General features: G+C 54.5%; 4 protein-coding genes across 4 annotated transcripts; 3 read left to right on the top strand and 1 right to left on the bottom strand.

Annotated features, from left to right (window-relative positions):
- Window positions 1-1277: 1277 nt before the first annotated feature.
- DGKG (diacylglycerol kinase gamma) lies at window positions 1278-19113 on the bottom strand. The gene is made up of 23 exons (XM_088530289.1): window positions 19047-19113; window positions 17476-17552; window positions 15799-15964; window positions 14829-15068; window positions 13901-14071; window positions 12630-12679; window positions 11783-11857; window positions 11554-11673; window positions 9690-9807; window positions 9511-9599; window positions 9157-9273; window positions 8755-8853; window positions 8438-8628; window positions 8285-8359; window positions 8095-8180; window positions 7852-7941; window positions 7058-7218; window positions 5801-5865; window positions 4978-5068; window positions 3657-3858; window positions 1745-1865; window positions 1520-1580; window positions 1278-1379 (listed from the first exon to the last, which is right to left on the bottom strand). Exons 1-23 carry the CDS (start codon window positions 19111-19113, stop codon window positions 1281-1283), a joined length of 2631 nt encoding a protein of 876 aa, XP_088386415.1. The 3' UTR covers window positions 1278-1280.
- A 14506-nt stretch (window positions 19114-33619) lies between these two features.
- PTTG1IP (PTTG1 interacting protein) lies at window positions 33620-41091 on the top strand. The gene is made up of 7 exons (XM_088530287.1): window positions 33620-33746; window positions 36160-36212; window positions 37071-37179; window positions 39158-39260; window positions 39374-39439; window positions 39717-39763; window positions 40705-41091. Exons 1-7 carry the CDS (start codon window positions 33620-33622, stop codon window positions 40746-40748), a joined length of 549 nt encoding a protein of 182 aa, XP_088386413.1. The 3' UTR covers window positions 40749-41091.
- Window positions 41092-43114: 2023 nt separating this feature from the next.
- Window positions 43115-46129, top strand: SUMO3 (small ubiquitin like modifier 3). The gene is made up of 4 exons (XM_088530286.1): window positions 43115-43151; window positions 43597-43725; window positions 45222-45293; window positions 45785-46129. The coding sequence occupies exons 1-4, from the start codon at window positions 43131-43133 to the stop codon at window positions 45845-45847; spliced, it is 285 nt and encodes a 94-aa protein (XP_088386412.1). The 5' UTR covers window positions 43115-43130; the 3' UTR covers window positions 45848-46129.
- Window positions 46130-47542: 1413 nt separating this feature from the next.
- Window positions 47543-61817, top strand: UBE2G2 (ubiquitin conjugating enzyme E2 G2). The gene is made up of 6 exons (XM_088530285.1): window positions 47543-47627; window positions 52078-52113; window positions 52204-52249; window positions 57494-57612; window positions 60578-60718; window positions 61351-61817. Exons 1-6 carry the CDS (start codon window positions 47585-47587, stop codon window positions 61461-61463), a joined length of 498 nt encoding a protein of 165 aa, XP_088386411.1. The 5' UTR covers window positions 47543-47584; the 3' UTR covers window positions 61464-61817.
- Window positions 61818-67057: the final 5240 nt, after the last annotated feature.

The following is a 67057-nucleotide window of genomic DNA, read 5'->3' as shown; positions in this document are numbered from 1 at the left end:
TCCACCCCGGCTGTTTTCACCTGCTGCTGCAGGGACAGCTGCCTTAGGCCTCAGCTCCTCGGCCATTTCCACTGCCCTGGGGCTGGCCCCAGCCCGGGCTTGCGCTCCTGCACTCACGTAGCCCCCCGTGCGCCTTCCCCTTGGCCTCCTCCTGGAACGGGCCCCACGTTATCCGCTCAGGCACTGTTTTCCTACCCGTGGGTGCCTGACAGGCTCGTGGCCATATTGTCCTTGCCCTGGGGAGGAGGAAAAACAGCCCCTTTGAGCAAACTCGCTGTTAATTCTGGAGTGTAATGATGGCCACTCAGGCTCTCCCACGTAGTGCTGTAAAAGGGGCATCACCAGTGCGATGGGGGACAGAGTGTTGTGACCCCAGGGCCAGCGTGGCTCCTCCTGCCAGGGGCTGCGTGCTCTGCAGCCATGGGGGCTGCAGGGAGGCTCGTGAGGGACAAACCTCCCATTCCTGTGTGGAGGGCCCAAAGGAGCTGCCTCGGAGGGAGGCTGGTTCCCTGCAGGTCGCAGAGGGGCTCTCGGCAGCCCCCATGGCCCCACAAAGGGCCCCCATGGTTGGTGTCTGCTGGAGGGGCCCTTGGTGCCTCGAGGCGCCACCCGGGCCAGGACGGGCTCTGCCGCAAGCTCAAAACCGTCCCCAAGGAGTCTGCAGAATAAATACATAAATATGAAGGTCCGGAGCAGAGGGTCGTGGGAGGATGTTCCCTCCTCGTCCCATCCTCCTCAAAGCGCTGCCTCCTCCTGTCCACCCCGAGTCCGTCCCCACGTGCTCGGGTGGTGCAACCTGCTGCAGGCCCAATGGCCTCCCCTCTTCTCCAGGGCCACCTGCCAAGGAGGCTGGGGAGGCCGGAGCTGCGGAGGTTGCTCCGAGAGCAGCGAGGCGCTGGACAAGGCAATAAGTAACGTCTGGAACGGGCTGCTTTGGTGGGCAGGAAGCCAGTGCAGCCCAAAGAAATCCAAAAACCAGGGAGGGTCCGCAGGGAGGATGGAGAAAATAATAAATAAGTGAAGCTCGCCTTGTTTTCGAGCACTTAAATAAAGGGTCAGTTCAGAGGCCACTCCATGCACTTTAGGCTGCCTCCACGGGTGCAAATGCTCGTGATGATGATGATGGTGGTGGTGGTGGAGAAGGAGCCTCCAGGAGCTCGGCAGGACGCCCCCGGTCATGCTCTGTGCCGGGACAGGTGGCTCTGGAGCAGAGGGTTCGGAGATGGGGGAGTGGAGGTGGGAATGGGGGTGGCCCTCGGTCCTGGCTTCGGCTCCTGGCCTCAGTCGCGGCTTCGGGTCCTCCGCTTGAGGAAGAAGAAGCTGCTCTTCTGCGGAGGGCCCAGCAGCATCGGCACTTGGCTTTTGTGCGTAATCTTGACCTAAAAAAAGAAGCCAAGAGCTTAATTGGCTCGTGCAATGCTTGGACATCCCCGGAATCGGGACCAGAGCGTGCGGAAGAGGAGCTCTCCTCCCGACCATCCCTGTGGCCTCGGGTCCGCTCCCGGCCCCGCGGACTCACCGTGCAAGACGGCTGCATCCAGGGCTCGCCGTCCACCTGCATGGGCAGCAGTTTGGAGGTCCTGCAAGGTGCAAAGAGAGGAGGTGCAGATGGAGGTTCCCTGCTGGAGAGGACTCCCTGGCACACAGGGACCCCGATATGACATGGTGGGACCGGGGTGAAGGAGAAGAGGTGCAGGAGAGTGTCCGGCTGTCACCGCCGGTCAGCGGGGCTGGGGACAGATACCTGATGGTGACCGACGAGCACTGGGCCAGCCTCTTGCCGGCGCTCTTGAGTCCCGTGTAGATCTGCCCCATCTCCATCGCGCCCTCCAGCCCCACCACCTCCAGGAGGTGGTCGCTGAGGTCTGCAAGAGAAAAGGAGCTGCGCTCAGCCCCCGGAAAGCCCATTTGGCAGGAGCCCAGCGCCGCAGGGATGTAAGGAGAGACGAGCTTCCCGCCAGCGGAGTCAGTGGATCGATGGCAAAACCTTTTATCTCGCCCCGCGTTGCCTTTTCCCCATCCCCTCTCTGCTCCCCAGGGACCCCGTCCTTGGCTAAGGAGCCAAGTGGCAGCTGTATTTATGCAGCGTGATGCTGGATCCTGGAAGTGGAGGCCCTGGGGATGCTGTCGGGGTGATTTTGGAGATGCTGGAGGCCGTGGGGGAAGGTGCTGGAGGAAGGGCACAGTCGCGGTGCTGCTAAAGCCACCTTGATGTCCCTTGGACATGTCACCTTGCGTTGGCCAGGGTCCTGAGATCCATCTTGCCCTCCAACTTGTCCTTGCTCTGTGTCACCCCCCTGAGGACGGTGGCACCAGAGGGCTCCGGGAAGGCCAGCAAGTGGTGGCTCCTGCAAGAAGGAGCCTTGTGGTCACCAAAGCTGGACCCCTGTCCCTGGGCTGACACGCGAGCTTGTCACCTGCAGGTCAGCCGGCTGCCAGGCGGCAGGGCTCGCTGCTCCGAAAAGTGTGCATTATTTATTTGCTTTATTTAGTCTTTGGTAAGTGCTTGAATATTGAGCGTGGTGCCAAAATGTCTCCCTCTTCAGCTGAATGCTCCTCCTCCAGTGTCTTGGTCTCCAGCTCCCCCACCGGCGACTTGCTCATTTGCTCCATTTCTCCTTCAAGGTTTGATGCCTCCCCAGGTGTTGCTCCACCTTTTCCGAGCTCTCCATACCAGTGCCGGGACACTCCTGAAGGTGGGAGGAGGATCTTGAAGCTAGGGGGATGTCCTCACCGCTCTCCAGAGGTTCCTCTGGCCTGGGGCAAAGCTGGAGATCCTGAATGGCATCTCCAGCCAGCTCCTTGCCACGGAGCTCAGCCTGCAGCTCTCCCGGGCATGTTCTTCCATGGAAAAGCTCCTTGCTTCCCAGTCTTTCTCCACACCTGCAGTCTCTGCTGGGATCTGGGTTTGCTCCGGTCAGGCTCTCCAAGGGGCTGCCATGGAGGGACGGCCGCCTGCGCACGGAGCAGGGAGCTGGGCACGAGGTGGCAGGCGGAGACGGCCACAGAGGTGACCTCTGGCACCTGAATTTTTCCTAGGAAAAGCCCTCGTGCTGATGCACCCGGATGACACCCCCACACGCGGGGCGCTGTCGGCGGTGCCTTGGAGAGGGCCACAGCAGCAGAAGCTCTTTGCAAGCGTGGTAGGACCCAGCGGGTGGGAAGAGCTCTCCTTGGCGGCCGTGCTCCATGCCAGGTGGCTCCGGAACCAGCGCATGCGGCAGCTGAGCGGCGGCTCCGGGCACAGCCGGACACCCGCTGCTGGCGGCTCTGCCACAGTCTCCTGGGGCTGCCACTGGCTTCCCGTGGTTCTCCTACGGCTCTGTCCTGGAGCACTGGCTCCCTTTTGGGATAGCGACTTGCTGCCTTGGAGGCCTTGGCACGGGCATGGTTGGGCTGCGGCATCTCAGTGGAGTTACCTGGTGAAGGACCTCCTGGTGAAGGACCATCAGAACCCAGGTTTGCCCTCGAAGCTGTTACAACCAAGCCATGGTCCCTACGAAGCCACCGAAGACCCTGCTCATCCAGACTGCTGGTGAATGCCCCCAATGCACTTTTGCTGGCTGAGCACTTTGGTCCCTGCCTCTCGCTCCACAAGAACCTCATGTCTGGAAACCCTGGCACAAAGAGCCCAGCAGGGCTCCTGCCGCGCTCACCTTGCACGCAGAGCTTGAGCTCCTTCGCGTCGGTGACCACCGTCGAGGGCAGCTTCTCGGGGCCCTTCTTGCCCAGGCGGCTGTAGCTGCGCTGCTTCTTGGTTTCGCCCCAGAGGTTGGAGCCTCCGTACATGCTGGGGATGTTGAGGACGGCGATGCCCTCCAGGGAAGCATTGCTCAGGTCCAGCAGGGTCCCGTCACACTGCCGGACACACACACACACAAGCATGAGGCTCCTATGCACGTGGAGCCTTCATCCCTCCCCCTCCTCCTCGACTCCTGCATCACCTGAGGCCTGGAGGCCAAAGGTCCAGGCTCTTTAGGGCTCCGTGTTCAAACGGGCTTCCAAGAATGATAAGCTTTGGTGACCCCCAAAAAACATCCTTTTTTTTCCCTCGTTTTCCCCCCGCTTTGGTACAGCCGAGGAATTCCCACCCGTCCATGCAGCTCCGGCCGTGCCTGCGCCGCGGTGCCGGTGCGGCACAAAGGGCCCTTTGAGCGGGGGGCAGCGGCCGGGGCGCCGGCAGCGCGTGGAAACTTGCAGCTGGGGACGGGGCGGGGGGAAAAGCCAACGCGCTTCCAAGCGCCGCGCGCTGGCGGGCACCCAATTCCCCAAACAAAACTGCCGTTTCTCCGTGGCAACGGCGGCGCTTCCGGCGGGATTAACGCTTCGCCGCCCGCCGGAGCGCGGGACGGGGCTTGCAGATGACTCCGGCTCCCCTCCTCGCTGGCAAGCGGCTCTCCCTCCCTTCCCGGCCTCGCTTCCTCGGCTCGCTCGGTCCCAAAGGAGCGGCGCCCGCGGCCTCCCGGCCTCCCAACCCACGTCACCGCTGCGGTGGCGGCCTCGGGACCCCGTCCGCATGGGACGGGGGTACAAGTTGGTGCCAAGGGATGCTCCCGACCCGGCGCTTCCTTAGCGTGCAGGCGGTGTCAGCTTGCACGCTGTGTGGCAAGCAGTGGTTTTTTTTTTTTTTTTTTTTCCTTTTTTTCCCCCTGGTCCTCCAGAATAACTCACAAAAGTGTCATTTATCCAGAGATAAGGGAAGCCGGAAGCTTGCAGAAAAGCCTGGCATAAAAACACGAGCCCCCAGTGCAAAGCGCAGGACACGGGAGCTTATAGCCACCACGGACACATCGTGGTCCCTCTGCCCTCTACTCGCCAAGGGCTGTTTCCATGTTATCCAAAGCCCGTGCAGACCCGGGCCCCATCGAGGGGGAATATTCCAGGCCTGCTCTCGGTTATGGCTGGCCACAGGTGACATCCTCCGAAGAGCTTTTGCGCCCCATCCCTGGATGCAGGCATCTTTCCTGGGACACTCACCTCCACCTCAACGTAGTCGTGGAGCTTCTTGCAGGTGGCCGCGAAGGTCTCGGACGTGCCAAATTCGAAGTACCACAGCTTGTTCTTCATCCTGGGCACGCAGAGATGGGGTGTTAGCAGCCTACTTGGGACCCCAGCCCACCAGTGGTCACCATCCAGCCCAAGTGGGCTGCAAGGTCCTTCCGAGGAGCCTTCATAATGGCAAGCAGAACCTCATGGCCACCAGGAGCAACACCGAGGGACAACGTGTGGCTCTCCTAGACCCTAGCTCCCACACAGGAGACCTGGTTACCTTTATTCTCCATGCTCTGAGGAATCCAGCATCCTTGGTGAGCACAACCAGGACTCCAGGGGCATCTTAGGGGGACGGAGGACAAGGGCTTAAAGCTTTGCAGCCCGCAGAAGTGCAGGACGGGGCTTGCAGATGACTCCTGGTCAGGGGACAGGACCTCCTCCTCAATGAAGCTGAGTGGGGCCTATTGCCCCCTGCCCAGGGCACCTTTGGGGACGGCCAGGATAGTCCTGGGGAGAATCGGGGCGCTGGGTGCAAACACGCGGCTCCGGCGGCTGCTGTCATGCCGTTCGTATGAACTTCAAGGGAATCCTGAGCTAGCCGTAACCTGTTTCCCTGCTTGGCCCTCACTGGGTAGCTTGTTCCTGCTAGCCCTGGAATCCGGCGCTAATTATAAAGCATGAATGAACTTAATTTGGTGCCTTTCCACGCGCCAGCAGCCTGACATGCTGCAGAAGCGCCCGCATCGCAGCCTGCAGGAGTGTCCCTGGCCGCGCCGGGGCCGTCCTTGTCCCTCGTCCTTGTCCTTACCTGCTGTTGAACTTCTCTGGGTGCTTTTCTCTCATCATGTGGAAGCGGTGGGCGATGGAGGCGTCCTGGGGGGAGAGGGTGATACCCATCACCGTGGGTATCACAAGGCAGCTGAGCTCAGAAGTCACCTCTGGGCATCATCTAGACCAACCCCCGCTGCTCAAACAGGGTCACCTGGAGCACATTGCCCAGGGCCAGGTGGCAGAAACCACCACCCAAGGTCCCGCTGGCTGAGGCTGAGGGTGGCCTCCCTCTCTGGGCACAAGAGACGATGGAGAAGGGTGAGCAGAGGGATGTGCAGGGACCCATCCAGGTTGGCTGTGGGTGCTGGGGGACTTGTGGTTCCCTGGAGAGCAGCCGCAATTCAAGGGCTCTCCAGGGGCTCATTAAGCAAGACCTAATTGGTGATGTTGGCCCCAGACAGGGAGCAGCTCCACTGAGCCTTCCGGCACCAGCGCAGTGGGATACAGCCCCTCTGGGAGCACCAGCAAACAGAGCATGGGACAGGGATGGGGGGTGTCTTTGCACGCCCTGCGTTGGGCATCCCTGCCAGGGACTGTGAACAGTTGATGCATGCACATGCATTTAGTTGTTGTTTTGGCAAATGCAATAAAAATGGGAAAAATTATATTTGTGCTGAGACTGAGGAAGCTCGGAAATGTGAGCAAGGAAGAGCAGGGATGCGGCTCTTCTCATGCTCGGATGGAGGGTTTAACCATGTGCTTGAAGGGCTTTTATCTCCTCAAGGAAGACAAGCAGCCTGGCTGTGCTCAGGGAGGGTTATCTTGAGACTCACTCTGAGACCTCTCAGAGGAGATAACAATAGAAACTAGGGGCCAAAAGCGGCCCTCAGGTCGATGGCATCCTCCAAACACACCAATTTGTGCTATGTCACTTTAGCGCCTTCAGGGCAGCTGTGATTTTTTCCCCCCAGCTGTGACTTTTCCTCCGCAAATCCCTGGTGTTGCATGGGTCGGAGGGTTGATGGATGCAGAAGATGCCTCGTGTGCCCCATGGGGCTCATAGCTTTGCCACGGTTGCTTTGGGTGCAGCTGTTTGCACATCTGGCCCCGTGCAGGAAGCCCCAGCAAAGCAGCAAGGAGGGTTTCACAAAGCTGGGCCAGACCTTGCATGGCCTCGGCTGGTTTGGACACTGGTTGCTGGCCCTGCTGGCCTCCAGCTCAAATTTGTGTCCTCCCTCGTAGTGCCTCCCTTGTCGTCTTCTGGCTGCTCGCTAGCCGGTCCCCAGGTACTCACCACCCCTATCGAGAAGTAGTTGTTGATGATGCTGTACGGGACAGGGTCCCCTTGGGCCTCTTTGTCACTGGGGATGACATCTATCTGCCAGCGGTCCAGCATCACTTCAGTGCTGTGCTCGATGTCCTTCAGCACTTTCATCAGGTTGCCTCCCTCATAACCTGTGTGGGAAGAGAAGACGCGTGTCCCTGTGTGAGGAAAGAGCTGAGCAGCGTTCGGAGTGTCCTCGTCAGCCAAGATGTCCCTGAGATGTGAGGGACCTCAGGGTGCTCTGGAGCCTGGGGTGGATTGAGGTGGCTTTCCCTCTCCTGTGTCCCACCTCGTCACCAAATGGGGGGAGTGGGGTCCTCCCGTGGGGTGTCCATCCCGTCCCCATCGCCGGCTGCCCACGTGCAGGGAGGTGCTGGGCCAGCAGGCTACGGTTCAACTTGGAAGACGCTGCATTCCAGGGTCATTCCCACCTCCTCCTCCAGAAGGAAAGGCCAGGGCCCCAGCTCAGCTGCCAGGGACACCCTGGCACCTGGGCAGATGCAGGCGGGAGCAGGTGACAACTCCGGGTGACCGAGGAGGCCTCTGGGTGAGGCCTGGAAAACCAGGTCCCCTGCGGTGTCCTCAGTGGCCCTGGGGTCTGCAGACCCGATGTGAGGGGGGGGATGCACAGTGGGACATGTCCCAGCAATGGGACCCGCGTGGCTGGAAGGACACCCGCAGGGCCATCCACTCCTCCCCGGCGGGGCTAATTCCCCATGGAATTCCCCATGGCCAGCCCGTGCCCGCGGTGCCTTCGGCCTCACCTCCTCCCCAGCGCAGGCACCTGGCGAGGTCGTTGCCGGTCCCCAGCGGCAGGACGGCCACCGGCGGGTGCTTCAGCAGGTTGGCCTTGTCTGCAGCCCAAGGAGGACGGCGGGTTAGGGGCTGCCCTCGACAGGCTTGGCCCGTATCGCCCATCCCCTGCTCCTCTCGATGTCCCTCCCCTGGCAGCAGCCCCACGGCGAGGGGACACCTGCCCCAAACGGCACCGCTGGCTCCTCACTCACCAATACAGTCCAATATCCAGCCCACGGTGCCGTCCCCTCCGCAAGCCAGGATGCGGAAATCGGGGGTGTCCCGGAAAAAACTCAGCCTGGGAGAGGCAAGAAGGAAGGAAAAAGGGAGCTGAGGGGCGAGCGGGATGGGGCGAAGGGGGACAGGGCGGACGGACTGAGAGCCGTGATGGCAGCTCCATACCCCGGAGCGGGCCCTCCGCGGTCCAGGTTGTACACTTGCCGGGGGTTGAGCAGGTAGTGGAATTTCCGGAGGACCCTATGGAATGAGAGGCCGAGTGAGGGGCCGCCCGGCGCAGACCCCGTGGGGCCGCTCCTCCGGGGGCGGCTCGCGTACCTCTCTCCCTGCCTTCCTCCGCTCTTGGGGTTCACGAACACGAGCAGGGGGTGCGTGCCGGGCCGGGCGCTGATCTGCAGCCCTTGCCCGTCCGCCGCCACCCCCGCGTTCAGCTTGAAGGGGTTGTTGTCCTCGGGGCTGGTGCTGGCGGGAGAGTCGCTCTCCGATTTCCTGGAATGGGACTGCCTGTCCTGCGGGGAACAGGGGAAGGGGGCCATGAAAACCATGGGGAAGAGGCACCCCAAAACCAGCAGCCCCACGCGACGATGCTCCGGCACGCAGGGCATTGTGCTGCTCCGGGCATCTGCGGGACTTACCAGCACCACGGGGCAGATGTAGGACGGCAGCAGGATGTGGTCCCGCAAGGGGCCCCCGTCGCACTCGGGCTTCACGTGCGAGGCACATTTGTTGTGAAGCTGGAAGGGGGCAGCATGGAGGGCATGGGAAGTGGTTGATGTGATGGCACCCAGTTCTGGTGCCCTGCAGTGCCACCCCCGTGGGCTCTCCTGGGATGTCCTGGGCTGCTCTTGCAAGCAGGACCCAGCCCCAGCATTCCAAAGGGATGGGGTTGTCACTCATCAGCCACCCTGTCCCCAATGCTGAGCCCAACACTGCCCAATTTGCAAAGTGACCCTCTCCTTCACCAATACGGGGTGATGGGCACTGCGGGTGGCAGGGATGTCCCCGTGTCCCCCAAGCTCACGGCCCCACATACTCACAGTGATTTGGCACCAGACGCAGTGCAGGCCGGTGATGCCCTGGTAGCACTTGATGCTCTTGTGGCACCGGTCACACTTGACGGGGGAATTGCCCTCGATCCAGGTGTGCTGCATCACCTGCAAGGAACGGGAGGAAAATGCAGCCACCCAGGACTGCGTCTGGGGATCCAGGCTGGGGGACTGGGGACACGGGTCCCCCACGGTGCTGGGGCTCTGCAGACCAGGAGCAACCTGCAGCAACTGTCTCGGGGCCTTGGGGGACATCCTGGGGAGAAACACCACGTGGGACCCCTTGGGATGCCCACCCGGTACCGTTAGATGAGCTGGGGAGAAACCCCCCGTCCTCCTACTTACATTCGTGTTTCTCTTGGATTTCACGTAGGTGCTGATGCACGAGGCGATGTCTTTGGACACGCACCTCTCGTGGACAGTGTATTTACAGACTGCGGCAGAAAAGAGCAGAAAACCAGAGGCTGGCGTGACCCCCCGAGCTGCGCTGCCCGCGGGCGGTTGGCCACGGGGACCCGACTCACAGGAGCAGCAGAGGCCCTGCTTGCGCACGCCCAGCAGCATGGTGCGGCAGAAGTTGCAGTAGGCCGGTTTCTTGAAGTGCTTCAGCCTCCAGGCGTGCTGCCCGTCGTCCTTCACGTTCTGCGGGGCGCAAGAGCCAGCGTCATTCCCATGTCCGGGGCCCAAGTCAAGTCATCCTGATAGTTTTACCTGCTTTTTTGCTCTATAAGCCCTCCCCAAAAAATCCTGGCATGGAGAATCCGCTCTGGGCCTCCTCCTGCTCCCCTGGTGTCACCAGGGCAGACCACATCCTGACAGGATGCCCAGCCAGCAGCTTTGGGGGAAGGGGTACCTTTTTGCTGCCTCTTTCTCCATGCCTGGGACCAAATGCCCATTTCCAACAGCAAACCTCACTGGCACCTCTAGCCCCCTGGGTTAGCATCTCAGATGCGGGCCCTGAAATTTGCTATAGCAAAGCAGAATCCACCCAGGCTGTCGCCTTCATCCCTTGTTAACGGGATGAAAGGTTATTCAGGACACAGCTATGCAGGCAGATGTCCCAAGCCCAGTTTGGTACCTAGGGATGGAGCAGAGGTGTCAGACCAGGTAGCTAAAGGCTATTGAACCCCCCTGGACTGGTGCTACCAGCACCCCAGCCAAGCTCTCTGGGTGGATGCCCTTTTGCCCCTGAGCAAGGATTTGCTTCGGGAAGGATTCATCCTGCCTAGCCTGGTTATAAGCCAAGGAAATGCAGGCCTGGGATGGACGGCAGGTGATGGGGGTTCTCTGCCCTCTCCTTCCAAACCCCACGTCCTCCCCGAAACGCCGCTTCGCTTGTCACCAGTGCCTGACCTCAGCTGCCCGAGGACATCGCTCCGCTAATGAATCTGCAGCCACAGAGGATCCTGCCTGTAATTACAGCCACTCAGAGCCACTCTTGGCTGCTCCTAGCAACTTCCAAGATGTTTTGGGCACTCAGCTCATGGGATCGGTTACAGGACGAACCACAGCACCTCGGTAGGAGATGCAAGAAACCTGGGATCCTTACCCAGCATGGAGCTTCTCTTTCTTGGGGACATGTCCTCTGCCTGAACACAGCTAACCAAGATCAGAAGAGTCACTTAAAATTCCTTGGCGGCTTGAGCTTTGCTGCTGGAAAATCCCCTCACAAGCCTCTCCATGGAAAGCAGATACCAGAATGGGCAACAGGGACAGAAAATACATGGAGCTTCCTTTGCCAGGGGACATCAGATAGGTGGGATTTGGAGGGCCCTTAATGAAATGATGCTTGGTGGAAGGAAAAGGACCCGTGGAAGTGAGGAGAGATCAAAATTGCCTTAACTTTGCTCTTCAAAGTTCACCCCAGGAGAGGGAGCTAGCACCTTAGCATCTTCCTTTTGGAATAAATCTTCATCGTACTGAAGTACACTAAGATACCACGCAGTAAATCCGGCCTGAGCATCACAGCCACTAATATACCCCAGCCAGAAAAAAGGGGGTTGCAAAGACTTTTAGGGTGCCTGGCCCTTGGGCAGGAAGGAGGTTGGGGTGTCTGCGCGGGGCGGGAGCCGGTGCCGTGGCCGGAGAGCGGTGCGCAGCCGCGCGGAGAGGCCGTGTTATCGAGCGCAGGGTGCCCTCCCGCGGCTCCTGTGAGCGCTCCTTGCCTTCTAGCCCATCTCTTGTCCCTCTTGCCCTCCTGGCAGCTTTGCTGCTGCCTCCAGGAGCCCTTTTGCTACACTGAGGCCTTTCTCCCACGTGTTCCCAAAGTAACAGCCCAGCAGCACATAGCTTGGAGATGTTGGGAGCCGGAGGTGGCCCAGGACCCCTGTAGCTCCCGCTGGAGCCATCCCGGTAGGAGACACCCAGTTTTCCAGTGCCAGCACTCACCGTCTCCATGCCCAAGAGGACCAGCAAGGGGATGGTGGTCATGCCGCCCCGGATCCATTCCTCCAGCGTCACGTTCCCATCGTGGTCGTAGTCTATCTCCTCCATCATGGCTTTCAAGATCTAGAGGACGGAAAAGATGCTCTTACACAGCGCCCCTGAACCCAGGTCCCGGCACGGGGCCGACGGACCCTCGCGTCCCCCCTGCCCTTTGGCAGCTCCAGCCACTCACCGGCTTCAGCTCCGTGGAGTCCCACTCCAGGTACTCAGCCACATGCACCATCTGGTTGATGATACGATCCAGCTCCTGAGCACAGCAGGGAAACTGAGTCAGGTGGGATGGGGTCCCTACCCCACTCCCAGCCTTAGCAGCATGTCCAGCCCCAAGACTATAGATATATACATGCAAGGCTGTCCTGGTCCCAACCCTACCCAGCCTAAGGGTGAGACAGCAGCACTCCAATTCTTGGTGGGAAGCCTCATTCCTCACTGAAAACCTGCCAGAAAATCCACGTTGTTTTTCCATTTTTCTCTTTTCACTAGAAAAATCTGTTCTGGCACAACAGATTTTTGTTTGCAAGGGGTTTCAAGGAAAATACACACGTCGACAAAAAGAAAACATGTTTTCTTGAGCAAGAAAAATGCCTTTCCTGGAATACTGAAACACGATTTCACATTAGCTTTTTGTCTTGGGTGAATTTTTTGTAGCTGTTGCTGGATGATACCTCCAGCATGCCAGTCTGGCATAGCCAGGAAATGCTGTTCCCTTCTTCCTACATTATTATTATTATTATTATATCGCCATTTAGTTCTGACTGCTGTGGCCTCGGTCCCCCATTGATCACCATGTTGCCCGTCTGTATAGCAAGGGAACAGCCTGAATCATTGTCTCAGTGGAGACATTTTCATCTGTAGAAGATAATTTTGGAGCTCCCGTTTTCCCAGTCAATTCTGGTGCTGCCTTTACAGTGACATGAAGAATTGGGAATTTTAAGCCCATTTGGAAACTGGGATTTGGGGGTGGATTTCACCCCAAACGGAGCCACTTTACCAGGCCTTGTCCTGGCGGTAAAGCTTACCGAGCTGTCCAGGAGGCCATTTCCATCCGTGTCATAAAGGCGAAACATAACTGTGGGAAGAAGGAGTTTTGGGTTAGGGTAGGACCTCAGCCCTGGATCTGGGCTGGGCTTTGCGACCCCCACACAGCGAATGCCTTGGCTACCTAAAGGCTCCATCACGGCAGGTGACGTAGCCAGTGTCCCACGTCTCAGGTGGCCGGGGCAGCTCCTCAGCCCCTGGTACTTCCCTGAGCATTCCGAAACCCCTTGGGCTCACAGCATCCCGTGGAGGCTCTGCTGGAGGGACCACACGCGTGTCCCATCCTGTCCTCCACCCTGAGCACCCCAGGAAGGACAAGGACAGTGACGCCAAGGAAGCAAATCTCTACCAGGGCACAGGCGGACAAAAATGAAGGTTTGATGTCCTCTGGGAGCCCCTCTACCAGACAAGGATGCCGGCAGGTGGGATCAGAGGAGCAACTAAGAATGGCATCCAATCATCTCGATACAGCCCTATCCAGAAGCCGGGGATGGATTCCCCGAGTGGTTTTAGCATTTAATCACTAAAAGGCAAAATGAACAGGCAAAGACACAAAAGTCTTTTGCATGGAGAGGATGTGGGCTATGATGGGCATAGGGCAACCAGGTTGCCAGGCTTTCTCCAGGATCATTCCCAGCTCCGTCTCATGCCCAAGGCTCCCGGTTACAACTCTGGCACACAGAGCAGGTGCCACCAGTTTATGCCTTGCCCACAGCCCAGCTTATCCTGGTGACACTCGAGGCTCTCATGTTCAAGGCATTCCCATTCAACCGCATCCTCAGAGTATTCGTTGTTGGTACCTTAGGGCATCAGTAACGTAGGAAATAAAACAGGACAGGAGGAAAAGAAATCAGAAACTGAGAAGCCTAAATTCTGCCCACATGTTACTGCATGTTACCGCATTCATCCACTGGCTCTGGGCTGCGCCGGCCTCCTTGCAAAGCCGTCCCGGGGAGCTGAGCGGAGGATGATTCAGGTTCATATCACATCCCACCCGTGCAGTGACTAAGGTTTGGGATAATCTGAGCACTTCTCCTGATTTCAGCGTCTGAAACCCCCGAGGTTTTGAGTCAACCTCACTCTGGTCTCTAGAGAAATGGCTGGCTCACAGCCTTCCCTGCATCAGCTATTGGCCATGACATAATCAATTAATTAAAAGGCTTTGACCGTCGTGTCTGAACTGATCCACTGTTGTGATCAGCAGCAAATACTGACATTTCACCGTGTTTTCTTGCCCCACAGCTACACTCACATTCCAGCTTGTCTTCTGCCCGTCCCCTCTCCAGCAGCGAGAGGTAGCAGACGATGTCCTTCAGGTAGACCACCTGAGCCAGGGGTGCCGGGGGATGCGGAGCGGCAGCTCGCAGGGAGTTGTGGCTCTTCCGGAGGCTGAAGGGCAACCTCTTCTCCAAGCTCTTTGAGCCTGCAGGGATGGAGAGGAGAATCAAGGCCCAGCATGTCAGACCTGTCAGAGGAGGTCTTTGGGACCAACTCCAGCTTGGCGCTAGCATGGATGGAGCTGGGAGCACAAAGACGGGGGATGCAGGGACATCTCTTAGGGCTGTTCCGCTCGAGATGGGCAAAACGAAGATGCCCAGGACTTGGCGCCCTTGCGAGAGAAGGGACGCGTAGGCGGCACGAGGAGCCGCAGCGGTTCTCCACGAGGACGTGCCCACTCGGAGCGCTGCTCCGGAGCGCAGCGCGGACGGCGGCGCGGCAGCTCGCGGCGCACGCCAGCACGGCCCACGCTCGCGGCAGCCTGGGCTGACTTCAGACGCCGGCAGATGGCTCCTCCTGGCAGCCCCGTGCACGGCTCCTGTCGCCGGTGGCTGGCAGGAGCTTGGCGCGCGGCGGCGGTGACTCACTTCATTAATCCCCCTCTCCCCGCGCGCCTGCCAGGTAATTAAGACATTGACCGGCGGTGGCTCTGTGGGACAGGAGCAAGTGGCTTGAGCCGTGAGCAAAGGTGTCAAGAAGCCAAGGAGCCCACCGCATGGAGAGGTCACTGCTGCTGCCCCAAGGACCTGAGAGGGCCAAGTTGCTTCTTAGCAGCTTGGAAAACCAGCAACCTTAACACGGGCACCCCAGGAAGCTCACACTGCCCAGGATACCCTTCCCAAAGGGTAGGGAACCTTTGGCAGGCCTGAGGAGCCCGAGGGGCCGCATCCCATTGTGCTCACCTGGTGACTGAGGGCTGAGCAGCGAGCCGGAGGAGATCTTGGAAGACCCTGAGGAGTTGTGAGCAGATAGGGTGCCAGCGGTGGATTTCTGCGAGGATGACCTGGACCAGCTGGGAGAGGCATTGGCTATTGATGCTGGGGTCAGGGATGCTGGCTGTGGCTCCACTGCATGGCCATGGGAGCTCTTGGCCTCAGGAGTGTGGCGTCCCAAGGCGCTTAGAAGCGTTTTCCCATTGATCCCTGCAAAGCCAACATGCTCCCGTGGGGCAGAGTGACACCACCCCACAGGTCCCTTCCCCCGGCAATGCAGGCTCTCTCTGCTACCCCTTCTGCCAGGGGACTCCCACCCTCCTGCCTGGTCCCAGCGGTTCCTGGTGGCACCGATGTCCTCTGGGCATGGACCACCACTCATCCCTGAGGCTGGGAGGACATGGTCCTCTGCGTTAGCCTGTGGACTAGGAGCCCAAGCTGCTTCCCTGTGGGCTGCTTGCCCTAGCAAGAGTCCCCTGGCCTAGGTGGAGATGGGCACTCAAGTCACCATCAGCATAGGGTACCCGTGACAAGGGCGCAGGCCACCTCAGTCTGGATGGAAATGCTGGCATTAAGCGACTTTGGATCCGAACACGTGGAGGAGATGGAGGGATAAAAGCAATGAAGCTCCTTAGTCCTTCCTCCATTGGGCAAAGTCCTGCCCTCCCCAGCGGAGCTTTTTGAGGATGGAAGCAGGTGGAGCCAGGCCCAGGGAGCCTGTCTGTGAGCAGTGGCAGGCACTTGAGACAGGACAGCGTTGGGCTGTGCCCTTTGGGCCTGGCTCTGGTGCCACCAGCCCCAGGGCGCTGCCCTGAGCTCGCAGTGCCCTCTGCGCCCTGCATCACCGTGGTGGCACCTCACAGACCGTGACGGGGCCCAGCAGGGCCACCAGAGCACGCGGCCCACCGCAGGGACAACCCGCATGCCCGGCGATGCTCACCCAGCGCGTTGGGTGGTGACACACCGGGGCTCTGGCGCTGGGCCTCGGTGGACGCTGGGCTTATCTTGCGCTTGAAGGACATGAAGAGATGTTGGCAGAGCTCCTCAGGCACGTCCACCTCCAGGTAGGTCTTCATGAAGAGATAAAAGCCCTCATAGTCGATAGGCTGGGGAGCGGGACAGAGGAGACGCAGGAGGGCATCAGGAGATGGTGGAGGACAGCAGAGCCACCAGCATGCCCGGGGACACTGCCAGGTCCTCCTCCCTTCCCCTCTGCATGGGACAGCCTTCACTGTCCTCCCAACAAGGAGGCCTCAGGCCCTCTTTAGTCCTCCTGAGGCTGGAGGAGAGGCCACCAGCCTCAGGTCCCCCACTGGCTTGTGACACCCGCGGAGTTTTGTCTTGGTGCCCCCTTATGGACCTGGGGGTTCTGAAGCTGAAGGCCACTGACTGAGGAGGGCTGATGGTTATTGATTTATGGCAAAATAAGGAGAAAATAAAGGTGTTTATATGGCATATCAGGCTATTTTGGGGGTGGAGAAGAGAAAGGATGCAGGAGCTCGAGAGCCCTCTCCAGCTGAAATCGGGATGTGCTCCTGCCGTGCACTGAGTCGGGCTTTGAAGGCATCCAGACCCCGCAGAGAGGGAGGAGACGTGTCCTGGGTTAAGGCCACGAAGCAGCGGGACCCACCAGCCCCCCTCAAGCCTCGTGACTATCGTCCTCCCAGCCTCCTCCTTGCCCCCGCTTGAAGCCCCAGCTCCGATTGCGGATTTTGCTGCTCTCCCCCTTCTCACGCAGCTCCCTCCTGCATCAAGAAATCTCCTTCCTGACATTCCCCGGAGCACCAGCTGGCATCCTCCAGCCAGGACCCCACCGTGCACTTGAATAGTCGGGGAGCTTTGGCTGCCCCTCCTTCCTGGCTACAGCCCACTGATTTTTCCCGTTTCACCTCGTTTCTAGTGATTAGGGCCCTGGTGAAAGGCTCTGTCGTGCTGGCACTCTAATAGGTCTCTCTAAAAAGCACCGATTAGGAAAAAAAAATAACCCTAGCTTTCCTTCGGCGAGGGCTACAAGGAACAGAGCCTGCCCACATCCCCACTTTGGAAATGCCAAAAGAACTTGCTTTGGGGGAAGCAAAGATGCTCTTGGGGGAGCAAAGAGGTAGCTCTTGCTAAGGAACAAGAGATGATGCCCCCTTCCTGGCAAAGAGAGGCTCCAAAACGCTCACAGGGATACAGGGTGGCAAAACGGCTCAGGAGTCTCCAGCACACTGGGGTTCGCCAGGACTGCAGTCCCGGATGGGTTGGAGCCCATGTGGAAGTGGGAGAGGAGGCTGCTCGCCGGGATGCTTCAACCTCCCTCCCCAAAACGCAGGGCAAGCCCTGCTTGGCATCGCCACATCAGTGGGGTGGCCGGGGAGGAGTTTGGCTGTGGAGGTGCTGCTGAGTCTCTAACGTGGTGTGGAGGAGCGTCTTCCCCAGCCCTGGGGCAACACAGAGCCGCGGGGAGAGGCTGGGCAGCAGACAGACAGGTTGCTGGGGTAAGACCTGCCTTCTCGGGGTGCTTTTATCTCCAGGAGCTGGGCTGGCTTGGGGGAAGCAGGAGGCTCCCAGGAGCATCTGCTCTTGTGATGCGGCTGAGGAGGCAAAGGAGAAGCTGGAGAAGAAAGCGCCTTACCTGCTCTGGGTTGTACCTGGCAAGGACGCCGTCCCCATGGAACTCCTCCAGGACATCCTTGAGCTTCTTGGTGGAGTCTGGGGAGACAAAGGCAGGGCCCTGAGCACGGCATTGGTGAGCTCAGCTTGCCATGAGATCACTGGACATGGAGATGAGTTGACCTGACGATACAAAACCTCTGGAACAGCCTGGTCCCCCTCCATTGCTAGGAAGAGGTCACCCCTGCGCTGCTTTCCTCCCCCTGGTCTGCACAGCTCTACCCACAAATAGTGATTTTTCCATGTATTTCCCTGACTGAGCACTGTCAGGGCTAGAATGGTGGTAGGGTCCATAGTCCTTCAGTAGCTGGGAAGTAAGAAAAAAGTGGAAAAAAAATCAAGAAGAGGAAGAAATTTAAGCTCTAATGTTCATTCTCAGACCACCAGGTCTGTCCCAAAGGCCATTTAAAATGTTCACTAATATTCTGTTAATTAGTGTTAATTTTTCCTCTCCAAAGGGGGACTCTTGCTGCCTCCCGTTTTTTGCAGCTCTCTGCTGGGGATGGGGATTAATAACCAGAGCTGAAGCTCAGCGCTGGACCAGGAGCATCCAGGATGTTGGCCCATAGGAAGGGCCCAACCACCCCAATCAGGGCCTGCTTTTAACCTAGGTTGGGGTTAGTCAAGTTTTGAGCATCTGCAACGATGGAGACCCCCTAATTCTCTAGTCCTGGTGCCTGTGCCTGACCACCCTCCTGGGGAGGAGATTTGTTCTTACAAACAGTAGGAATCTCCTGTGTGGCCACTTGTGTCCATCACCGCTCGTCCTTTCACTACGTGATCTTTTGAGAAATGCCTGTCAAAATCTTTCCTGAAACTCCCTCGGGATAGCTGATGAGAGCACCAGCTACCCCTCTTCACCTTCCTTTCTCCAGGCCGAGCCGACTCTCATGGAATCCAACCTTCCAAGCAACCCCTCCCATAATTGTTCTGGTCTATCCTTGTGTCTCCTAGAGAGAAGAGCCCAAAATTGACCACGGAAATCCACATGTGGCAGCACAGTAAGTGCCAAGTGCTGGGGAAGAACCACATCCCTCAGTCTGCCAGCCACACACCAGGTCCCCATCCCTTTTCCTACGGCTGTCTCCCAACCTGGCCCTGCTGCATGGGTTCAATCAACGTCTTTGCTGAACGCCACAAAAACTGTAGCTCAAATCAAAGTGCTCCAAAGAAGCCAGGGAAAACACCGAGTCGGGGAGGGATAAGGCTAAGGCTGTCACAGAAGAACCATCCCTCAAAACGCCTCCATTTCCTGGATGAGCCCTGCATGGATCATAGAAGGACGGCTGTGCGGTGCCTGGAGATGGGAAGCATATCTGCAGCTTCCCAGTGTGCCATTTGGACCAGCTCCTTCTCCAACAGCCCTCCGGAAGGCCCAGCTGGGAGGGCTTTCCTGGAGCAGCGGGGCTAGAGCCAGGCAGCGACGGATGCTCCGTGAGCATTCCTGCCCACGGCCCCCGCTCGCTCCGCCTGGGATGCGAGTCCCGACATCCCGGCCGGGGCATTCCCACCCCGGGATCCCGGGATACTCACAGTCGCTGTACTGCTGGAGCTGGGCGAACTCCGCAGGGCTGAGCGAGATCCAGCCGCCATCGCTCATGGTTCGCTCGGCCGCCCGCCCGCCGGCGGCGCGGAGGCTCCTCGGCCGCCGCCGTCACGTCCGCGCCGCGAGGGGGGCCACGGGCTCTCGTCCTGCAGGCGCCGGCCCCGCGGCTCTCGCGGGCAGCGGATCCATGGGCTTCACCGCAGCCGGAGCATCTGCGGTGGCGTTCACCTCCCTGCAACGGCGGGGGGAGAAACGGGGACACATGAGGCTGCTGCTTGTCCCATGGCTGTCGTCACCCGGGGACAAGCACTACCAGGGCAGCGAGATGGCCCAAGGCACCTGACTGTCCCCAAGGGCCACGAGAGCCCTGCGAGACTCTCCCCTTGCTGGGACCCAGCTCATCACAGCTGCTTTGGCTCTGGTCCCAGTTCCCAGCATCCAGAGGACACGGCTTAAGAAAGGCTATGGGCTTTTCTCTTGCCAACCGTGAAAAAGGTAAATGCCGCAAAACAAAAGTCTCCATCATGCTCATGGAGACCACCTGGAGCTCACTGAGATGAACCATGTGGTTCATCTGGGATGGGATGGGAGCTGAGGCTTCATCAGGTTAGGTGGAATGGCACTGCCAGGTGTTTCTGGTCTTTCCCACTGCGTTCCCTCTCCCACACCTTCTGCTCAGGTTCAAACACAGCTCATGCTGGGCTTGATCTCCTCAGGAGAGTCTCCTGCTCCTTCTCGGAGGCTCCTTCTTCGGAGATATTCAAGACCCACCTGGACACAACCCTGAGAACCCTGCTCTCAGTGACCCTGCTTGCACGAAGGGCTTGGACCAGGTATCTCCAGAGGTCCCTTCCAACCTCAGCCATCCTGGAGATGTTGAGGCCAACACAGAAGGAGGAAAGACGGCTGGACAACCCAAATAAATGTGTGTTCTCCAAGAAAACCCTCATGGCAAGAGATACCTGGGGAGCACAGGGGCAGTGTTACCGCTGACAGGACTCCCACGCTTGGGAACCTGCAGGCCAGTGCTGGAAGAAACCCTGTCCCAGGATAAACATGCCTTCTCCTCCGACGCAGAGGAGCTGCTTACTTTGACCAGAAACGATTTTTTATCTCACATTTATGGGAGGAGAGGCTGGGAGAGCGAGGCTGGCTCGGCCCGCAGGAAGACAAGCGAAGGTGGGAGGGGGAAAGACGGATCGGCTGCTAGGAAAAGATCTGGGGGGAGGATGGAGAAGATGGGGAAGGGAAAATGGAGGGGATAACGGGCTCTGAACGCCCACCCCAAACCTGCTGCTGGGAATCAACCAGGCTGGGAAGCAGTGCAGTGCCCCTGGAGCGCTCGCTTGCCGGGAGCATCCAGCCAGCACTGGGGTGAGCAGGGCTCTTCCGAAGGGAAAAGCAAGGTGGTTTCCACCCGGGAACCCCCTTTGCCGGCAGCACCGGGGCAGGGGAGCCCCAGGCACCGCGGGCAGCTCGGCTCGGGCAGGCTCGTCGGGAGCCTCGGCCGGGCCATGTAGGGCCTGAAACGCTGGAGCGGAGCGCGGAACGGCTGGCGGGGAGCCAGGCCGCCCCGCGGCACGGCTCCGAGGCCCGCGGAGAGGGCACCGTCCCCATCCCCGGCCAGGAGGAAAGGAGACGCCGAGCGGAGCCGGCTCCCCGAGGAGGAGAGCGGCGTCACGTGCCCCCTGCGTCCCCCTTCCCATGCGCGTCCCGCCGGCAGCACGGGAAGGGGGACGCAGCGGGTGGGAGGACACCGCTGTCCCAGCATCTTCTCCCTGGGGCCTCTGCATCCCGGTGTCCTTCCCGGCGGAGCTTTTAAGCAAAGCAAGTGATGTTTTGCTACGAGATGCGTTGCTCTCCCCGGGCTCCCAATGCCAGGGAGATGTCCCTTGTCACCACCACCGCTTCTCTTACGTACATCAGGGTTTTACCTCCCAAGGGGCTGGCCAGCAACATTCCCAGCTCCTTGCTGTTGTTTGCAGGTGATTTCTTGCTCCGGCTGAGTTAGGAAGGGGCTGGGTGCGAGTTGCGAGACCTTCTGAGCAAGGCAGGTACCACCGCGGCTCCTTGGCAGCCCCCTCAGCTCATCTTGTGGAAAATTCCCTTCCGAGGGTCTCACAGCCTGGGATCCTCCCACTCCCCTGGGTCAGATGGAGATTCCCCCCCCGCCAGCCTGTGGCTTTTTCCCTTGGGGCACCCCAGGGCCCACGGGTTACCCACACCCAGCGTGGGAAAGGGTTGCTCTCCCGGTGCTTCAAGGCTGCTGCTGCTGCTCTCCCCTTTCATCGCCTGTCCCAATCCGCACAACAAGTTCCTGGCAGCCTTTCCGCAGGGCTCCGCATGCTAAATACCGCCCGGATACTCCTGCCCTCTTAAGCAGTCGTTTTGGCGTCGGGGAAGAAGAGCCCGCTGGGCTTTTCCGGACTATCAAGGGGACGAAAGGCCCGGCTCTTGCTGCACATCGCCTGGTCTCCCTAGTGCTTCTAGCCAAGTTGAGACCTGATGCACGTTGCTGCATGGATGAGTCGCCGTGGGGATGGGCAGGCTGCGTTGGCGCCGGGGTGGCAGCCATGTTCTCGACCCTGGGGACAAACCGCGACGCAGCCGCCTCCTTCCAAGGGGCTTTTCCCCCCGTGCCGGGGCCGAGCGCCCCTGGAGCCCCAGGCCCCGCGCTCCGGAGGCTTCCCACATCCCAAGCACCTCGGGATGCTGCCCGGGACAGCGGGCAAAGTTGGACCAGGAGAAGGAGGAAGAGGAGGAGGAGGAGGAGGAGAAGGGGTGGTTTGTTCAAAAAAAAAAAGCATCGTACTGGGGGGCCTGGGGCTTTTCCCAGCACGGGGCTTTTGTAGCTCTTTTGCCCAAAGCTGCCCCCCGTCTCACTTCCCTTGTGGGGGATCAGCCGACCGAGTGCACCGGGCGGATTGGGGGGGTCCCCGGGTCGCCCCCCTAGCTTGGACATCCCGTGTCGGGTTCCCCCGCAATGTCCCATCAGAGCCCCACGACGCGGGGGAGAGGGAAGGGGGTTTCCTTCCAATCCTCCCCCTCTGCTTCCCAAACCCACTTACTTGCAAAGAGGGCGAGCGGGACCGGGACCGGGGCCGGGACCGGGGCCGGGGCCGGCGCGGAGGCTGCGCCGCCCGCGGAGTTGGCCGGGCCGGGCGGCTGCGGCGGCCGCTGCCGCCTTTCGGTGCTCGCCGACTTTTTCCCTCCCTTCCCTTCTCCTCCCCGCCTCCTTTTCCCCTCGCAACCCGCCCCGATGCCGCTGACAGCCCCGGCTGCGCCCCCCGCCTCCCCGCCCCGCGCTCAAGGTGGAGCCTCGGCAGCAGGCGCGGGGCCGCGGCGATGGGCGGAGAGCGAGCGGCCTCCGCCGAGGAGGAGGAGGAGGAGGAGGAGGACGGGAGAAAGAGCGTCCCCTTGTGCCCCCCACCTTGTCCCCTCCTTGCTCCGCCTGCCGATGGGGGCGGCAAACTGGTCTCCCCCCGCGAGGCTGCCTATCACCGCGGCCTCGGGGCTGCCTGAAAGCACCGGGCCAAATTCACGATGCATAAACAGATGAAAGAGGTTAGCGGGGCTTGTGCCTCAGATTTATTTATTTGGCAGTAAGTGTATTTAATAAGCAGTCTTTATTATTTATTTAAGTAATCGATTTATTTATAATTTATTTGTAACTTTTAATAATTTCTTAGTAATGTATTTATTAACCCCGTTCCACAGGTTTGAGTAACAATTTCCCCATCTCTAGCTACCCCTGAAGCCCTGAATGGCACCGGACCCTCATCCCAGCATCCATGTCCATGCACCCCAATGATGGAAACCCTTCACCCTGTCCCCTTCTCATCTCATCTCTCTGGGGTTTGTTGCCTCTTTGGGGAGTTTTATTTGTTTTCCAGCCCCGGTGCCTCCATCTCTACTGCTCCAGAGCATTTGCCCCCGGGTTGCTTTTCCCTGCGGGCTGGAAGGAAGCAAATAAACAAAAAGGAAACACAAAATATGGCCAAACCGATAAAAAAACCCTTTTTTAAATTATTTTTTTTTCCATGACGCATACGCCTGCCCACTCGGGGTGACACTCCTCAGGCCTCGGCATTTACGCTGCGCGCATATGTAGCTCGCCAGCTTCAAACACAAAAGCGGGACGGGCTTTCCCGGCTCCCTGGGCGCTCCAGGCTTTAGATCACTCCCCCCAGCCTGATTCCCATGAGTTCAAGCCATTAATTTATGTCCGTGCTGTGCTGGCTTCTCTAGCCCTTTCCAAAACAGCTATCACATTTTGCCTGGCAAAAATCTCCCTCCTGAAATCTGAGTCACTTATTACGCCTGGTTTCTGGTGCTCAGTAATTTATTTTTTTGTCCCCACCGTTTCCAGGTGCCAGGGGCACCCAGTCCAGCTGCGAAACTGGTGCTGGTCCCTCCGAAAAGCTCTGCGTGCGCCAGGGATTTGCCTTTCTGCTCATTTTTCCCCCCGAGGGGTGTTAGGAAAAGCCGTGAGCGTTGGCTGGCGCCTCGCGGACCTTTGCATCCGGAGAACGTAAATACAGGAGGAGATACCAGAAAACCACGTGGCCGCCAGCGCAGGGACCGAGCCGCAGGGATTCAATCCCGGCAGAGCCACACCGTGTTCCTTGGCAGAAAGGCTGAGGACCTTGTCCTTGTTGTTCCTGCCACGTTCTCCAGCTCACCACCAACCTGGGCGCAACAGCTCGTGCAAGCCTGTGTGAGCCCATCTTGGCTTAATTGGCTCGTTTTGCTCCCAAAACGCCGCTGCAAAGCTCCATCCTCTTTCCCGGTGCTGAAAGGCTGTGCTTCTCCCCGCTTGCCTTGGGCTAAAATCCTACAACCCGCCAGGCCTCGCAGTCCCGCGGGGCCGGGCCGTGAGAAGGACGCGCTGTCCTGCTCCTGCCGGCGGGCGGTCGCCGGCCGCGTATTGACTCGCAGTAAGACAAGCCGGGCAGCCGCAAGAGTCACAGATGAGGCTCCAAATGAGGGAAAAAAACAGGAGATGGGATGGCCCTTGAGAGGGACTTCCACTGCAGAAACCCCCAAGTGAAGTATCTGCACATGTTCCTCAAGAAGTGTCCAAAGCCATTGAGCCCAGTCTTGTGATTTTGTTGCAGATCTCCCTGTGTACGTTTCCTTCCCGAAGATCCATGTCCCGTGTTTCAAACATCCACAAACACCAGGCAATCAGACTTTTCCTTTCCTGCAAGTGATTTTCTATCATTCTTGCATGAGGACACCTGCGCACAAGCAGACTCGACACCTGCGGAGAGAAGCTCAAACATCCCCCAAGAGCAAAATTCCCCGGTCCTTTCCTGAAGAGCAGAGTGCGGCGCTGGGATTTGAGGCAGGATCAGGATTTCTGCGGCAAAATGTTCCTGCCTTGGGAAGCCATGGGGCTGGCGCGTTGCGCGCTCGAGCGCTGGCAGCGAGCCGAGAGCGGCAGCGACGCCGTCGCGGGGAGTACGCGGAGCGGTGCCAGCGCGGCGCCCGCGAGGGGCCCGGCCTCGGCGCCTGCTGCGGGGAAAGACGGTGCGAGCGAGTCAGGGATCCGGGCGAAGCCGCCTTTTCCACGGGATGCCGTGTGCAGGGAGGCTGTGCTCACGCAAACCTCAGGGAACCTCGGTGGGATGAAGCCGAATGTGCAAGGACAGATCGAAGAGATCCCAGCTGGCGCCACGGGCTGAATCCAGCATCACGAATTCCCCTTGGATGCTGGGAGGCGGCTTCTCTGCTAAGCATGAGAGCTGCCCTGTTTTCCTTCTCTGAGCTCTTGAGTGACCTTCAGGCAGCTGAGGAAGATGAGGGCAGCAGTGGGAACGCAATGGTTCAGAGCGAGGCAGCTGTCACCTCCCACGAGCTGTGAGCAGACAGTGCCAGGTAGGTCTAGGCTCACAACCGAGACACCTTTCCTGTTCATACACCCAGTTTGCTTCCCCCAAACTGGTGTCTTGGAGGTGTGACGAGAGCTGAATGACAAAAGGAAGGTATCCCACGTGTGCTGCCCACATCTCCTCTTTTTGTCCTATAACACAGTCAAGTCTGATGGAGATTTCTTGGCAGCAGGCCAGCAGTTGTGCATTGCAAGGGTGGCAACTTGGGGTGCAGAAGCCACCCCAGGAAGCCAATGCCAAAAGCAAGAGCCTGCAGCTCAATGCTCTGCAGCCAGGAACTGTCTGCTGCTCGGAGAGGAACGTCATTTTCTTTGGGTTGGGAAGTGAAACCATTCTCCTTGAAGTGAGGGTCAGCCCCAGCTCCATCTGCCTGTGGTACATCCCTATGGCCAGGATGGCTCTTCGGACCATGCAAGGAGAGCTCACATTGCGACCTCAAGCGCCAGGAGCTGAGGGAGCCTCATCCCCATCCAGCTTTGTCCTCTCCACGTGGAGGACAGGAGGAGGACGGAGCTGCGGAGCTGCAGCCGTGCGCACGGAGACCTCCCGGGCCCGGCTCCCCTCTGCTCTCAGCTGGGGCTGCTGCCTTGCGCGCAGCGTGCCGATAGGAGCAGGGAAGCAAGTCAAGGAGCTGTCAGGTGTTGTTAGCCGTGTGACATCTCTTAATAAGGCCCATCTGCTTGGAAGGCACTAGATCCGGCAGGATTTCTGCAGGCCTGCTGGAGGACGCTTTTTTTTGCCAAGGTTTTACAACCAGCATTAATAAACACAACGGGGCGGCATTTGTCACCGCGAGCTGAAACTTCCCAGCCTGAAGTAGTTGAGACTGAGAAAAGCTAGAATTACAGCAAAAAAAAAAAAAATCCTTGCTGCAGAACAGAGCTGCTCGTGGAATCACTGCATCTTCTGGGATGTGTGGATGACCATACAGCTTGAGGGTCACTTCTTTCAGCATAACTCATCCCGAGAGAAGTCCCTACCTCTTTGTAAGTGCATGCACAACATCCTTCATCCACAAGTGTTGATCGGATTGCCCAGGTTTCCTACAAGCTTTTCTTCTAGGAAGGGTGACAGGGCAGAGCAATCCTACCTTCATCTTTCTTCTTTGCCTGAATCCCTACAGCTGCAAGGAGAGGGGCAGCTCATGTTATCAGAGGTGAAATGCACTGTCCTCCAGGACCAGGGATCGTTCTTAGACTGCAGGAACCAAACACGACATGAAAATTATACCTGGCACAAAGGGAATGTGTATTACTCAGACACACCTGGTACTTACCAAGCAGGATGCCACCATTTAGAAAGTGGCCCAGAGGGAACAGCCGGACCCGTAGGTGTATAATAGCTGCACAAAAAGCCCATGTGATTTAGGAAAATGCCACATTTTAGGAAGATGAAAAGATACAGCTGAATTGAGCCTCTGCAGATGAATCACAGGGGTTTAGGGAACATACTAATGGGTGTTTCAGCTAGTCTGTTAAGCTTGGATCAGTTCCGGCAGACGTTTGGGTGCTGTGGGAGTATTGCTCCATCTTTCTCGCTCTGCTGCTTATTCCCAAGCTTCTCCCACCAACGCCAGCAGAAGCAGAGGGCTGAAACCAGGCCCAGAGCCCCACTGCTGCAGGTGGGAGTATCTCCGCAGGATATCTGCCCCTGGAAGGGTCCGTGCTGTGGCCAAGGGGCTCCTGCAGAGACAGACCACGTGGATGTTGTTGGGGCCAGCAGAGAGAGTCTTGGCTTGTGAGACACACGCTTTGTGCCTCTGGAACAGGGGTCTTTAGTTTTGGAAAAGGAAGGAGCCCACTGGCAGCTGCTTCAGACTGCGGCACCAAAGCACGTGAGGGAGGTGAGGAGTGATGAAGCTGGGGGGGTGCAAGATGCAGCCATCCCCAAGGCACATCTCTCCTTGGTCACGAGAGGACGCTCTCCTGTCCATGCCCCTTTTGCTCAGGACTCGCTCATTCTGCTGCCCACGAGATTTGAGCGTCGCAGGTGCAATGAGCTGTTCTGAGCACTGGAGGGGGAATGGGCAGCATTGTCCCAAGGAGTCCTGGTGCCATGTGGACAAGGAGGTACAGAAGAACATCCTTTTGATGGTGCCACCAGGAGAGAAAGCTGAGAACTCTGCTGACCCAGGGCTGTAACGGAGAGGCACCTGATGCAATAGCTGTGATACCAAGAGGGTGATACCAAGAGGGTGATACCGAGGGGGTGGGTCTGTGGAGATGCTGGCCAGGTTAGTAGAGGGCAGCAAGAGTAGAGGGACCTGTTAAAGGCCGAGAGGACTGGCCGTGGAGAAGTGATTTCTCAGGGGCTAGTTAGATACTTTCACACGCAGAGCCCCATAACTGTCACCTGGGTCAAGTAGCAGAGCTGGAGCAGAAACGTGGCACACTTCTTGCCTCAGTCATTGGCCTCTCTTTACAAGCAAGACTAAATTAGCCCCATTAGAAACCCTCTCAGGCTGAGTTAAGGAGCAAGCCTACAGGAGACACCAAAAGGTCTTTTGCCCTCATTGGTGCCTCTTTTTCTGCAGATGACATTGCTCAGTTAGAAGGATCTCTTCAAACTAATTGACTTTATTCTTTTTCTTTGTCTTTTTTGGTCCAAGAGCTACTTTGAACCTGGTCTTCTGTGTGCAGGCTGAAACACTCTTCAAGTGCGAGCAATAAGAAGAATCGCTTTGGGTGTATAGTCCCTTAAACACCCCAATTAAGATACAGATACAGGATTTAAGTTTGAAGGTTCTCGAGCAGCTATTTTTGTTACACATGACCATTCATGTGGTGGTCCTAAAATGTTTTGGAGGGCCGTATGAATTTGATCTCCTTTCCTTGGTTGGTTCCTCCTTCCTGGTGTTTCATGGCTGCCCCACCTCTCGGGAATCTTTGCTTTTCCTTCCACTGGGTCCAGGTGCCTGCGCTCTTGACAGTATTTCCAAGGAAGATGCTGCTGAGCGTGCAAAGCCATGCACCAGCTCAGGGCTTTGCTGAATTTCCCATTTGCCCTGTTGAAGGCCTCCATGATAAACATCCCCGTGCTGCAGCAACTGCCTCCCATCGATGGTGTTGATCTGCCACCAAAATTCCCCCTTACAACGGCCAGGGCTTCACGGGGTCTCCAACAGGCTATAGGACCCAACTGGCATGATGGGCGCCCTAAGTGATGGTTTGAGGCTACTGTGGGGCTCTGCGCCCTGGTTTGTGTCAGTGTGTGGCACCAAGGCTCTGATTTTCTTCGTGGACGTCTTGCTGGGGAACATCTGACATCCTGGTCAGAGCTTTGGTGGCACCGAGCAGGAGAGAGTGGAGGGAAATCCCAGGGACATGTCTGGCTTAGCTGGTCACAAATGCGACATCCCCAGTGTAGTTTTTCCTGCATGGGGTTCATGTGGCTGGCAAGGAAACCCCTAGAGCCTTTCCTATGGGAGGAGCTGGGATGGGATGGCCTAGGTGGAGCATGGATGGGAGGACTGAGGAGATCACTGCCAAGCCCTCCTGCAGAAATATGGAATGGTTTAGGAGGGAAACACAGTGGCACCCGGCCCTGTGTGGGAGAGGAGCTGAGGGAGCGTGTGGTGCGGGCCGAGGGGAAGCCGTGAGCTCCAGGGCCACCGCGTGCACGGGTGGTGGTTTCCTGAGCATCAGTCAGGCTGCCAGGCCCGAATCGCTGGCACCGAGCCCCAGTCACATTACTGGGAATTAAATTACACCGTGTTCTGGGCAGTCGTTGTGTCAAATCTGTAACTCCCAGCACGTGAAACACGGATTTTAACAGCATTTGCAGTAGAGAGAGGCAAAAAATAAACCAGAAGCTGATTTATTATATGGCTGACAACACTTGAGTGCTCCTGAACAAGCTGGGGTGACTTAGGGGGAATCACCTGGTGTGCCCCCAAAATCTCCTACCCACCACAAGGCTCCCAAGGGACAACTGCTCAAGCGAGGTGGGTGAATGATCCTAAAAGTGGTGGCCAAAAGCCAGAGGCTGGGGCTGCTCTGATGTTCATGGAGGTTTTTAAGGCTACATAAAGAACCTGGCTCTATTAAAAGACCTTCTGGGTCTAAGATGCGAATCCGCGGCCACAGCCTGCCCGCTTGTCTCGGTTTCAGCTGAAAAACGTCTGCCGTGGAGCTGCCCGGGCTAGTGCTGCAGCCACTGGGAGATGAGAAACATTTGCCATATGCTGAGGGATTACTGTATAAAAAACGAGATGCTTGGCCGCACTCCAAGGTACAAGGTTTCCAAATAGAGTCTGAATCCTGGACAGAAAAGTTCCAACTAAATATAGCCACGACTGCCTCAGAGTTGACTTTTGTTGTTGTTGTTGTTGTTGTTGAGTTCACTTAAAAATAGTCTGGCAGCGGGTTTTTGTCTTCTTTTTTTGCCCTTTCGGTGAGGAGGCAGGTAAAGGCATGTCTCCGAATGGAGGCACAAGCCAAACGAGTTGGCGGGATGAGGAATCTCGCCCTTCTGCTCCATCCACCCCGAGACACTCTCCCAACATAGCAAGGGCGGAGGGTGCAGGTTGCCCCTCCTGGGCCGCCTCCGCTGCACAACGAAGCAGAGGGAGAAGGAAGGCGCCAGGGCTTCCTTGGAGCTCCCTGGGAAATGAGGCAGGCCAGCATAAATGGTATTTTCAGAGGATGCTCCTCCAGAAGCTCCTGGGGCCCTCCCTGTCCTTGCAAGACGAAAGGGAGATTTACAGCAGACTGCGGGCTCGCCACCAGCCATCAGAAATAACGAGGAGGAGCAACTTTGCTCGGCCACAGGGCCAAAGCTCTCAAGAAATGCAGTGGGCCACTGTGAAGGATGGAAGAAGGGTTATGGCTGTGCGGGAAGATGAGAAAGACCCACCTGTTTTCTCACTCTTAATATTTCTAGAACGACAGCATTTGCTGGAAGAGGAAGCCAAAGGGTGCTGAGAACGGTGAATATGGCACCTGCAGAAAAGATGAAGCTTTTGAGGGGGACTCAGTCTCACATGACAAATCAAAAAAAGAAGAAACTTTTTTTTCTGCGTGATTTCAGCAGAACTTGTCACATTCAGGGGCTGCTGAGAGCTGGAATTAGAAACCAGCCTGCAGCAGGGTTCGGAGATGCAGAACGAGCCTGCCAGAAGAGTTGGATTTGCCGGTCCGGATCACACGTTTTTGGAGCTGTGGGCTGCATTACTCAGCCATGGGCCCGCTGGCGAACGCAGGCACAGACTCAAAGCAGCAGCGCCAAATCAGAGCCTGCAAAACGCCGAGCGCCAGGTTTGCAGAGGCGCTGCACAAGCAGCTCCGCGGTCCGGCTGCAGCACAGGCAAATCGAGTCCTCGGTGCTTGCAGCGGCTTTGTGGGCAGGAAGAGAACGATTTTACAAAAGCCTGTAAGAAAAAAGAAAAAGAAAGAAACAAAACATAAATATCTGGGACAGGAAGAGGGCTGTCGGATGTGCTCTTCATGCTGAGTGCCATTGTGCGAGTGAAGGGCTGTTTGGAGGAAGTGTTTTGAGAGAAAGTTGAGTGAACTCGAGGCTGGAAAGACTATGAGGATTGCTCATGAGCAACTCTTGCCCGAGGCCAGAGGACACAGGCGGAGGAGATTCCCAGCAGATGGAAAACAAAATGCCCAAACCTGCAATGGTGTCATTGAGTGCAACGAGAAACGGGACATGACACATGGTTTTTTGCACCTTTGCATTATTTTTTTGCACAGATTTTATTGAAGAGATCACAGGTTTTATGGCAGGAGATAGCCAAGTGCCTGATATGGGCCTGAAAAGGGTGACTGTAAAAAATGGTGGAGTGGGAAGCATCGAACAGCCAGAAGGTGTCCAGAAGAAAGCAGAAAATTTCAGCGCTGGCATTAGCTCTGGGGACAGAAGTGGTTGTAAAACCTTAGTAGTAATAATAATAATAATAATAATAATAGTAATGGCAGAAAAGCAGCCCTGAGGTGTGAATTCCTCCCCAGAAAGCAGGCGTTGCCTGGAGGGAGAAGCCTGGATCTGATAAATTCATGTTCCTAAACAGCAGCGCTGGGGAGGCTGGCACCGGCAGCGGCGAGGGGGTTATAATAACAAATAGTGCCGCAGTTATACCTTACATAGAGAAAAGCGCTGCTGGAATCGGCAAAAAGCTTCTTGTTTAATTTATGGGGCTCGAGCTATATTTAGCCGCCGATCCTCGGGGGTTTTAGCTGGGATGGCCGCTCGGCCCCCGCTGACGAAGGCGTCGGGCTCCGCTTCTCGCGCCGCCCTGGCCGCCGTGCCGGGGGACTCCCGCGGGCAGCGCCTTGGAAATTCCCCCCCTTCCCGCTCCGCCTGGCGCCTGACACGAGCTGGCAGCAGGGAGAAGCCGCGCGCGGCGGAGGCGGCCCTCGCTCCCCCAAAAAGTGGCCCCCGGTGCCTCTTTCGCCATCGCGGGTCTTCTTGGGCGTTGGGATCAAAGGAATCCTTTGGAGAAAGGCGAGAAAAACAATCATTTTTGACCCTTTATATATATATGTATTTCTTTTGTTTTTCCTCCGTCAGGGTAAGTCTTTTTCAGCTGGATCCTCCCCCCTCCGACCAAAACAAGCTGCAGGTTTCGTGCCGGGCTAATTTTATCCTCCGCATCCCCCCCCAATCCCTCCCCGCCCCGCGATCTCCTGGAGATTGTCCCATTGCAGCCAGCGAGGGCTAGAAAATAGCACATCGCCCACTCATCCAGCCTCCTTCCTCAAGGAAAATATTTAGGCGATGCCAAAGCGAGGGTTTCCATGGCAGTGATGACTTGAGCACCGTCGCCCTGGCAACCGCTTGAGGCCATCTTGAACCACCCGAAAAATACCCTTCCGAGACAAATAAGGAGAGGGCCGCAGGGGAAAGGTCCGGCCGGCGGCGCCGCGCGTGTGAGGAGCGGGGACGGGTGGAAGGACGCGCGCGGCCCCCCTGGGGACACCCAATGGTAGGGTACAAGCTGCCTCTGCTGGAGGCCCACAAGTAGTCCCACCCCTTGCTGGAGGAACGTGGGTCCAGGGCTTGCGATGCCACGGGGTTTTGGTGACGCTTCCAGGTGTCACCTCGCTCCTGAGGGCCACCAAAGTCTCCCCAGCCACATGGGGAGCTCAAGCAGCAGCTGCTTTCGGGGGATCTTTTGGGCAGCCCCGACGTGCAAAGAGCTCCTGGTTTCTCCCAAGATGCTGCCAACCTCTGAGTCTCCTGCCGGGACCATCTGCTGGGGTCAGAGCCCTCATTTGGGCTGGCAAAATTAGCAGAGGGGCATCCCTTGCCCTGCATCATTTACCTCCCACAGGGATCGCTCCCCGGCCCCACAGTTTGGTTGACCTGATGCTAACACTCAGTTGCCGTCCAAGCCTGCGGGAGCTCCGCCACCAGCTCCTTGGCCATCTGGCCCTCAAGGACACAAGGAATATGTCAAGGAATATGAAGCTTTCAGAAACAGACAGACCATGAGCTCATGTGTTCAAGCTACAGAATCAGAGCTCAGGGAGCTCGTATCTGCCCAGAGAAGGAGCAGTCCCACGCCAGGGCTGCTCACATGCCCCACGGACGTGTCCCATGGGGCATTTCAGGGGCAAGATGAGCAGGAAGAGGCTCAGCATGTGACATTGCCCTGGGATCTGCGGCTGCCTCTCTGTCTGAAAAAAGGCCGGTTGTGTTGGGAATTAGCCTTACCTGGGGGCTTCACTTGGCAAGTGAGCCCTGAGGTCAAACCACCTTCTCAGGACAGGCGTTGAGCTGTCCCTGTGACAGCACACGAACAGTTCCCAGGCTGGACACGGTGACCCGTGTTGCCCACATGCCCAAGAAGCACAGTTTCAACACAGGGTGCACTAGCAGGAAGATGAGACTTTCCCCTTCATCCCTACCTTCTCCTATCTCAGCCCAACCTCCAGTTGTCCGACCCCTGTGCAGAAGTTGGATGCAGTCTCAGCAATCCGCAGCCCTTTCCCCAGGCTCGCTCCTGTGTCGAGGTTCTGGCACCATCCTGTGGCCGTTCCACTTCATGGGCACCAACACGCCACCATGGAGCCCACATGGGCGCCCATCTCCCAGGCTGGAAAAGACCCTCAAGATCATCAAGTCCAACTGCAAACCCGTCACCACCGTGCCTGCTAAACCATGTCCCTAAGTGCTTCATCCAGCAAACATTCCCGGTTTGGCCCTTCCTTGCAGCTTCATGGCCTGAGCGCTCCTACGAATGCTCTGCGAGGGATGTGTTTGGGGAATACAATGATGTGACTCTGAAATCCGCGTATCCGGAGGGGCCCTAAACCATAGTCCACTGCGTGGATGAATCCCAGGACTCCTCCTGCAGCCACATCGGTGGGGACAGGGGATGACATGGCCTGAGGGACTTGCATGTGCCAGGGAGCGTGCAATGGGCCCGGCAAAGCCCCATGGGCCTTCAGGGCCTTCCTCAGCGGTGCGGAGGAGGAGAAGAGGCGCCTTCTGCTTGGGCTTTTTGGGTCTAAAAACACTGAAAAGTGTGTGTGGAAAAAAAAAAAAAAAAAAAAAGCAGCAGCCAAAGCCAGGCGCAGTGACAAAACTGGCACCCGGACAGCGCGGGGCAGCGGCCCCGGGCAGGGGCGGCCCCGGGCCCGCCCCGGCCGCTCCGCCCCGCTCCGTCCCCGCTCCGCGCCGCGGCGGCGCCGCCTCCCATCGCGCCAGGCCTCGCCATGGCCCCGGCCGCCCCTCCGTCCCCGCTGCGGCTCCCGGCGCTGCTGCTGCCCGCGCTGGCCCTGGCCCTGATCCCGATCCCGGCGCTGCTGCTGCCGGCGGCCGCCGCGCAGGAGGCGGCGGGAGGTAGGCGGGGGGTGGGCGCCATGTCGCGACAGAGCCTGCGACAGGCCCCGCGGCCGCGGCCTGCGCGGCGGTTCCGGGCGGCGCCGCCGGTACCGACCTCCTCGCGCTGCAGCGAGGCGCGAGCGGCCGCTCCGGCGGGACGAGCCGGGCTGTGAACACAGAGCCCGCCGGTGCTCGGGGAAAAACCCCAACTAGGGCACGAGCTGGGTGAGATTCGGGGTGGGTTCTGGTGTGTGGAGCCTCTTAGTGTCCCGGGCAGAGCCTGTGGGCACAGGGCTTGGTGTAGACCTTGAGGAGAGCCCTGTCGTGGTGGCCTCTCCTGACTGCCCTGTCTTGAGCCTGGACAGGACAGACCCTGCGTTCTCCTGGGAACTATCTTTCCATTGGGATTGTACCATCCCTTTGGTGTCCTGGGCACCTTTTGGCATGCGCGGAGGCTCTTTCGGACCCCGCCGGCACCCAGCAGTCCATGGGGCTGCCCAGACGTGGTGGTTCCGTGCGTGCTGGAGCTTCCCAGGCTCTGCTCCCGACGTGGGGTGATGTGTGTGCAATCTCAGCCCGCTCTTAGTGGCGAGTAAACACACTTATCTCGGCCGTGTTCGCAAACCGCTGCCTGGTCCCAAGGGCTGCGCGGGACATGTGACGGGTCACGGCTGCAAAGAGCAAACGCAGCTCTGCAGAGAGCCCCCCTGCTCCTGGTGAGGCTGCACCCAAGTGGGGATCCTCGTTCCACCCATCCTTGAGTATGGACACAGATTGCTTAACACAAAATGGGAAGTAAAACGCCCAAAGTTTTATTTCCCAGCTAAACCTCGGGCCCAAAAACCCAAGTCAAAGAGGCTAATGCTTAGGTTATTTTTGGCCCATGTGACATTTGAACAGCTGATGCTCAAAGGCCGCCAAATATTCTCTGCCTGAGGGCCTGGGAGAGCCCAAAAGCTCCCTCCTCCTTGGACCAGCTGGCACAAGGAGAAGGGCAACATGAAGGGAACTGAGTTACCCACAGCAGAGCTTCCCTGAGGAGCAAACGCTGCCGTGAGCCGCAGATGGACCCCACGGCCCGGGAGGGCGGCCGAGCTCTGCGCCCTTCTCCTCTTGCCCGCGCCTCGGGAGAGTGCGTGGTCCTGCCTGGAATGTGGCTAAGTTGTCACGTTTCATCGCCTTTTAGGTTTTTGTTTCTGCTTTTTCCTCGTAGCAACTTCCTTGTTTGCAGTTCGTATGAACTGATCTTATCCGGTGATGTGTGCCTGTGCCCCGTTGCGCGACTCCTTGTGCCGGCAGGGTCCCTTTGGCCTGACCACGTCTCCGTGGGTCCCCCAGCTGTCCCACAACACGCTTGCCGTGACAGATGCTCGGGTTTTTAGACAAGACCCAGGCGAGGAAGCCGACAGCTGAGGGCTTTGCAAGCAGAACCCCTCCTGCCCGGACAGGTTTGTTGTGCTGTGCTTGCGGGGAGCGAGCTGCCTTTTGGCCCCGCGCTCCGTCAGCGTGCGGCTGCCCTCACCATTGACTCGGCTGCGTGAGTTGGGTGTGGAGGTCTGCGGCAGGGGCAGGTCTCATCGGTGACAGTGGCTGCTGCCACGTAGTTGGTTTCTGGACAAGCGAGAGGAGCTGCCTGTGCCCCTCGTCTCTGTCCCCCAGGTGTATGTCCAATAAACTGCATCCTGATGGCTCTTGTCCTTCCCCTCCAGCTTGAATAGCCTTGGGTTTTTTTAATCCCATAATCTGGAGCTTTCTGCTTTGTTGAACTGTGCTGTGGCTGGGCAGATCACTTGGTGACAGTTGCTTCTGGGGTAGCTCTTTTGAGTAGGGCAGAGGGGACAGTGTGTGCAGGGGAGGGGGGAGTCATGTCCGTGTCTAAGTCAGGCAGAAGATGGACCCTTAAATTTGGGGGAAAGAAGGAGGGGGAAAGCGGTGAACAAGGATACAAGGATGTGCGCGTTGCCTCCATTGTAAGTGGCTCAGGCCAAGCCCATCTACGCTTTTCCAGGAAAAAAAGATTTATGTTCAAAAGGGAGGTGGCCACAGAGGCTGCCAGAGAAGGGGTCAGCATGAGGAGGAGCCCATCTCGAAGGCCTGCATTTGACTTGGAGTAGAGAGTCCCACGGGCAATGGAGCTTGGGGCCCAGCTTGCTCGCCTTTGGCATGTTCCTGTGGGTTTGGGCTAGAAATCTGAGCGCCCTGAGGCAGAGAACAGCATGCGGAGACTCACTGTGACACTTTGAGCCCATGTTGAACCTGAAAGTGCTGGTGGCTTTTCTGACAGCTGGTATCCTGGGGCTAACAGCCATCGGGAGGGCTCCAGGCCCTTTGCACAGCAAGGGGCAGGCAGGAGCAGGCCCGAGGCATGCTGTGTTCTAAAGCACTGGGATGCATTTAAAAGTACTGAGGTGTCTCTTCTTTCTCCTTGCAGCTTGTCACCAGTATACAAACAGGAGCTGTGAAGAGTGTCTGAAAAATGTCACCGTAAGTAGCAGAAGTAAAACTCGAGCCTCCCAAATGCCTACGAGCCGGGTGTGCGCTTTGCGGGGCTGCGAAAGGAGCAATTGCCTCTCCTGGAGCTGGTGGGTGCTCCCTTCTGTAGCTGTCTCGAACAAGCTGCAAATACCACCCACCCGTGCCAGTGAGAGGGCAAGCGCCTCGGTGCTCCAGGAATAAATCTGGAGACTGTGCTCGTGTTTTATTTATTTATTTATTGCTGTATGCCTCGACTCAAGTAATTGCAGTGCTAGGCTCCTCATCAAGCATTTGGGATGCTTCCTGTGGTCAGGTGACATGGAGTGCAGTGTTCTGGCATTGAAAAGGAGTACATGCATGCTAGTAGTTGAGTAATTTTGATCCATCTCTGACTACAGCCTTGCATGGAGCGGGAGACTGGAGGAGGGACCTCTGGGAGGTCCCTTCCCACTCAAATCTTCCTGTGGAACTGTTGTTTTCTTTCTTTTATTTACTCATGTAGCAGTGTGCGGCCAAGCCCCACCACTGTGGGACATGGTGGACTCGCTGTTGGTAGGACTAGCTAGTCAAGAGGCCTCCACCAGTCTGAATTCTATAGCACTGAGAAGATATAGGATGCATATCGCTGTCCTGTGAGCCTCTTTCGTCACTGGTGGACGTGAACTTGAGTCACATCTCCCAGCTGCCTTAGCTAGAGCCAGCTTGACCAAACCCAACTAAGCCCTGGCTCTAGGGGTGGTAGCCACCAAGAGGGGACAAAGACCTCCGTTCGTGCCCCAGAAGTGCTGGCCAGGGTGGACACCAAGGATCTGGTGGTGACTGCCTCTCGTGTGTCCTCTCTCGTGTGTCCTCTCCCGTGTGTCCCAGTGCCTGTGGTGCGTCAGCAGCCAGGAGTGCGTGGAGTACCCTGTCCGAAGGATCCTTCCCCCGAGTGACCTGTGCGAGCTGCGCTCGGCCCGCTGGGGAGTCTGCTGGGGTAAGTGGAATTCTCTTAAGGAATCCCCGGACGTGGTGGCTCTTGCTGAAGGGACCAGTTGCCACTTGCTGTTAACGGGAGGTTTGTTTTCCTACCCACTTGCCTTGCTCGTGTTATCGTACGGCCCTGCTGAAGTAGACTGTGGTCCTGCAGATAGCCTGAAGTGTGGGGAAAACTACGGATGAGCAGTCCCCTGCCAGCTGCACAGAGTGACCCGTGTGGCCGTAGTTACCCCCAGGGGGTTCCTCACGCGTTCGTGGGGCGGCCGCTTCCCAATGTGGCCTAGCACCTCGGAGCAGGAACCGGAGCCCTCGCAGCGGCAGCTGCAGCCCTTTCCCTGCTCAGCCTGTCCCCAGCAGCGACGGCCTCCCCGCAGCAGCGGCAGCTCTGCTCTCTGAACACACTGCGCGGCTCCTCGCGACGCTTTTGGCCTGTTGGCTGCATAAACTGCGGCACGAAGCGCCGTTCGGAGCCAAGTTATCTCGGGGCGATTTGTTTTCTGGCCGATAGCTGAATGTTGGCTGTGCTGCTTCCCGCTTGATCACTCTGTTTCCTGGCCTTATTCCAAAGGAAAGAGCGTCTTGTTCGAAGTGGGATTAGCGTGCGCTCATCCTTGGACAAGACCCAGCTTTTGCAGGGTGGGGTGGGAGGGTGAGTTAAAGGCAAGAGGTGGCTCCCTCCTTCTCTGCTCTGTCTGGCTTCCACTGATGGGGATCTGGGATTTGAATTGTGCTCACAAATATATATTGTTTTTGAGGCTGGGTTGTCGCCTTCATCCACAGCAGAGCGCAGAACAGAGCTCCCCTTTCTCATGGAGGGCGAATCTCCTCTTTGTGAGCAATAATTTGTCTTCCTGTAGTTAGTTTTTTTTTTTTTCTTTTTGCAAGACCTTGAAATACTAGTTTGCGTTTGAGTAGATTCACAAAAGGCTTCATTGTGGAAGGGCGCATTCCTTACCTCGCAAAACTAGCTCTAGGGGAGATTACTCTGAGGGTGATTAGCTCTCATATGAGTCTGCATTTACGGTATGTGAATTCCCAAGCCTTTATCAGCAGGTGGAGGAGTGTGCCAGGGCCCAGTCACGTTCCTCTGCCCACAGGCCGGGATGAGCTGGATCTCAGAGCCGGTATCTCCGAGGCAGCAGTACGGAGCTGTGCTGTTGGAGACCTTCCCTTTGAGGATGAAAAACCTCCCTTGTGGGCAGGAGCTGGAGGTCTGGAGAGCCGCTTCAGTGGCAGAGCCAGCCCAAAGTGGAGTCCTCCCATAAACCTGTTACTGCTGAGGGTAACGGGCAGGTGTCTTCTAAAATGCCCTATTACTGATACCCAAACTGATAAAACCCAACAAAATCTACCTCACTTTGTCACTAGTCCAGGGACTCTGAATACAGGAGCGCCTCTAGCTCAACATTTGCCTTTTATAAGGTGATTTTTGAGGAGATCCCTGTGGATAGTAAGTTCAGTGCGAGCTACATCTCAGCACTGAAATCCCCAGGGAGGTTTTTCTTGATGAGTTACTAACCCTCTGGATTAGTGATTAAGCTCTCCCTGCTCCCTCCTCACAGCTGCTCGAGCGCTCTGTCCTCCAGCTTGGCACAGACGTGGGAATTCACATCTACAGTGACCTGGAATGTAGCAAATAACCAAAGTTGGGAAGTGCAAACTGCAGTAATCCTTCGCTTGCGACTTGTAACAGTAGTAGTTTGACCTGAGCACACTTGTTCTTGCCATTGTGTTCGTGTCTGCTAACTAAGTCCTGTAGTTAGTGGCTATATACAGTGAATTAATGCCTGTGTGCCAGTGCCATCACCCAGTGTGACTGTAGAAAGGAAATGGGAATTGCATTAGAGTCTGGGACTCCTGTAGATACATGTCCCGAACCCTGAAGCTGTTGGTGGTGGTAGCTGTGTGGTTGTAAACGTTTTAACCTCCATATGTTTGTGTGCTAAATGTTTTGTTTCTATCGTTGAACCCTTTAGTGAACTTCGAAGCCCTGATCATTGCGATGTCTGTGGTGGGGGGAATGATCCTGATTATGCTGGGTGTCTGCTGCTGCTGCTGTTGTCGGAAAAAGAGCAAAAAGCAAGTATTCAGAGCTGCCCCCTCTCTTTTCCCCAAAGATAGCAGGGATGCAACTGCGTGATGTTGCAGAAAGTGAGTGCCAAACACAGCTAACGGGCTCTTCTGTCTCCCAGGCCTGACAAGGATGATGAAAAAGCGGCCAGAGAGCGAGAGAAGAGGAGGGTGCGACAAGAGGAGAGGTGAGGGGCTCTGGTGGAGCAGCTTTTCCTCCGCGAGCGAGTCCAGCCCTGGGCCAAGCCCCTGCGTAGCTCGATTCCTGCCTGTGCCATTTGAAATGTCACCTCAGGAAGGATGTGTGGCCCCCAAGTATACAGTGGGTGGTGGATTGGGCCTCAGCATGGGTGTTAGCCTCACGAGCAAAATCCTTCTGCTGTGGTTTGCGGATACGTCACACCTGTGCGTATCCACTGCTTGGTTTTTGTCTTGATGATTTGGTTTGTTTGTTTCGCTTTCCAGGAGAGCAGAGATGAAATCAAGACATGATGAAATCCGAAGAAAATATGGTACAGTGGCTTATGCTAGAGATGAAAACTAAGCTTTCGATCAGGCCCCTCAGTGACCCTGTGTTCCTCACTAGGGTTACAGTCACCCGGGATGCTTGGCCAGCAGCCAAGCGGCTGCTCATCTCCAGTGGGAGATGAACAACTTCATCTCCCACATCTCACTGAGTTGCTCTGCTGCCCTCCGGGAGCAAGTCTAGAGATGCTCTGGTTGTGGCTTGTGATCTGACACAAGTCCTGCCTGCTTTGTGAGGCAGGAAAGGGGGACTGTTTAATCCTCCGTGGGAGCTGCCTCCCTCTAAAACACTGAAGGAGAGACATGGGTGGATGTGACAGCATGGGAAGACCAAGAACTGATACGTGTAGCTGTTGTCCTTCAAGAATGGCCATTCTGCAGTCCTGTGTTGGCCAAGCAGACAGGGAGCAAACAGCATAGGATGAGGGGATGGACAAGCTTGTGGTGTCCTACAACTCTAGTAAAAGCAGGGTTGGGCAAGAACCTGGCCCTTGGGGCTTGGAGAGTGAGTCTCTGCTGCAGAGAACTTGTGTGAAGGTAGCCTGGACTTTGTGGGGTCTGTGGAGGGAAAGCTGGAAACCTCTTCTCCACCTGTAACTAGTGACTGCTGCAGAGCCTGGTTGCATAAAACTTGGAGGGGCCTCTGGCTGGGCTGGTCTTTGTGGTGGGAGGAAGAGCAGGCAAAGCTGTGCCCTGAGGAGGCCTTCAAGGCAAGACACCTGGTCTTGGAAATGCAGGAGCCATGCTCTTGTCATGCCAAGGCTTTGTCTTGCTGCCTCAAAAAGATGGTTAGGTAAGAGATGGCCTCAAAAGAGAGGTTAGATATTACATGAGTAACAGAATTGTGATCAAGTACTAGACTTGCTGCTGCTGAGACTGCAATGCTTAGGGAGCTCCTCGATGTCTGAATGAATCTCTTCTCTTCTAGGCCTGTTCAAGGAAGAGAACCCTTATGCGAAATTTGAGAATTAATAGCATCTCCTGACCTGCTCAGCACAGCTGAACAGTGCCCTCCTGCACAGAGCCACAAGGACTCTGCACCTACCAAAAGCAAACCGCTGTGATGCCACTTCTTGCTTCCCTTGCCACGAAAGAGGGGCCAAATGCTCCCAAAAGAGAGGCCAAATGCTCAGTGACACTGTTACCCCCCTACTCTGGATACTCAGTTTGCTCCACTGCTTTGCTATAGTAGCAAGATCAGACTGGAAAGAAGAGCCAGGGTAGCTTTCTCACTGCAGTGTCTGGAGCACCTTCTGAAGCCTTCAGCAGGAAAGCTTGGTGGCCATACGGGAGAACTAAGCACGCAAACACTTCTCATTCACCCCTGGGTGGCCAGTTAAGTCCAAAGCAGTGCAAATAACCGTCCTTATCCCCTGCACAAGGGCAGGAGCGACCTTGGGCAGCGTCCTTGCCCCTTCCTCACTAAGTATCTATTCCCACTGAGCGAGACTCGTTTCCCTCTGTTCCTCTCTGTCTAGGCAAAAGCTATCAAGGGCTACTTGATCTGTTGGTCAGAACAAGGCCTTAGCTGTCACTCCAAGTGCCTCTACTTCTCTGTGCACATTCACATTCCTTTCCAAAGCACAGACTTGTGATTCCCTTGCACGCCTTCACTAATCTGGGGAAACTCTACAACTCTTCTACCTCTGTGTGCCTTTCTAGACCTTCTCCTGGGCTTCTGACAGCCAAGGCTGGCAGCAATACCGTAGGATTCAGATACAATTGCAATATGTTGGCTATATGTATTAAACTTGTTTTGATTACTACCTGAGACTGAAGGAATTTAATTCTTCCTTATGAAGTATAACCTGGCATATGCTGCTGATATATCTATACAGTGGGAATCTTTACTGGCTACAGGAGTCTTGCCCTGCTGGACTTGCTGATGGACTTGAACTGACTTCTAGTCATGGGCAAGATGTGTGTTTGTTAGGAGTGTCCTGGAAAAGGTTGGGTGGGGTAGATGAGCTGCTCTGGAATGAGTTAAATCTTTTGGAGAAAGCCTGGAGTGTCTCATGATACTGCTGCCAGGAATAGCATGGGGAAATGTTCCTCCCCTCTCTCCTGAGGCTTGCCTAAAATGTGTGATTTGAGTTGCTGAACTTACGGCCCTGTGGCCTTGTGAGACATGGTTTGAGGTGAACTTTGCACTTTTAAAACTAAACCACCCGTGAAACATTCCTGCTGTTCCTGAGCTTTGCTCCGAGTGCACGAGCTCTTCGGTAGGTGCAATAACCTGACTTGCTTTTGCCAGGACTTGACAGAGATGTGAGACTTGCAGGTAACTTTTAATCTAGTCTGTCTGTGTCTGCTGCCAAAAGATACTCGGCTTCAGATGACAGAAACAGTAAATTAATGATTTGGCCAGTGCTGAATGAAACTGGGTACGTGACCTGGGCTCTTGTTATTACAAACCCTGCATCAGAGCGTAGCCTCAGGAGGGCTGCAAAGAGTGGAGCTGGGGCTGCCAAGCTCTGAGGGCTGCTGCTTCCTCAGCCTCTCTTGGCCGAGCTTGGGAGCGTGTAAGGGTATGTGTGGAGAAATGGTGCTTCATGAGCCCTCCACCTTGTCCCGCGCCTGATTTGAGAACTCATTGCTGAACCTCGGCGCGGGGTCTGGCAAGGGCAAGTGAAGCCGTGACGATGAGGGTTGTCTCTTGTGCTGGAAGGCACATGCTGGCCCGGAGGGCCGTGACTCCGCGTGGAGGAGGCGTCACTGCTTCCCAGGACTGCAGGTGTGTGCGGAATGACGTAGCGCCAGGATCTCGCTGGCCTCGCTGTCCCGCCTGACTGCAGCTGGGCGGGAGCACCGTGTGCTCCACGCTCGTATTGGGCTCCCAACGCGGAGGCTGTTTCTCCAGCGGCCAGCGAGGCTTCGGCTAATCCCGCTGGCCCTTGTGATCGTGTCGCAGGGCTGACACGCGACCGGAGGGCTGGCAACCCCTTAGATGCGGGTGGTCGGCGGTGAAGTGGGGCTCTGGGCCCAGGCTGCGAGAAGGGAACATGCCCACCGGGCAGGAGGCTGCGGATTCCCGATTGGAACGGGAGGAGGTGGCGTGAAGGAGCGGGTCGGGGCACGCGCGGCCCCGCGCGCTCCGCCCGTGACGCACTTTGCGGAGCCGCCTCAGCGGGCGCGCGCGCCGCGCTCCCCGCCGCCCCGCCCCCCCGCGCGCGCCCCTCCGCGCGCGCCGCCTCCCACGTGACGCCGCTCGGCGCCCAATGGGCGCCCGCGGCGGCGGGGGCGGGGCGCGGGAGGCGGGCGGCGCGCGCGCGCGCCCGCGGGCTGCTGGCGGCGGCGGGAGCCGCGGGCGCGCGCGCCGCCTTCCCCCCCTTCCCCCGTCCCGTCCCCGCCGCCATGTCGGAGGAGAAGCCCAAGGTGAGGCGCGGCGGAACCGGCTCCCCCCGCGCCGCCGCCGGGGCGGCATGGAGGGCCGGGAGCGCCCGGGGGGCCCCGCGGAGGAGCTCCCGAACCGGGGGTTTCCTGCGGGAAAAGCGCTCGGCAGCGCGGTCATCCTCGTCCTCCCGCTGCCGGGGGGGGAACGGGGGGAAAAGGCTGCGGAAACGTCCCGTGCCAAACTCCCGTTGAAGTTTATTGTCGCTGCTTTATTTTTCCCTTATTGCCCGAATTGCAAAGTGCAAAACCGCGAGTCCCCCCCGCCCCTTCCCGTGTCCCATGGAGAACATCCTGCCTTTATAAGCAGGAAGGAAAGTTTGAGGCGCTCGGGAGCTGCTTCTAACGCGCTCTGCAGATCGCGTTTATTCAAAGCAGCGCTGAACTTCACCACATTCCGCCCTTTCCTTGCGTCTGTTTCCCCGCTCAGGAAGGAGTTAAGACGGAGAACGACCACATCAACCTGAAAGTGGCCGGGCAGGATGGCTCCGTGGTGCAGTTCAAGATCAAGCGGCACACGCCGCTGAGCAAGCTCATGAAGGCGTACTGCGAGCGGCAGGTACCCCACGCGGCCCCACGCGGCCCCACGCGGCCCCCCGGCGCGGCGCCGCCACGCGGGATTCCTGGAGCTCTCCTCTTGCCTCCCAGATTAACTGACCCTGTGACAGCGGGAAGCCTTAGTTCCCCAACCCTCGGTTTCACCTGTAAAGTCTTTACTGACTTTATAGAGCCCGTGTTTTCGGGTTGGAAAGTGGCAGAAGGAGAAACTGTAACATGCCGTGGCTTTTTTTGTTCATTTGTTTACAAATACATATATTTTTTCCTATTCCTCGCTGCTTGCTCCACAGCTACAATCGCTGTCTCCTACAGGTGGCAGGAGGCTGTTTTGTGTGTGTATCTATCCCTATATATGAGGCTCGATTCTTTCTATATTCTTTCCTCAGTTATATGCTCGGTTACATGGTGATTTACCCCCTTAGCCCCGTTCTTGAGTCCGTAGGCTCTGAAATTCTGCTCTGCATGAGGCAGCACGGAAAAAGGAAGGGCAGGAGTGTGAAGAGCTTCCAGAAGCGGAGTGAAATTGTGTTTTCTGGCATCGCTCTGGATCCGATCTGTGCGGGAGCCTTTCCCTGCTCACCCGAGTGCTGCGTCCTGCCCCGTGTCGCACCTGATGTCCCCAGCATGAGGGACGTGATGCTACAGGAACCAAATACAGCATCATCCTAAAAGGTGTAGGGAGAGCTTTTGCTTCTGCGCGGTGATGTGACGTGGGATTGGAAACGGACTGGAGTAGCACAGGGTTTTAGAAGGCAAAATAAAGACTTGGATCGCTGAGGCGGGGAATAGAAACTGCATCACACAATTAAACCCTCTCATAATACATGAATACAACACAGGTTTAAGGGCAGCATTAACTCACTAACATAAATGTAACACTAAAAGCCCTCGTGTTTTCCGTAATGACTTTTCCAAGTAATAATATGCATAAAGGCCTACAAGTTCTTTTTTTTCCTTCAGCAACTGTTGCTTCATGTTTCCTTTATCAGAAGGTCACTAGAACTAGGAGAGCATGCGTGGTGTGAGTCAGAGTCTTTCCACTTAAATACTGGTCGTTAATTTTGATAGTTAGTTGCACAAAAAGGTAGCTGTTACATTTTGAGAAGCGTTTTCTGTTAAGTGAACTTAGAATACTGTTACTTCTCTGATGGAATGAGAAATGCTTGCCATTCTTTTCCATCCTACCCTCTGAGACCCTACAGAATTGTCTTCTAATTGATCTCTTTTATATCCCTTCTGGCTGGTATTTTTTTTATTTCTTCCTTTCTGCCACCCTTGAACTTAAATGTTGCCACTGACTTTTGATATTTGCACCTTGCAGAGCAGGTACCAGAGTTCAGATAGAACCTAAACGCCTGTTCTTTCATACAGTGCCCATACTGTGGCAGTAGCTGCCTTGGGTTGTCAATCTAAATAGCTCTGCTTTGATTTGTGTAGTAAGAGCTTTGCCTATTTGCATCAAATTAATATATTGAATTAATTACTTTGAACTTGCAGGGCTTGTCAATGAGGCAGATTAGATTCAGGTTTGATGGACAACCAATAAATGAAGCAGACACACCCGCACAGGTATGACCAAAAAAAAAAAAAACACTTCAGTTTTATTGCTGTTAAAATATTCTGGTGTCATGGATCAAAGTATTTCAGAGTCATTTTGCTTATAAAACTGTTGTCGTGAGTTTAGAGTGTTCCGAATAATTTGTCTAGGCTGGGATATTTTTCCTTTTTATTTTTTTTTCTCACTCCTGGGAGTGGTTTGGGGCGTCTGTGTGGATAGGGCCCCTGGATAGTGCTGGAGCTCTGTCTTCTTGCTTGTGTCTCAGCCTGACTTGAGCACTTACTGCCCCCAAATGCTGCCATCAGCACCGGTAATGCTGAGGCCTTGGGGAATTCAGTGCATTGACAGCGCCTGCAGCAAGAATAGTAGAAACACGTTTGGCTGAGGTGCTTCCCTTTGGAAAATATTTAATATTTTGTACTGTGTAGGAGTAGAGAACTAAACGCTTCTGGAAACACGCAGCTGCACGTATCAACATTTGTATTTTGTCTTAATCCAACAGCTGGAGATGGAAGATGAAGACACTATCGATGTGTTTCAGCAGCAGACGGGTGGAGCGTGCTAAGAAACACCGTCCCTTTCGAGAAGAGGAGTTTAAGGATCCTCATCGTGCCTCACTCCTTCATCTGTCCTTGGATTTGCTATTAAATAGTAAACAAATGAACATGGCAATCACACAGGATCCTCTTAAAACTTGAGAGGACATTTACCAAAATTGCTTTCTTGTCTTTGACATACTGCGTGTGCAAGTCAAAACGTTATCTGCAGGGATTATGTCTGAAATTGGGCCAATTTGATTTAAGTTCAGATTAATATGTGTTGTCTATCTGCTGTTATCTTATATTTTTTTCTTCACACCTGTGGCCTAAATATTCATCCATATTTTAGGATGTGGAGTGTTCATTCCTGGCTCTCATCGTTCTTGCCCTACAAATCATGTAAATAGTTCTGTATATTTTCATGCCAATGCTGAGCTTAAAGGTTTTCTCTTATAAATCTGGCCAAGAGGAGGAAAAGAGCAGCTGGCTTATTTTTTTTTTAGCATTTTTTTGCAGCCGTGGTTAGTTCTGAACTCGTAAGCCAATGACACAAGGCCTGTATATGCAGATATGATGCTTAGTGTAGAGGCAGAATTTGAAATATTGCAAATTTCCACGTGCTTTGTTGTAATACAAACAATTTGACTGAAATGTACTTTTTTTTTTCCATGCCTAAATGAGAATTGTCCTGAATTATTATTGGAAATGGAGATATCAGAGCAGCTGGCAAATCTAATGCTCACCACAGAGAAGAAATGTTTTCTGTTCTGTTAAGTCTATAGAAAAGAAGCCCATCGCTGCCACCTTACCTGTTTATTGAGGTGAATTTGTAACTTCACTCTCTTTAGTACAACTCCGAAGACTGTGTCTTTCGTTCTCACTTGGTACTAGAAATATGTGGCCTCGGGTTTCTTTTTAATACTTGTCTTTGGTAGATAAACCTGAGCTAGAAATGAGGGAAAAAAATACACTTTTAGTATCACCAAACTGTCTGTGCAGAAAAGCTGTCAAGACCTGGTAAGCAAGAAAATAAGGGTGTGTGTGTGTGTGTTTGTGTATATATATACATATATATATATAAAATATTAGGACAAATTTCTGCTCTACTCTTCCCAAAATGTATGGAATTTTAAATGCGTTTGTGTGGCAAGTTTGAGCTCCTCGTGAAGCACGAAATTGCTCTCATTTTTTTTTCTTTTTTTAAAGAAAACCATCCTGTTGCCCTTCAGGAGGTTGCCATTGCTGCTTGCTGAGCTCGTGAGCCACCTTTTCTATTTCCCTGACCCGTCTGGCGGCGCTAGATCATCTTGCTCAAAGCCTTGCCAAGAAACTCCTTTCCTTTTTCCGTGTTATTGTACATGGCCCGTAGGGTATATGGGGGGCGTGCTGTCGTTCTCCCTGTTTATGTGCTGATCTGTACATTGCGTGTTGTCCATTCCTGATGTGTACATAAATACAGTTTGCTACCTTGGCTCCTGGTTTCTGCTCGGCGCTGCTGGGGCCCGGGCGCCTCAAAGGGAGCTCCCGGCTCTACCGCTGCGCGCCCGGGTTTACCTGGTGGCCCGCCGCTCTGCGCCTGCGCGCCCGGGTTTACCTGGTGGCCCGCCGCTCTGCGCCTGCGCGCCCGGGTTTACCTGGTGGCCCGCCGCTCTGCGCCTGCGCGCTCGCCCCGCTGTAGGAATCCACGCGTACCATAGAGGAGGAGGGGCAGAGCGGCCTGGCTGGGCGCCGGGCGGAAGTGGTCGTGGCGGGCGGCGGGCGCCATGGCGGGCACGGCGCTGAAGCGGCTGATGGCCGAGTACAAGCGTGAGTGCCCCGGGCGGCTGCTGTGGGGCAGGGGCAGCTCCAGGGAGGGCTGCTGTGGGGCAGGGGAAGCCCTCGGAGGGAGCTGCTGTGGGGTACGGGGTTGTTTTGGGGCAGGGGTAGCCCTAGGAGGGAGCTGCTGTGGGTATGGGGTTTCTGTGGGGCAGCTCCAGGGAGGGCTGCGGGGTACGGGGCAGCCCTAGGAGGGAGCTGCTGTGGGGTACGGGACTGCTGTGGGGCAGGGGCAGCCCTAGGACGGAGCTGCTGTGGGGTACGGGAGCTGCTGTGGGGCAGGGGCAGCCCTAGGAGGGAGCTGCTGTGGGTATGGGGTTTCTGTGGGGCAGGGGCAGCTCCGGAGGGGATGGTTCTGTGAGCCACTGGGTTCCTATAAGGGAGAGGCAGCCCTAGGGGGGCTGTTGTGGGGCATGGGTGGCTGTGGGACAGGGGACCGCCTAGGTAGGAGCAGCCTTGGCGGGTGGCTGTGGGGCAGGGGAAGCTTCAGGGCTGTCTGCTGTGGAGTAGGGGGTTTCTGTGGGGCAAGGGTGGCCCCAGGGAGGCTGCTGTGGGGCAGGGGGTGGCTGTGGGGTTCCCTGCCGCAGGGGACAGGGGCTGGAGGAATGGGGACAGGGCAGCACGGGGGCTTGCGCTGGGGCCTCCCCAGCACCGTCCCCCTCTGCCCCGACCTCGGGCAGCCTTGGGGGTCCAAATGCGAGCGTGAGAGAGGGAAGCGAAGAGGGAATAAAACCACTTTCCTCCTCGAGGTCATTTCTTGGTGTTTTTGGCCACTTGCGAGTTGTTTTCACTCATCCCCATCTCTGGAAGTGCTGTTGTACGTGGCAGTGTCCCCAGCAAGGAATCTCTGTGGCGCCTTGGGCTTGGTTGCCGCTTGTGCTACCTCTTGCTGCCACGAAACTCCAAGTTTCTGCCCTGTTAATGTGGAATTTTCTCCATCCCGGGAGTGTAGCTGTAGCAGAGGGCTGGAAATCCCAGGCGAGTTGCCAAATTGTTCTATTTTCGCTAAGTTTTATCTTCCAGGTAGAACAAAACGCAGCTGGAGTCGCCTCTGCCTCACGCTTTTCTTACCCAGGAGAGGGTTAAGGTGCTTGGTCAAGAACTTGATGGGCTCCCTGCAGTTAGGAAAATGTTTAAGGTAGACTTCAGTGATTTCCAACATAGATTTATTTGCTAAAATAAGGAGGAGTGACTTGCGGATAGATCCCCAGCTGGAGAAATCCGCTGTGCCGCGTGACTGCTCCTTCTCCTGGCTCATCCCACCAGAGGGAGCAATAAGGCTGCTTCATTTTTCCTGCTTCCGTGGGGAATGCCCGGCAGATTCCTGCTGGTGCGGCCCGGATCAGCTGCTTACGTGGTGTGGGGGTTTCTCCTGCGAGAAACACAGCTCTTTCTCGTTGACCTTGTTGTTCCCAGCTCTTGAAATGTGGCTTTTATGGAAGGTAAGGAGGCAGTGCAATGGGCTGTGTCTTTGCTAGGTGGGAGCTGTTGCTTCTGCAAATGCTGTTGTTGCTCCTGTTGGTGCCGTTGTGTGGGTTAAACTCGTGCTGACGCCGTGTCCTAGAAACCTGCGTTTTTCCATCACCGTCCAGAATCCCCGAGCTGAAAGCAACCAGCAAAAGAAAAAAAAAGCCCTGGCCCTGCTTTTATCTCTTCAATAAACCCCGCTCTGTCCCCACAGGCAGGTTTTGATCCTCTGTTGTTGAGCAGCTCTGCGATCTTACTGAAATACCTCGCAGGAATGAATTGTTCAGGGATGTAGCATCAAAAAAAAAAAAGGATTTAACGTTTGAGGGAGGTGTTGTGTGAATCATCCCCAAACTGCTGCTGGTGCAACTCTTCCCAGGAACTGAGATAACATCTTGTTTCTGATTTTGTTCTGTAATTCCCCAACTTTAATGCACTGCTAGGAAAAAAAGGGATGCAACCCACAATGTCTAACTGTGTGATACTTCTGGGGACCTGAGTTGGGGAGATAGAGTAGGCCTAAATATTCAGTTTTAGTTTAGTCTGGGCCTTTGATTTCCGCGTGTGCGTGTGTGAGTTTCAGCCTGTTGGAGCCTAAACGCCCTTTGGGACATTGCTGTGAAATGACGGTTTTCCCTTCCTTGGGGAGAAGGAAGGAATATCACTAAAAGGCTGTGGATAGCCAGAGAAGATGGACTTGTTTTTTATCTCTGTTTAGACACATTTTTGGAGTGCGTTGATTTATTTATTTGATTATTTTGCTGTCTCTTACCTATTTTTTACAGCCTTCAGCAAAAATAAGAAGCCCTGACTTAGCCCCTATTGGGACACCTGCTTTAGGTTCTAATTCTAAATTTAAAATAATGGTGTTTCAGTCTGAAACGAGTCTGGATAGGAGCTCATGGGAGGGTGGGGATGGAAACCCTCCTCTTGCCTCTGCTGCGGGCAGTGCTGCGAGACCTGGAACGCGAGGGCTTCTCCTGCTGCCCGGGTTCTCCCATTGCCACAGGCAGGATGGAGGGATGCGCAAGGTCCCATTGCCTTGGGTGGCCCTGTCCGTTGTGACGCGGAGACGCTCGGTCAGGGAAGAGGGAATAAAACTGGAAATTTGGTGCAGGCTCGGGAGAAAACGAGGGCAGTTTCCAGCATCCCAGTCCGGACCCGTTGGGTGCCGATGCACGGATGTTGCCCGCAGCGTTTCCCTGGTCTTGTGCGTTTTGTCACCTTGGAGGTGGCCCAAATTGGGAGAGTTTTGGGAAGCTGCTGAACTCCTCTTTTAAGGACATGATCCGTCATTCCAAATGCCCGCGGGCTTCTCCAGTGTGCGCCTAAAGCACCAGCAATCCCCAAACTCCTGGTTCTTCTTTGTGACACCACTGCTCCTTGGTGTCCCACAGACACTTTTCTTTTCATGATAACTCTTCCCTTTACCTCTTTCCAAATATTTATTCATTTACTTACTTACAAGATCCCTCTTCTGGCTTCCTGCTTGAACCTTTGCCCAGAGAGTCTCCTGGTCCGTTGGCCTCTCAGAGCTGCCCGCGAGGACGTTGCTGCTGACAAACTTGTTCCAGGACAAACCCGAGCTCACCTCCTGCTAGGGTAATGCAAGGGCTGTCCTGGGCGGCTGTTAATCTCCTGCATCCTGTTGTTCCTGGTGCTGGTGACTAGTTCTGTGTAAAATTCAAGCATTACAAGGCCGTGGTGTGAACAGGTCCCTCACTCAAGCAGCTCAAGCACCAGCTTTGCAGAACGGGCCCCAAAGTCTCAGGTGAGGAGGGCAGATTCGTGGTGCTGGCTCGTGGCAGGAGGGCTTTTCCAGTGCTCCCTGGCTGGGAGAGCCCGGCTCGCCTGTCCCAAAGATCATCGGGAGGCTCCACTCATCTGAGGTTTTTCTCCTGGACCTGCGGCTGGAGAGATCATTTTACAGAAATGGCCACAAGATGGTGCAAAATAGTCCCCAAGTTCCACATCTCCCTATTTGTTTTTAAAAACCACGTGCGGGGAGAAGCTGTTCAAGGGACCCAACTCTCCAGCTGGAAAAACCTGCTCTTTAATGCCCCGATTCTCCCATTTGGGATGCAGGCTGAACCCGTGACGCCGAAGCCGAGTGCTGAGCTTAACCGAGCGAGCACCCGAGTTAAGCGCGATCCTAGTGACGAGTTTTGCTCGCTCTCCCATCAGCCTGCCCTGGAACGGGACCTGGGCTGTTCTGAGATGAGAACCTGGGCTCTGCTTCGCGCGGGCGCCCGCTCGGCGCCTCCCGCCGCGGTCGCGCTCGCTGCCCGTCTGTGGGTGCTCCCTTGGGAACGCTCTCCGGGACGGCGTTCCCGAGCCCTGGGAGCTCTGGCTGTGCCTGCGTTGCCTGTGGGTCACCGAAGCGGCGTGCGGCCTCTGAAACCTCTGGTGTGTGAGGTTGGACACCTTCTTGTCCAGGTGAACTTTGCCTTGCAAGCACTCCCGCCTGGAATGGCTCCGGAGGCGAGCAGCGAGGAAAGCGGATCCGTATGTCCTTGTACAGTGCAAAGAAATAGTCCGTATTTCATCCATGTGCAGGGTGCTGCCCTTCGGCAGCCTTGGAGGGATCTCCACTTCTGCTCCTTCACCTTTTTGTGTTGCATTTGGTGGTTTGCATTAAGATGCTGTCAGGGATGAATCAATGTGCTGATGGGGACGGAAACCTCTTTCTCTCCAGGTTGTGGAGCAAATCCCAAGACCCCAAATAGTTTTGCTCAGTAACTTAAGTCTTGCATGGAGAAGTGAAATTGTCAGCAGTGAGAAGCTGGGCCTTCTGGTTGGGAAGTATTGCCCAGCACTGCGTGGCAGGGCACTATGGCCATGGTCTTCTCCAGCTTTCCTCCATGGGTGTCTCCTCCTGGTGCCTCAGGGCTGAGATGTGGCTGTGCCACCGTCCAAAACGCTCGGATGTGGAGATGCCTTCCTGCTAACTTTGCCCGTGTTTTTCTCTTTGCAGAACTGACCTTGAATCCACCAGAAGGGATAGTTGCAGGTGAGGAACCGAACCGAGTTTGTGCACCGTGGGCTTGTAGCCTTTGCCTTCTGGTGGCCTTAAACGTTGTTTTAATTTTCTTCCTTATAGGTCCCATGAACGAAGAGAACTTCTTTGAGTGGGAAGCTCTGATTATGTGAGTTAATGCTGTGGTGATGTGAGTTTTTATCTGACATCATCACTTGTTGTATATTGTTAGCTTTCAGGAGGAGAAGAACATAAACATCCTAATTCTGCATAACACTTTGGCCTGTCTTTGCATGGGAACTTCTTGTCCACCCCAGACAAGGAATTACATTTGGATTTTAAACTGTGATAAGCTCATGGCTGGGCCTAAGTGGAGGTCTCTGGTGTTGGCTTTGTATAGCAGTTATAATAAAAAAACATTCCACATGGGTAACTCTCAGGAGCCACCATGTGGCCAGCACTGAATTACGTGGCTGTACTGTAAGAAATGATAAATTGTTAGTAGATCACAGTAACCTTCTGGGAACGTGGCTCATCGGCAAACACAGCGCGCGTTTTCTCATGCTCTCAGTAGAAAAAAATAGGCAACTTAGCAGTGATAGAAGAAACAAAAATCCATGTCTAAAATCAGTTTACTTATTCAGATTTCTTCTGGATAAATGAAAGGGGACAGGACTTAAAAATCTGTAAAACCTTTTAAAATTCCTCAAACTTCATGAATCAGTTGGTGCTGAAAAGGTTGCAGTGACCCCATGCAGAAGGTTCTGGCTCACAAGCTGTTGTTTTTTGGGCGGGTAGTGAAGCCCTGTCCTCCTGCTGAGCTGGTGAGTACAGTTGTTTGCAGCAAGGTTTAGCTTGAAAAGAGGCAATCTTGTGGACAATCTTCTTGTCCAACATCTGGCAAGTCTCTCCTGGTTAACTTGCTCGTGGTGTGCCTTTCCTTGGCAATTGAATGTATGGAATAACCGGCGATTTCTACAAATTCAAGTTCTAAATCGTCGTGAGGGGGAAGAGAGAGACCTCTGTCAGTCCTGTTTATCCAAATGCCCCGGTGTTGTGTTCAGAGTTAACTGAGGATTTCATTTGCATCTTCTCTTTTCAGTCTCTTTTAAGTGTTTTAAGCAAAAAGTAGTGGTTTACCCTCCTTTAGGAAGGGCCAGGTGGTCCGTCTGCTGGCCCCTGAGGTTGCTGCTAAGAGTATTTTTAACTCAGATATTTCTGTCTCCTGGAGACAAACACTGAACATAGAAATAGGCAAATTAGTTGTCCAGCCCCCAGAAGTCTGCAATGTCTAATGCTTTCTGTTCTTTCATTAAGTGGGGGTGGTTAGCACTTTTTTAAGCATGATCTTGTTAATGAATGACATCTCCATTCGGAAAGCTGAATGTTGCTTTAAATCCATTGGGATCCCTAAGCTCAGCGCGTTTCTTGGAATGTGGAAGGAAGTTGCTGTCTATCAATACTTTCTCGTAGCAGAGATTTTGTGGTTGATTAGAGCTTTCGTGGAGGACACTCCAAGAAGTACTTTAATGTTTAATTTATTGCATAGAAAACAGTTTTTTTCCCCCCCAGGTTTCCCATAACAAGAAGTTAAACAGATGAGCAGCTCGCAGACTTGAAAGCCCTCTAAAGTGCTGAGTGTTGAAGCTTGAGGTCTTTGTCAGCGCAAACTGAGGGGCGGAGGTGCTTTAATTTTGGTTTCTGCACTGTGTGTGTGTGTACGTGTGTCATAATAAAATGATATTTTAACATCTGCTAAATTTGAAGCTGTGGTACAATAGCAACATGTTTACCCTAAACATGTTTGGTTACTTTCATCCCTTGACAGAGCTCTCTTAATAAGAAATGTTTGAGTATGTATAGAGAGCAAGCTAAATAACTGGTTTATATTTGACTGTGATGATCCTCTGTAATGTTTTGTAATCCCAAATTTGAGATTCTGGGAATGACACAGAAGTGCAGATGCGGAAATTAAAGCAAGATCGGCCTCAGATTTGAGACAGATGAAGCATAAAAGATAAGTAAGGAGCATATTTTTTTCCTGCTCTACCTCCCATTTGTATAAAGCATATATAATCTCAAATAAATAAGAAGAAATGGGCCCTAAGAGAGAAAAGTCCAAGATATCATCCATTTATCAATCCAAAAGTGGGCTGGGAAGTGTTACGGAGATTGATGTAAGAGCTTGACTTAGAGATAAAATAATCTCTTTTAAAATAATAATAATTTGTATTTCCCATGTTCTTGCCCACAGCAGTACTGCTGGAAATAGCATAAATGTTAAGGTTGTACCAACATGCATGTGTGAAAGAACAGCTCTTATATTCTCAAAGCAGGTGTATTTGGCCAAATCTAGAAGCAAAAATGCAATGTAAGTGGTGATCTCGTCAAAATGTGTCCGAAGGGTTCCTTAAAACACTGCTTAATTCTCCAGGGCCACGTGGAGTCCAGCAGGCTGCATCATGGTGTGCCAGCTCATGAATTTAGCACGCAAGGTCTGAGTGGTTTTGTCCTCTTTGACCAGGCTTAGGAACCTCAAAACTGTTGGCTCATGCAAGGGTGTGTTGCTATTGAATTTATCTCCCAAAGACATAAGAACACATGATTTTTAAGAACTTCACTAGCTTAAAGGTTGCTTGAAAACCAGTATCAATCGAAGCCATTCTATCAAAAAAGAGAAACTGTTGAGAAAGCTAATTAGACCTACATATAGGCGTATGACTTCTGTTTTGCTTAGCATGGAATTCCCCTTTTGGCATCTGTTGCCTGTGGGCATGGGTCTTTTTTGCAGCTTCTTTTACAGCTAAGAAGCCATTTACAAACAGGGTGAAGGTGTGATTATAGAGGTATCCGTCCTGCTTCGCCTCTCCCTGCTGTTTTGGCAGACAGTTGCCTTTCCCTGCCTTCATAATTAATATCCAGCTCATGGAGTTGAGAATTTCTTATCTCCACGTGTCAACAGACTTCTTCCTAACATGGTTTTCTCTGCATTTGCATTCAACATCCTGACATATAGTATAGGAATAAAATGACCTTTTGTTAGCTTGTTATATTCACCCAGGAGTCCTTGTCTTAGTCTCCTGGGGCAATATAGAGTCTCAACGAAACAAAAACACAAACGGGAAAGAAAAGTTGAAGCAAGTTCTTGTCCCAGGAACTGGGTCGGAAGGAGATCCGAGTGCTTCGGTACCAGCTACTTGTTGTCCTCCCTCCCCTTTGCTGAACGTCACTCTTTCAGCTCCTGCTTCGAATCCTTCCTGTGATATTGCTGCTGGTGGGTGAACGTCTGTGGAGGTTGGAGGGCTGTTCTTGGACTACAGAAGTCTACAAGTTTCTTAGCGACCCTTTGGGCTGAAAAGGGCTAAATGAGGTAAACGCTGATTGTGCAGGGCTGTTTGGATGCTCTCGTGGGCGTTGTGCAAATCCCCAGCATCCCTCACACATGGTTAAGAAGCATCGTCCTCTTTTGGGGGTTTGGAAACTTGGCTTAAGGTACTTCTTGCTTCATCTTCTGCACAGTCTGGGTTTTTCTTGGAGGAATCCTAATCCGATCCTCCCAGCCCTGGACTCCGACTAGCAGCTCAGGTGAGATCATAGCACGAAGGCTTTGAAAATCTGAAGTGCTTTGAAATCCCGGCGGGACAGGTGTTGGAATTACAAACCCTGCTGCGCTCTGTGCCTCTTTGGCCCTGCTGATGCCGTGTTTGAACTGAAAGGGATGTTGTCACGGTTGAGTTTTGGGCCCTTCTGAGGGTTTTTTTTGTAGTCGCAAATGCTGTTCTGGATTAACTCTTAATTTCTTTGAACTTGGTCCCCGCAGTAACGAACGGCTGAAACAAAAGCCGTTTCCGCATTTAATAGAAGACCTAAAAATGGAGCATATTTGGTGAACGTATCTGACAGAAGAGCCCTCGAGGCTGTGGGTTTGCTCTCAAAAGAGAACATTAGACGCCCACCAGCTTTTCAATGTGTGTATGTACATACCCTTAGAAGTTCAACAATGAGCCTTGAAAATGCAGCTGGCATCAAAATGCTTCTGAAAAGAAATGCGTTGTCTTGACTCTCAGATGCTCAGAATTGAATCCGAAACAGAGGAAAGACTTAGAAAGGGGACAAAAATGGTTGGGGTGGTTTTTTAGCTTTGGTTCTTGCAGCACAAAGAGGTATTTGTCTGATCTTGCATGCAAATGCCAATATGCAGGTTTACAGTGCTTGTTACTTTTGATTATGGTATTTCTCTTAGCTTTACCAGTGAAGTCTCTTCAGTGCAAGGATTTAACAAGGTTGAAGCTCTTGGGGCTTTAGGTTTCGTTGCTCTTGACTTTAGGTTGTTGTTGCAGTCTCAACTCGAAGGCATCATTGACCATTTGCCTTAGAAATTTTATGTTCTTACTGGCATCGAGAGTGTGTTTATAAGCTGGGAAGTGGAAGTACATATATATTTCTAAGCTTTATTTTCCATGCAATATAGCCCTTGTTTGAAGAGCTTTCTGCTCAATGCATGAGGTTTCCTTGGCTAAGATACTTCGGTGATGAAGCTTGTTTACTGATCTTTCCAATCAGGAGAGATCGTGTTTGCTTTATAACTTCCAAATGGTTCATCAAGCTTGAATAAATCACGTCAAACTAACTCTTTTGCTCATCTTCCAAATATGTTTTGAGGAGAGAGGGTAAAATAAGTGTCTTTATATCCTCCCCGATGGCGCCTTGACCTAGATGGCGAACACAAAAGCCGGTGTTTCTACAAGAGAACAAGAGCTGGTTGTGCTCGGGGTGCATGCGAGGGGGTGAGAGCTAAATACCTGCAGCCTGTCAAGAAACACGTGTGCCCTGCACCTTGCAGCCCCTGCGTTTTGTTTGTAAAACACAAAACAAACACAAAACACTGCTGTATTTTTTTTCGCATCAGATAGCGATAAGTGTTTGTGTGGTTACGCTTCGTCCTGGCAACCCGAATCTTTTTAGCTCAATTAGATGACTCCTTGCCTAATCCTTGTTTTATATTATCATTTTTTTTTTTGAGCTGATGTTTGACATCTCTGTCTGTGCAGCATAAGAATATCTTCAAAGATACAGGGCTTCCACACCTGCCTGTGCTTTCCCTTGACATGTAGGCTCTCAAATCCTGGAACATGCCTTGGAGCCAGATACTCCAATTATATCCCAACACACCCTGCTAATTAAGCAGTGTTGTGACCTTCCTAGTAATTTAGTGTGCAAGCTTTGATTTCCCCCTTCCCTCCCCTATCCCCTACTTGGAGTTCGGTTTTGGAGGCGCGGGGTAAGAGCGTGTTAACTCTTTGTCTTCTTGAGAACACCATGATACAGCCCAAACCTAAGGTGCCTCATTAGACCAGACTTTGGGTGAAAGAAATACTGAAAGCTTCGTGAATGGCTTTTTATCTCTTTCCAGGGGTCCTGAAGACACCTGCTTTGAGTATGGGGTTTTCCCTGCTATTCTGAGCTTCCCACTCGACTATCCTCTAAGTCCTCCGAAGATGAGGTTCACGTGTGAGATGTTCCATCCAAACAGTAAGTTTGATACTTGAGACGGGTTGGGATGGTTTTGCACAGTAAAGAAACAAATTTTTTTTTGCAGCAGCAGCAGCACAGCTGGTGTTGCTCACCAAGACTGCTTCATTTGCCTTCCTTTTCTGGGGAATGCCGTAGGAGTGTTTGGCCGCCCAGCAGTTTCACCCTGTCGTAGAGTCATGCTCTCTTGATCGTGTTAATCTTCATGTATCTTTTGATCATAGTCTAGTAAAGATGCCAACAGTTTGACTGTTTTCTTAGATCATTCCAGGAATACTTGAAGCTATTGCAAAAATAGTCCAAAGGTTCCATGCATGACATGAGATTTTGCCAGATGGTACAGTCAGGGTAGGCTCTTCTCCTTGTTCCTGTGTGACTAGTGTTAATTTAAGTAGCTCGGTGCTATTTTAACAGATGAAAATCTGCTCATATTGGCTAAAGTAAGGATGTAGCTATGCAACTTTACAGCATGGCTGTTTTCCATTAGATGAGGAGGTTAGTAACATCTCTGATGGGATTTCTCTGAAACACAGTCCAAACAGCTGGCAAATTTGTAGCCTTTTCTTTGCAATTCTGGTGATGACAGTATCTCAGCTACATTATCTTCAGAGTTTTGAGTGGAAGGAATTTAAATATGCTGCGGATAGCTAACATGCTTGAGCTTTGAACAGGTAAAAACACCTAAATCCCACTTTGCAACCCAGAGCTCTTAAATCTGACGTTGGCCTTGGCGGTTTCTTTGTGAGATTGCTACTTATTGCATCTGTTAGATCAACACTGATCCTGTAAAGATCATTGGCCATCGCCCAGATTTGATGAGCTGGATCCATACTCCAGGCTATTAGCTCCCTGCAGCCTATAAGCAATGAAGGGAAAACGCTGCCCTCTTGCCTAGTGTTTCCTTCCAAGCTGACATTCCTGCACTTGCATAACGCGAATCTTAATCTCAACTGGGAATCTGTTTATTTCCTCCCATTCCAAGGAATGTTGCAATTTCTTGAAGTTCCTCTGTTTTTCCCTTCTCGGGACACCCCTGACACAAGTTCATGCCCATCTAAGCCACGAACAGGCCCATCTTTCTGGTCCCCTCTGGGGGGCATGTCTACACTCTGCAAAGCCAGTTTAGCATCTCCTGTGTCCCCTGGATGTCTACAGAAGCAGTATGGCCACATCAGCACATTGCTCCAGCTGGACTCTTTCATCCAGCCTTCCTGGTAGCACCCACCTCCATGAGCAAATCCATGTCCATGCAACACTTGGATTTGCTTGTCCTGGGCTTGGTTTGAGGATCTCTGCCCATGGCATGGGCTGTGGCAGCTGCCAACTGTGTCAAGTCCCATGGCTCTAGGTTGTGTTGGGGTAAATCTGAGATCACCAAAGTGGATGCTCAAGCCTTTCTTCTCGCTTGGGATTGAGGTGGTCTGGATGTCCCCAGAAAGGCCATAGAAATGGACATTCTGTGCTTTTCACATCCCTTAAATGCTTACTCCATCTGTCAGAAATTGCAAGGAAATTGTTAAAATTAAAACATCCGCTACGCTTTCTTGGCTTTGCAGCGCTTGCCCTGTGCATAGGGGGAATGGAGACAGCACAAAATCTTCTTCTTTTGCAATAAAATGGTTTCAATGGATGCTTTGGCTAAGCTAACTTCAAAGTAGCAATTAATGAAAAGCCGTTTGTTGGCTTTTAGCAACTGAAGGGGAGGCTTCTTCCTGCAATCTGCCTTTTCTGTCTTGTCTACACCCCTGGGAGCCAACTGTGTTAAATGAGATTCTGCATGAAATCTGCTGGATAACGCACAGGTGAAGGGTCTTCTCCCGGTGCGCTCCTTGCGCGCGGGGGAGATGCTGATCATAGTATCTTAATATCACAGAATGCTGAAGGTTGGAAGGGACCTCTAGAGATCATCCAGTCCAACCCCCTGCACACGCAGGGTCACCTAGAGCACGTGGCACAGGACTGCGTCCAGGCAGGTTTGGAAGATCTGCAGAGAAGGAGACTCCACAACCTCTGTGGGCAGCCTGTTCCAGTGCTCTGGCACCCTCACTGTCAAGGATTTTTTTCCCTAAGTTCCTGTGGCCATTTCCTCTAGTTCTGTCAGTGGCTACCAGTGAAGAGAGGCCGGCCCCATCCTCCTCACTGCCTCCCTTGAGGTACTTCTAGACACTGCTCAGGTCCCCTCTCACCCTTCTCTTCTCCAGGCTGATGCCGCCTGGGCGGTTTTCCTCTCTTCCAACTATGGCCAGGCCAGCTCCAGTCCCCATCCTGGCGCTGCATGAGGGGCTGTGAATATAATGAAGGTCTCTCAGAAAACGTCCATGTCACCGGCTTGTGCAGACGTTAGCTGGGTGAGCGGCAGCAGCTGGAGAGGAGCTGCCTCCAGCAGTCATTTGCTTCTTGCCCTTTTTTAATTCCTGGCAGTGGAACAGGTTTGCTCGTCAGAGGAGCAGGAGCAGTGAAAGCGCTAGGTGAAGCTGTAGCTCCTTGGGACGCCGCGTTTGGCCACCTTGCTACCGCAGCGTTTGGACCTTCGTTGTCTCTTGGTGCTGCCTCTTCAACCTCCCTCGGGTCTCATCCTCAAGTCCAAGGAGGGACTTGGGTGCAGCGAAGACTCAAATGTATTCAGTGTGTGTTCAGTGTGTATGTGTATTCAGTGCTGTTTGACTGTCCCCTTTGGTTTAAGCAGGACCGCTCAGCTACTTGGGGTTACATCTGTGCCTAAATACTCGACTTGTTCCACCAAGTGACCTCTCTTAGTTTTTCCCAAGGAACCTGTCACAGATGTCAAGGGGTTTGAGTGGTCCCCACAGGCTTCTGCTGGGGAAGGATGACCCTGGTTTGTTAGAATTGCTTAAAGCATGTTTTTGCTAGATTTTTTTTTCTTTCCAGTCAAAAATCTCTGCTACAGATCTGGAGGGGTCAAGTGTTTCCTTTGAGTAACAGTCAATCCCTTATACTTGTGCAGTTTACCCAGACGGGAGAGTTTGCATCTCTATTCTCCATGCTCCTGGCGACGATCCCATGGGATACGAGAGCAGCGCGGAGCGGTGGAGTCCTGTGCAGAGCGTCGAAAAGATCCTGCTGTCAGTCGTGAGCATGCTGGCAGGTGAGGACTGCCTCTTTATAGCTGCTCTGGTGTCCCGTTCGGCTCTTACGGGTCTTTTAGGGCTTTGGATTAGCTCCCCGAGCTGGGTTTAGCTTTAGCAACACAAAGGTTGTCAGCTGGAGTCCCCTGGGATCCACCAACCAGCTCCCTCTGTTTCTGCGTGTCGGTGTGCCAGGCTGGGAAACGTACCCCATGCTGCCATCTCTGAGTTAGAGGAGGCCTTCTGGAGGAGAGGGGTGTCACGGAGGACTTCTTGAGTCACCTTTCATGTCACCTCTGAGCAGTCTTGTGTGATAAAGGTTTGGGTGTCAGAAGCAGCAAAACCGAACAAGGGTAAAGCAGCAGATTCCATGTGAATTGTCACCGTGAGGTACCCAGCTGAGTGACCTACCCGTCAGTCCCCAGGGATGCCCTTTAATGGCAGATTATCTGCGTTGTGTCGAGAAAGACGGGAGCCTAAGAGGTCTTCCATGACCTAGGCTGTTTCCTTTAACATTTCTGCTGTAATCCCAAGCAGAGGGAATGTGCCAAAGCCACAGGAAAGCACCTGTGTGGCAGCATTGCTGGAAAAGTGAGAGGGCCTTGCCAGACATGCCTGCCTGGCCACCTATCTTGCCATCTTCTCATTTCAGAGCCGAACGATGAAAGTGGAGCCAATGTAGATGCCTCCAAGATGTGGCGAGAAGACAGAGAACAATTTAACAAAATTGCCAAGCAGATTGTGCAGAAATCGCTCGGACTTTAAGCTCCCCAAGAGACTGCAGCGTTCCACGTTTCTCTCCGCCTGAGAAAGAGTCGTGCTCAGTGCTGGTACCAAAAAGGCAAACTTTGCAAAACTTTTGGCCTAGTTCTTCTCGTTCATCCCATATTTACCATCTTTTCATTTTTTTCTGCTTCCACTGCTCCAGAGAAGCCTCTAGTTCACTCGCTAAATTGCGTGGCAAAGGGATTTATTATAGGAAAAATAAAGCGAGCAGTCCTGTTTCAAAGGCTGTTTGTTGCTACCTCACTTCGTGGTATGGGAAGCTTGGAGACTTGGCAATCTAGAGCCCGCTTTGGTCCACCTGCTGTTTGCAAACAAAACTGTTTTTAGATCATCTACTGGAAGAATTAGCTTTGTGTTCGTGTAGGCAACGTTGCATTTGGAGCATCAGTAGGCAGAAAATAATTCTATAAATTTTATGTTGAGGGGAGTTGGAGGCGGCGTTTGCAGTCAGAACTCATCTGAAGATTTGGGTTAGCAAGAGAGGCTGTAAAACAAGGATCTAACCAGAAGGGTTTTGTGTAGAACGTGATTTTGCACCATGTATATTTAAGAGAAGATCCAGGTAGTTGCCAGTGGTGGTCTAGAGTAGGCTGATATTCCCATATTACATTGTGAATCCATACTGAGCCTTTGAGGCAGTGTTTGCTTAGAAGTCCCCCAAAGTCCTGTATTATTCCATAAAGACACTCAGTATAACCTCCGGTCGCGATTAGATGTGCAATATGCAAAGGTTTTGCTCCCGTGCACCGAGGGCTACCTTGTCTGCATCCCAAAATTCCGGTCGGAAGGTGCTTGCGTGTTTGGGAATGCAAGATACCCCCGCAGAGCGCTGAGAACGTCTAGGCACCGATGGGCTTTGCCGGTAGAGCCCGGATCATCCCTTTTTTTTCCAGCAAAGACCGGCTCGATGGATTTAGAATGAACTGCAAGATGCTTTTTGCTGCCTGCCCTTGCAGGCTGCAGCTCTCCGGGCACCCTCTTCCAGCGCCTCCGGAGCCTCCGCGTCGCTCCGGCTCGCCGGCTTCACCTCCATGTGTGAGTGAGCCCAGCTCCGAGGCGAGGGGGACCCGGCCTCGTTTGGGAGCTCGTGAATTCAGTGTTGCACCTAATTAGTATTTCGGGGCTTACAGGAACGTGTCAGAGCGTTCACGTGCAAACCGAGAGCGTTTCCGTACTGGAAGAGACGCGGAGCGATGCGGCCGCTTTTGGAAACGGTGCTGGAGAGGTCTGGGCGCCACATGGCTTGCGCTTCGTGAGGCAAACATGGCAAAACTGGGCTCTTTTTTAAGTGCCGCGTATTTTATTCATGTGTGCAAACTCATTATCCTTATTTTAATGGTGGGATTTAGTGTGTATACTGAAAATAAAGAGATTATATTTTCTCCTTTCTTACAAGAATGCATTCGTGTTTCTCTTGCTTTTTTTTAAGGGATAAACAACTGGTAAAGAGAGTCCAGTGCTGACTTTGGCCAGAGGAGCCAAGGGGTTTATTTAACACAGTTAAAACACTGGGAATGCTTTATAGATGCTTTCCAGATGGATGTTCCATCTCAAGTGGTGGAAACCACTTAATATTTCATAGGGAAAGTGTAAAAATCAAGTAGCCAACAGATGGGACCAAGTTTGCTTCTCAATGAAGGTCTGGAGATCTGTACATCTGGTCTTGGGAAGGTCATTGCTGATCTGTGAATTCTAGTAGATGACTCTAAGTCTGCCAGTATTTGCTCTTGGGTTTGAGAAGGAAAAGTAGATGTCCAGCTTTTCCTGAGAACTGCCATAGCCCCTTAAAAATGCTTAAAAATAAGACCCATCCTTGCGCACAGCACACGTTATCCCACGGGAGTGCTGTGTAACCTGGATCCACGCAGGCTCCCCTGCAGTGTTGGATGCTATGGGCTTTCCCTGGGAGGATTTCAATGCTCAGGCTTCCTTACTGCCACTGGAGAACATCTCTTGGCATTTGAGCTTGCAAAGCTGCTCCTTTGCTATAGCTATAGCCTTTCCCCAAAGACTTAATCCTCTCCTTAACATTCACATTAGCAAGCTGTGTAATACTAGCCAGTAGCGATTTTTTTTTCTCTTTTCCCTGAGCTTTTTCACAGCCTGAAACAGCTCCTGTAAAACGCATTCCCCGGGGAGCGCCAGGGCTCTACATGTGTTCGTGCACGCAAGTATTAAAGATTAGAAAATTGCCCTTCTGTGGATCATGTTTGCTTTAGGCTCTTCTACCAAAAAGTGTCAACGAAGCTGAAAAGGGGCAGGCGCCGTCCTCTTCGCAGCCTGTTTTTGTGCACATCCGCACGCACAGGCTCTTCGTGGTGCTTGCGGCACGGGGAGCGGTGTCGGGACGCGCGGGCCGCCCGCGCGGTGCTTTGGGCGCCTGTGCGGGCGCACGCGAGGGCTCCTCCAAAGGCGCCCTACGAAGGCACGAAGCTGCTTGACCTCTCCGCAGCAGCGTGTTTTAGTCCCTTAACTTGTGTTTATGCCCCATTAATTGGCATTTGGGCATTGCTGCCTGTTTCACGATAGTTTTAACCAGCTTTTCTGCGTATCGGGTTATTTTAACAGATGAGCTGTGCAAAAAGCCCCCTAAGTTTCCAGGGATACCTCCTGCCTCCATGAGAGCTGTCCAGTTGCAGGGCAGAGCAGCAGGACAGCGCAGATGCAGATGGTGTTTCTCATCATGCTCCTGGTCTTGCACCCTGCTGCCTCTCCGGTGTTGGGTTCGGATGCTCCCTCGTGGGCACCCAGGCAGCTATTGCTGTGCAAAGCGCCCCGGCACCGCGGGGGTGAAACCTCAGTCCTTCTGCTTCCCTGGGCTCCACGTCACGGGCTGGGTGCTCCTGCGGCCCCGGGGCAGCGTGGAGCTGCTTGGAGGTCGGTGCCTTCCCAAGGGACTCCAGCCCTGTCCCGGCCTTAAATCTCGGAGCGGCGTGCAGGGATCCTGGTGGATCCGGCAGTGGCCTCCTGGTCCGGCTCACGTGGTGGATGGTGTAAGAGCCAAAGGACAACTAATGAGGTGGGTTTTGAAAGCAGCTCCCACCCCGTGAGAGCAGCAGTTAAGATTATGGGGTTTGTTAATATATAATTAATAGTAATAATACGATGGTGGATTATTATAGGGTGGCTGCCTCTGTTAGCAGCACGTGCGTGAACTGCCACGGAGCCTCTGGAAGCAGCAGCAGCCCCGAGCGAGCGGGTCTGTCAGGTCCCGTCCTTCCCAAAGGAGGAGATGAGCGAAGCCGTGGGCCGAGTCCCCGTCCTCGTCCTGGGGCTGCTGTCCCTGCTGCTCTGCGGTGACACGGGGAGCCACGAGCATCACTGACCCCTCGGCCAGGGCCCGTCCTTTCCGCAGAGCTGGGAGCAAACCTGGAAGGAGGAGGAGGAGGAGGAGGAGGAGGGAAGAGCAGGTCCCTCCGGCGGCGCTTCCCTTTGAAGGGCTCCGGAGCGAAGGCCGACGCGCCCGCCCGTCTGGGGCCCATGGGATGACTCGGAAGGTGGGTTCAAAGCTGTGGAGAAGCAGGATGCAACATGCCGGGAGGTGGTGGTGGGGAGCCCACGCTTTTGGGTGCTGGTCCCAGTGCACGGAGTCTCTCCACCCACAACCACATTGGGAGTCTTGCCTTGAAACGAGTTTTTTTTTTTTTTTTTTTTTCAATGCCAAAACAATTCGGCAAATTGAACCTATATTTGGGCTGGCGGCATGACAGCTTTCGGGGAATCGAGTCCTGGGGGGACTGTAGCTCGTCCTGGTCCACGTTTCTCCAGGATGCTTGGAGGGGATGTGGGAGCCTGGTGATAGACTCAGGTTCTGGGGGGCCAGGGACCTTGCAAGATCTCCCTGCTTCAAGGGATGGGTGTTTACCTGCTAAGAGACAACTCAATCAGGCTTCACATGGATCCTACTGCCACTGTGACAGGAATTCCGCAAGTTCAAGACCAGATCTGCCATGTGGGTGCACAGGTGCTACATGGGCATCTCGTTGGTGCTGGTTTGGTCAGTGCGTCAATCCCACCAAGCCTGGTTAACAAGAGGTCTAAAGTCCTCACCTGAGGATGGAAATTGCTGGAGAAATCAAGAATGAGAACAAAATAATGGCTACAAAGGGAGGAAAGGGAAAGAATGAGGCAAAAGAGGAGCAGTCACCAGCTTGCTGCTCCTGTCTGAAACTGCACTGCAGTGTCAGTCCCCAGGGCCTGTTTTCTTGCTCCTTCAAGGAGCTGGGAAACAGGAGAGCACAGGGCCGTGATGCAGTTAGCGCATCTGGGCTCATACTCCCAGTGATTGGTGAAGCCTCTGAGGTTTGAGATCACCCTCTGGCTTCTTTGGGCTTGCTTGGAAGTCATCTCCAGAGGGTCCTTGCTCAGCAAGAGCTGGGTTTTGCCCTCGTGCTCTTTCCTCCATGCTGGGCCAACAGTTCCTGTGGGGTAATGAGGGCTGCCAGACTGTAGAGACATTTGAGGATGGAGTTTTGCCCTCTTGTGCGTTAAATGCCTTCTTCTTTAGGAGCCCAGTGTCTTGGGCCTTTCCCAGGTAACTGGAATGTCTATTGCTCATATGGATTTGCTGCTCATCCCTTGCCTGTCCTGTGGCTCCCATCTGGGTACTTCTACCCCACCAGGAACTCGCAGACAAGCTCCTTGCACCTGATTTAGTCTCTGGGCTGTCCCCACGTGTCCTGCGTTTGGTTACAGCTTGTGTTTCCAGCAAGTCTTCCCACCCTCTTGTCCCAGACCTTGGCAAGTTGGTTTCCAAGCGGCCCGGTGTGCTGGAGGGGGCTGCAGCATGGGAGCTGCCTGTTGGTGCTAGTGCTCGGGGACACAACCCTGCTCCGTGGGTGGCAGAGTGGGTAGAGGGAGAGACGCGTGACCTGGATTTGCAGGCGAGAAGCACCTCGATGCCCTGAAGTACCCTGCTGTGCTGGCTGAGTTCACCCTGTTAGCCCTGCCTGCTTCGCCCCCAGCTCCATCAGAGCCTTTGCCACGGCCAGAATAAAGAGGGTGGCCCTGCTGTCATCCTCGGGTGGCCTGGACTCTGATCTCGTCCTCCCCATGCCCTCCGCTTGCCTCCTGTAGCAGCAAGTCATCCCGTTGGGCTGAGCACCGTGTTACTGCACTACGATGGGGGAGCAGCTCCCAAAACGTGGCCCAGCGGGGGACAAGTCAACATCCAGATTAAGGGCAGAGAAACCCCTAAACATCCTCTGCTTGCTCCCTGCCACAGGCCACAGGCCAGTGTTGGTCCTCTTGGTGGGAGGACTGGGCTGACTCCTGGCTTTCCCTGTCTGTAGCTGGATACTGTGCTGCTTCCAGGGTTTGGGTTTGTCTGAGGATGAAGGTGGCTGCAAGGCCTTGGTTCCCGGCTGCCCTGGCCATGTGGTGCCAGATGTCTCTGGGTTGCTGTGGGGTTGGCTTGTTGGCAATGTCCTTCGGGGCCTCAGCAGATAAGGAGCCGCTGCATGGCTTTGGTGGATCCAGTTCTGCCTCGTTTGCAAGAGAACATGTCCTCTGTCCATGCCCATAACAGGGCCTTTAGAATGGGTTTGGTATCTCACTACGCAAGACCAAACACC

The sequence above is a fragment of the Tinamus guttatus genome, unplaced genomic scaffold (assembly GCF_059628265.1).
Source record: "Tinamus guttatus ecotype Peru unplaced genomic scaffold, ASM5962826v1 Tinamus_guttatus_pri_ptg000364l, whole genome shotgun sequence".
Taxonomy (NCBI): domain Eukaryota; kingdom Metazoa; phylum Chordata; class Aves; order Tinamiformes; family Tinamidae; genus Tinamus; species Tinamus guttatus.
Note: the sequence above shows the minus strand (reverse complement) of the source record. Positions and strands in the feature narration are given on the sequence as shown.

Coding starts and splice junctions, on each gene's coding strand:
- DGKG (XM_088530289.1), bottom strand. CDS start 19,113: ATGAGCGATGGCGGCTGGATCTCGCTCAGCCCTGCGGAGTTCGCCCAG. Junction 1,866..3,656: donor GCTCAAGCTCTGCGTGCAAG/GTGAGCGCGGCA, acceptor TTTCTCTTGCAG/ACCTCAGCGACCACCTCCTG. Junction 1,581..1,744: donor TGCTCGTCGGTCACCATCAG/GTATCTGTCCCC, acceptor TGCACCTTGCAG/GACCTCCAAACTGCTGCCCA.
- PTTG1IP (XM_088530287.1), top strand. CDS start 33,620: ATGGCCCCGGCCGCCCCTCCGTCCCCGCTGCGGCTCCCGGCGCTGCTG. Junction 37,180..39,157: donor CCGCTGGGGAGTCTGCTGGG/GTAAGTGGAATT, acceptor TGAACCCTTTAG/TGAACTTCGAAGCCCTGATC. Junction 39,261..39,373: donor TGTCGGAAAAAGAGCAAAAA/GCAAGTATTCAG, acceptor TCTGTCTCCCAG/GCCTGACAAGGATGATGAAA.
- SUMO3 (XM_088530286.1), top strand. CDS start 43,131: ATGTCGGAGGAGAAGCCCAAG. Junction 43,152..43,596: donor TGTCGGAGGAGAAGCCCAAG/GTGAGGCGCGGC, acceptor TTCCCCGCTCAG/GAAGGAGTTAAGACGGAGAA. Junction 45,294..45,784: donor AAGCAGACACACCCGCACAG/GTATGACCAAAA, acceptor TTAATCCAACAG/CTGGAGATGGAAGATGAAGA.
- UBE2G2 (XM_088530285.1), top strand. CDS start 47,585: ATGGCGGGCACGGCGCTGAAGCGGCTGATGGCCGAGTACAAGC. Junction 52,250..57,493: donor GAGTGGGAAGCTCTGATTAT/GTGAGTTAATGC, acceptor ATCTCTTTCCAG/GGGTCCTGAAGACACCTGCT. Junction 60,719..61,350: donor AGTCGTGAGCATGCTGGCAG/GTGAGGACTGCC, acceptor TTCTCATTTCAG/AGCCGAACGATGAAAGTGGA.